Source organism: Dipodomys spectabilis, unplaced genomic scaffold (assembly GCF_019054845.1).
Source record: "Dipodomys spectabilis isolate Male_0828 unplaced genomic scaffold, ASM1905484v1 ptg000370l, whole genome shotgun sequence".
Taxonomy (NCBI): domain Eukaryota; kingdom Metazoa; phylum Chordata; class Mammalia; order Rodentia; family Heteromyidae; genus Dipodomys; species Dipodomys spectabilis.
In genome coordinates this window covers 1,704,554-1,769,835 of record NW_024871047.1, presented here as the reverse complement: position 1 = coordinate 1,769,835, position 65,282 = coordinate 1,704,554, and the positions used below count along the sequence as shown (strand labels likewise).

Below are 65,282 nucleotides of genomic sequence, written 5' to 3'. Positions count from 1 at the left end.
AAAAGTTTTAAGAAGATAACTATGTGAGGTATTCCATTTGCTAATTAATTACATTTACACATTCCACAAAGTATATACACATTAGAACATCATGTTGTACATGATAAATACAGTGTTACCTGTCGATTTTTTAAAAAAATCTTTAACAGCAGCCGTGCACCAGTGGCTTATGCCTGTAGTCCTAGCTACTCAAGAGACTGAGATCTGAGGATTATAGTTCAAAGCCAGTCTGAGCAAGCAAGTCTATGAGACTCTTATCTCCAGTTAACTATACTGGCATTGAATAAATAGTCTCTAGAAAACTTCAAAGACAACAGGGAAGAAACAAGGACATCAGAAGAAAATTTAACTTCTAATACTTACAGCTATGGAAATAGTAAACACAGCCTAACCCCTAGCTTGCTAAACATAAAACCTCTGTGTAGGGGACATTATGTCAGTTCCTTTTACCAAGCATATCATGTCTGGCTTTCTAACAACAACAACAAAAAAACACACAGTGTGCACTAAAAGCTTAACCTTCATATCAATGCAAAGAGAAAACAAGCTTCAGACCCAGATTCAGTACGGAATAATTGTTAAAATACCAGACTACACATTGAAGAGAATTGAGGTTAATATACTGAGACCACTAATGAAAAATGAGTAACATGTGAGACCAGATGAGTAATCTATATGAAAAAATAGAAACTTGAAGAAAGAAAATGAAATGTTAGTGTGTGGATCAGACTTTTCATCACTGTGACAAAATACCCGAGGGCTGATTACTGGTGGCTCATGCCTGTAATCCTAGCTATTCATGAGGCTGAGCTCTGAAGCTTACAGTTTGAAGCCAGTCCAGGCATGAAAATTCCTAAGACTCTTACCTCCAATTTAGAAGTGGAACTGTGGCTCAAGTGATAGAGTGCTAGCCTTGAGGGGGGAAAATGCCTCAGGGACAATGCCCTGGCCCTGAATTCAAGCCCTAGGACTGGCAACCAAAAAAAAAAACAAAGCAAAAACCCCAAACCTGAGAGAAACAAAAGAGGAAAGATTTTTTCTTTTTCTGGCTCACAATTTCAGAGGATTTATTGTGTGTGTGTGAGGGTGAGGAAAGGGTGGAGAGGGAGCTATATGGCAAGACCCTGTTTCACAAAACAACATTAACTCATCATACATGATGAAATTGATTTCATTCTAGGGATGTAGGATAGTTCAACATGTATGTATCAATGAAAATAATATAGGAAATAAATAGAATCAGTGACCAAACAAATCACATACTCATGTCAATAGATGCAGAAGAAACCCTTTGACAGCATTCAATACCCCTTCATGTTAAAAGGTCTGGGGGAACTGAAGGAGAAAATGTAAACCTGGGTAGGAAGTAACCCAAAGAAAGTAACCCAAAAGACCACGCGGACAGAAGTAGAAGGAAAGATGTATTGCCAGCAGAGCTGACAAGGAAAGGGAGAAAATGGCGCTGTCCGGCTCTTTGGAGGCCCTTTTTATATTGGAGGCCGGAAATGGGCGGTGCCTCACCTACTGCGCAGGCGCTGCCATCGAGGGCGTTGATTAGGCCTGCGAGGTGGGCATTTCCTTACAGAAACTAGGAATAGAAGGATCATATGTCAACTTATGAAAAGTCCATAGCCAATACTCTACTAAATGAGGAAAACTAAAAGCATTCTCTTTAAAATTCAGAAATGAAGTATGTCTACTCTCTCTCTCTCTCTCTCTCTCCACTCTTATTCAATACAGTGCTTGAATTATTAGTCAGGGCAACAAGGCAAGAGGAAGAGATAAAAAGGATACAAACACCTATGAATAAACTTAACTCCCTGATAAGTGGATGTTAAATCCAAAAGGAGATAAGACAAAGTTAACAAGACTGGAGAAACAAAGGACCTCCACTCATATGGTCAAATCATTTCTAAATGACCTCATGCTGCTGACCAAATATATGGTATATATGTGCACATTTGAGGGTAACTAGGAGGAAGACACAGAAACAGGGGAAAACATACAACAGTGGGACCCATCAGCTGCACTGGACATTGATCAAAATGAACTAAACAAATCAATGGCAGTGATGGGAGGGAGGGAAGGAGAGGGAAAGAGGGAACAGCTGACACTAAGCAAAAGGAAAGAAATGTACATATCACCCGATGTGGAAGAAATAAGTATATTGTCAATGTTCATAGAATTCATAAACTTTATAGACCACGATAAAGACAATTTGCCTCATGAAGGTTAGAATGTGTTTGTGACTTTTATCACTATCTCACAATACTGTGAAATTTGTGAAAGTTATGTAATCACTTAATCACAATAAAAAAATTGCTAAAAAAAAAAGAGGAAGAGATAAAAAGGATAAACACCTATGAATAAACAACTCAATAGGTTAAGGATGACTACAGTGAAAAATATAAAACACTAAGGAAAATACAGACATTAGAAAATGAAGACTGCAGGTTCATGGACTGGCAGGATTAATATTGGGAAAAATGATTATATTACTGAAATCCATCTATAGATTCAATGCAATGCTGATCAAAATCCGAATGACATTTTTCACTAAGAAAAGACAATTCTCAAATTTATATAACCCTGAACTCCAAATTAGCGCCCTTAGATTGATTTGAAAGACTGACATAGACACGGAATAACAATAAGCATCTAGAGTTTTCAGTTAAGGTATTTGTTTTGTATGTATTTGCCTGTAGAGGGACCTGAATTTCACCTCAAGCTCTTGCTTGGATTTTTCACTCGACTGGTATTCTCACTTGAGTCACACACTTCTTCCATTTTTTGCTATTTAATTGGAGATAAAAACCTCATGAATTTATCTGCCTGGGCTGACTTTGAATTATGATCCTGAGATAACCTCCTGAGTAGCTACAAACATACACATGAGTCACTAGTGCCTGGCTCTAGTTGTGGCATTTTTTTTTCTGTCAGTTGTGGGGCTTGAACTCAGGGCCTGGCTGTTGCCCATGAGCCTCTGTGCTAAAGGCTAGCACACTCTACCTCTTGAGCCACGGCAGCCACTTCGGGTTTTTGAGTGTTTAGTTGGAGATAAGAATTTCACAGGAACTTTACTGCCCAGGCTATCTTTGAAATGCAATCCTCAATGAATTAAAATGCTTTTTTCCTGTGACATCATGACACCTAACCTTTATCTGCCATATTTCTTCCTAATAAACTTTCACTATGTCCAAAAAAAAAAAAATGCGATCCTCAGATCTCAGCCTCCTGAGTAGCTAGGATTATAAGTATGAGCCACTGGTGCCTGGCCACTTGTGGCATTTTTGCATTACACAAAATATATAGTTCTTTCTGTGTGTATTTTTTCCTAATAGACTGTGAACTTTTTAAGGGATACTATGTCTTGATTTTTCTCATGGTTTTTCCTACATGTAAATTTTATCTATAGGTAGCTTATGGATAGTTTCTCCAGTTTCTCAGACATGATCAGATCACCGTGTGAGTTCTAGACCTAATGCCGAACTGGCCTTTTACCCAGAGGCCAGCAGGATGCTGGTTCACATATTCTTTTTGTGTGACACCTAAAATAGAAGCTGACTGTTTCTAAAAATTTTTTCCTTTGCCACTTCTATCACTTACAGGCAACCAAAGAGATAAAATGATACTCAAGAGCTGAGCTCTTGACAAAGTTCCCAGTCCTGGACACATTAACATGCTGGTGCTGCTTTAGGACTGCAAAAAGTCAGATGATGGGCATTTTCCTCAGGCTGAGACTGGTGAGTGAGTGGATTGGGAGGTTTCTTTATAAAAGACTGAAATCTTCTTAAGCTTTACAAACACTGATAATGCTAGAGGTCCAGTTCAAGTGACAGACCGCCCACTGAGCAAGCAAGTTGAAGGAGTTTGAGGCCCTGAGTTCAAATCTAACCCTGGCACAAAAAGAAAAAAAGATGAAAATACCCCAATATCAAAGCCTCAAAGGCTGCCTCCTGACACAAAGTAGTCCTCCTCTTGACTTTGTGTAAATTTCTGGCAAGTTTTCTTGGTCTGGAAGAGATGCTTAAATGGTAACGTGACAGCCATGAGCAAGTAAATTGAGGAGTTTGAGAACCTGAGTTCAATTACTATGCTTACAAAAATCAAAACAACAGTAACAACAACAAAATAAACCTAAATTTCAAAGCCACATAAACTGGCTCTTTATATAAAGAAGTCCTCCTCTTGACTTTGTGTAGGTTTCTTGTCATTTTTCTTGGTTTGGAAGTGAGGCTCAGGTGGTAGAGAGCCAGCCATGAGCAAGTAACTTCAGTGAGAAGGCAAGGCCCTGAGTTCAAAGCCTAGTACCAGCACAACCAAAACAAACAAACAAACAAACAAACAAAAACCCTTCAGGAAACACTAAACACTGAGAAGGTGTTCTAGTATGTTGGCTTCTTTCCATACTCCTCCCTCACTCTAGGGAATGGGGAGGGCAAGGGAGGGCACTGTGATATTGTGCCCTAAAGAAAAGACAAACGAAATCCAGTGAGATTAAACTCAGAGGAGAAAAGAGGCACCAGCTCCGAGATAGGTATGCTGGGCACCACTAGCCTTTTCAAGCCCCTTGGTAGAAGAGCGGGATCATCTGCAGCTTAGGGCACCTCATCTTGTCACCCATTTCAGCAGTGGAGTAGGGTGTGCAAGGACACGAGCAGGAGCCCTTGCTTCACCAAACACCTGTCATTCTGTTGGTCCTTCCAGGAGTTCCCCGTGGGCGGCCTCCCTCTTCTCACTGGGATCACTCTCAGAATGGCACTGGTAAGATAACACGGTCTGGAGCGAGGGGGGGGGGGGAGGGGGGGAGGGGAGCCTAAAATTAGCCCCTGAACCCAGCCAGCCTATAGCCTTTCCACTGGTTAACACTGGGAACAGAGGACCCACCGTGCTCCAGACTGGGGCAGCAGGAGCTCCCGGTGAAAGAATCAACAGGCACTAGTGTACTTCGCAGAGGTGCAGCAAAAGGACCCCAGTTCTACACAGCATCGTTGGCTGCGGCAAGTCTTGTGAGTATTAGGGGCCTAGGATCCAGCAATGTGACAGGGAGGAATAAGACTTGCTATTTGCTCTGATCCTGGGAGCATTTGGGAGGTTGATAAGGGAAAAAGCTTCAGAAAAGATCACAAGATCTCAAGCCACCTTCTGGCTTCATCTATCCCAAAGGGTGTTTGCCTAGAGTCTGGGATCTACCCAGATCTATTCTGCTGCTTTTTAAAAAATTGTGTGTGTGTGGGGGGGGGGGTTGTTGTTTTGAGACAGGCTCTAGCTAGGCTGACTTTAAACTTGCTAAATAGCCCCAGGCTGGACTTGAACTGGTAGTCCTCCGGTCTCTGCCTCTCACAGTGGTGATTACACTGCCTGACTGGAACTACTTCTTGAGGCATTTGCAGATTATACACCAAGGAGGACTAAGGTTGGGCTTTGTGTATCTGTGCAGTGTTTGTGTGTCTGTATATGGGGAGGGGGATAGCAGAGTGGGCTTGACTGCGAAGCTCCTCAGAATGGGAGGAGGATGGGGATTTTTTAAATAGTCTCCTAATGCCTGAATACTCTATGTCTCACAGAAATCTGCCATTCTCCTGAAGGAATTCTTAACCTAGCCTCTAAGATTCCAGGAGGATTTTAGATAAAATAAGGAGGATTCAGAAACTTGGAAGAGTTAAACAATTACTTTTTGTCTTCTAGCCTCTAATCTCTAACTGAAACTTACCATTTCTTTCAAGGATAAATTCAGGCAACAAATGGCCACAGTTCCCATAACTTGGTCACCAGAAGAAATGACAGACATTTTATATCATATGACACGGTGGCAGAGAAGAAGTTTCATTTAAATCTTTCCTCAATTAGAAATTTTCAGTAGAGCTTGTTATTTCAGATGTCAATATAGAACATCTATTACTATAATATTTTGTTAAAAATGTTTTGATAGAAGTATTTTAATATAATTAGTTTTCTTTAATCATATGTATTTGTTTATATTTTTAATCATTTGGCATTCAGTTCTTATTTTATATACTAAAAATACAATGAAAGGGGTGAATAGATCTCACTAATGTTAAGGTCATGAAAAACATTTTTTAAAACTGTGCACTTTGGAATTGGCTACCAGTGGCTCACACCTGTACTCCTAGCTACTCAAGAATCAGATCTGAGGAAGACCATTCAAAGCTAGCTTGGGCAGTAAAATCCATGAGACACTTATCTCCAATTAACCAGTATTAAAAAGTCATAAGTGGAGCTGTGGCTTAAGTGGTAGAGTGCTGGCTTTGAGCAAAAAAGCTACAGGACAATGCCCAAACCCTGAGTTCAAGCTCCAGGACTAGCACACATATGCACACACACAACCGTGCACTTTGGAAATCAGAGGCTCTTTGTCTATAGCAAGTTCACACTAACTCTGTGTGTGTGTGTGTGTGTGTGTGTGTGTGTGTGTGTGTGTGTGTGTATAAGTGCCAGTAGTAGGCCTTGAACTCAGAACCTGGGCACTGTCCCTTAGCTTTCTTTTCTCAAGGCTAGCACTCTACAACTTGAGCCACAGCTCGACTTCCAGCTTTTTGGTTGTTAATTGGAGATAAGTCTTACAGACTTTCCTGTCAAGCCTGGCTTTGAACTCAATCTTCAGATACCCTAGCTACTCAGGAATTAGATCTAGGATTACAGGCGTGAGCCACTGACACCCACCACACACTTACTCTGTGATGAATAAACTATAGCCATTCAGGTTAGGAAATAGTGACACTGGATTTTCTTGTCACTGTCTAATGGGTACACAGTTCACCTGAGTAGCAAAGCCCCAGAATCCATAGCTTCATCTCAATCTGAAGACTCATTGTATGGGCTTCACTCTGGGTTCATGGTATGACCTAGATGAGGGCTTCAGCAATTTCCTCCACTGCTCCTTGTTTTCTTCAGCTCTCCAAACTCAAGTCCCCAGATAAAAAATGGCAAAAAAGAAGTCCCTACTGTCAGAGATAAGATTCACAAATGAACTTTCCATTACTAAAGTCCCTGGAATTTGGTTTGACTCTGAGAAGTGAGGATCCTGGAAGCTGCCCTATAACTCTACTTGAAGCAGGGAGAAGGGTGTGTGTTTTCTGTTTCATGTTGGATAGGAAGTGGAAAAACCTAAATTCTGTTCCTGCCTCTGGTGTTACCTTGATGTGGCATACCTCTCAAAATCTTATATCCTCTAGCCTATCATCCATAAAATGGGGTTAATATCCTCTAGCCCATTACATGAAGTAGATTTGAACCAAGTGTGGTGGTACATAATTGTAATCCCAGCACTTGGAAAGCTAAGGTAAGAGGATTGTGAGTTTAAGGCCAGCCTAGGTTACGGAGTGAGACCCTGTCTCAAAAAAAAAAAAAAGCTTAAAAAAAAGAATAACTTTGAAAAGCACAAAAATATGTGTGTTCTGGGTTCTTGATAACATAACTCAAGCCAGGCATTGGTGGCTTATGTCTGCAATCCTAGCTGTTCAGGAGAATGAGATCTAAGGAATGTGGTCAAAGCCAGCATGAGCAGAAAAGTCTATGGTATTCTTATCTCCAATTAATCAGTCAAAAGCCAGAAGTGGAGGTTTGGCTCAAGAAGTAGAATGCCAACTTTGAGCTTCTTCACTCAAGCCAAGTGAGAGGGTGAGAATCTGAGGACCACTGTTCAAAGCCATCTAGCGCAGAAAAGTCCATTAGATTGAAAAGCGGAGGTATGGCTTAAGTAGAAGAATGCAAACCTTGAGCAGAAAAGGCTAAGGAAGAGCACAAGTCCATACAGAACTCACAGTAACAGCCTTGTGACCTTAGGAAAGTCCTGGCTCTCATCCAAGCCTTGGTTTCTCCATCTGTAATCAAAGAAATTAAATTATCCACAAGGTCTATTCCAGCTTTGAAGTTATAGGACATTAAGTATGGAGCTGTAGCAATAGAAACCATCTACATACGAAGTAGAGATAGTTGAGAGAGAGGAGCTGGCATGTAGAGAAAAGAAGCTTGCTCTTGGAGATCTAGCATCAGGCTAGTGTTCTTTTTTATAACAGCCTTGTGAAGCATGAGCTATCATTTCTAAGAAGGGAGAAACTGAGGCACTAAGAAGGGGTTACTTGCTCAAGATCACTTGCTACAAGCTAGGGGTACTGACTTGTAATTATAGGCCTGCCTCATTTCCAAACTTATATTCCTATTGTATGAGTAATACAACAAAAAATAATAAGATCACATATGGAGGTGTTGGTAGCAGGTAGAGGGAGGCCTAACATTGAGAGTGACTTCATTCATCCACCTCATAACTTTCTTTCAAGAGGAGAGTACCTGAGGCATCCGGGTAACAAAGAGGGGTGGGGAGGAAGAGTGAATAAAAAGTGAGTGAAGGTCTTGGGATTTCAGCTGCAGGATATGGATGAATAAGAGAGGTTCAAACTCTGAGAAACCTACCAACTCACCCTGATGTCCACACACTGAAGAAAACTAGGAACAGAATTGGTAAGGTTTGGGTTTGGGATTGAGTCAGCCATTGGGTCGTGAGTGTTTTCATGGGGCCTGGGGAATGTGGAATGAGAAGAGTTGAGGATTGTGTCAAGACTCCAAGGTGGATTGACAAGAGAGAATGGGTAAGGCTTCCATCAGAAGGATGGAAAGCAATGGTTTGAGGAGGTGTTGACAATCAAAGGGTCACCTTGGCTTGAAGTGGTCTTGGGGAAGAAACTAATTGTCACCAGTGAGAACTGGCTCTGAAAGCATCAACTGTTTCCTGATGGATATCTGTTTCTTCATTTTCCTTGAAGTGGATTCTTTGCAATACCACTTCTTCATTTAATCAGGAAATGCTATTTGTTTCCATTTCTGGATTTTTGGTTGTTAATTGGAGATTGGAATCTTGTAGACTTTCCTGCCCAGGCCGGCTTTGAACCATGATCCTCAGATCTCAACCTCCTGAGTAGCTATGATTATAGGCATGAACCACCAGTGCCCAGCTACCTGTTTTTATTAAGTTTAGTCTTGTCTGCCATTAAAAAATCTGCTAAGTTGTTTGAAAGTTAAGTATTTTCTGGAGTCATTTTACATGAGATTGATTGCAAATGGTCCAAAGAAGGACCCAAATGCAATGACAAAAAGTTTGAATAGCCATGATTAAAATTTTGGACAACAGCTGGGCCCTGGTGTTTCATGTTTATAATCCCAGCTTCTCAGGAAGCTAAGACCTGAGGATGAAGGTTTGAAGCCAGTCTAGGCAGAAAAGTCCATGAGACTCTTAGCCACAAGAGCCAGAAGTGGAGCTGTGGCTCAAGTGGTAAAGCACTAGCCTTGAGCAAAAGAGTTCAAGGGAAGTGTCAGGCCCTGATTTCAAGTCCCAGGACCAGCGCACCAAAAAAAAAGACATACATATACAGCAGGCATCAGTGGCTCATGCCTATAATCCTAGCTACTCAGGAGGCTGGAATTTGAGACTCAACATTTGAAGCCAACCCAGGTAGGCAAATCTCAAGAATCTTATTTCAAATTAAACCAGCAAAAATCATTTTGATTAAGGTAAGTAAGGGCTGGGTGTCAGTGGCTCACATTTGTAATAATAGCTACTCAAGAGGCTGAGATCTGAGGATCCCAGTTCAAAGCCAGCCTGGGCAGACAAATTCAAAAGACTCTTATTGTCAATTAGCCACCAAAAAAGTGGAGTTGTGGCTCAAGTAGTAGAGTGCCAGCCTCAGTACCAATGCACACACACACACACACACACACACACACACACACACACACACCATATGTACATATAGACATTTGTTATAAATGAACTCTGATTTAATGTTTAGTTTTCTAAATATTTAAATGCCTAAGGAGCAATTATCTTGACAAAATACATCTTTTTTCTAAGCTATTTTTTGCAAATATTACAAAAATAAGAACAATATCTTTAAGACACCTGATAGAGAATTAGGCTTTAGGTTTTAGGTTGTTGTTTTCTTGCCAGTACTGGGGCTTGAACTCAGGGCCTGGATACTGTTTCTGAGCTTCTTTTTCTCAAGGCTAACACTCTACCACTTGAGCCACAGCACCATTTCCAGCCTTTTCTGTTTATGTGGTATTGAGGAATCAAACCCAGTGCTTCATGCATGCTATGCAAACATGCTACCACTAAGCCACATTCCCAGCCTAGATTTTAGTTTTGACCTTAGAAAATTCTTTAGGTATTTTAGTTACAACCAATTTAATTTTTTTTGCCATTCCTGGGGCTTGAACTCAGAGCCTGGGCACTTCCTTGAGCTTCTTTTGCTTAGCTAGCACTCTAACCTAGGGTTTCGTGCATGCTAGGCAAGCATTCTACCACTAAGCCATATTCTCAGGCCCCAACCGATGTAATTTTGCACACACACTTTTCATATATTACATCTTTCACTTTAGACCTCATACATATAGCACAACTTGCCTTTGAGCCTTCTGATATTTGTCTTAGCCTGTTTGTTGGTTTCTTTATTTGCCCCCATTTTGGAATGAACACTTTAGGTCAAAACTCATTCTCCAAAAACCCCTCATTTAAAATCATACCTTCAGAAGTGGGGGTTGTCTGCTCAAGCACCAGTTTTGACTGGTAAAGCTAAGGGACAATGCCAAGGTCTGGATTCAAGCATGCATATACATGCACAGAAACACAAAGATACAGACAAAGACACACACAAGCATTCCCTTTCCTTTTAACTTCCTTCTCCAAAAACATATTCCCAATAACTTATTGTATATCTTTCCTACTTGCTGATTTTTTTTTTGTCAATTGTGGGGCTTGAACTCTGGGCCTGGGTGCTGTCCCTCAGCTCTTCAGCTCAAGGCTAGTGCTCTCTACCACTTGCTGATTTTTTTTAATGTGCAGTTTAAATTAACTTACAAAAATTTGAATTTAGACAAAATTGATTTTATTTTTCAATACAAGAAACTGTTCATAGCCTTGCATAGAGTTTTGCAGTGCTGAGGTTTGAACTCTGGGTTGTGCTTGCTGGGCTGGCACTCTACTATTGAGACAAACCTCTAAGCTCTCTTTTCTCTGATTAATTTTGAGCTAAGGTCTCACATTTTGCTGGAGCTGGTCTTCACCTTGATCCTTCTAGTTAACCTTTTCACCATAGCTGAGATAATGGGTGTGAGCTATCCTATCTGACTATGTGTTATATGGTAATGAGGACTTAGATAGAAAGCAATCCTAAACTATTTCTCTATACCAAAAAAACCCTATTTATTTAAAATTTATTGATAAACTCATACTGTAAAAGAGAGTTAGATTGTATCACACTGAGGACAGAATGAAACAGATCAAGATTACTTGTTCAGCTCTTTTGCAAGCTCCAAATTAGGCAGCCTGCTTTGAGTTTAAGCCTCAAGTTTGAAATGACCTTCCCCCACCCTAAATCTGAGCCTGAGTTATTTTAGTTAGACCTAGTTGAAATAAGAACTTTGGAAAACAAGTTTTATTACAAGTGATATGGAAGTGAGAGACAGAGACAGAGAGAGAATAAGAGAAAGAAAAAATATAAAATAGTTCCTTACATTAATTTTTCAGTTAAGAATCATCCTAAAGATAGTAATATACATACACACATACATATATGTGAAAAACAACAATTTTATATTAGGCATTAGGTTCAAGTGCTAACAAGCTCAAGGAAATGCAAAAATTCATTGTAGTGACTATAAATATGTCAGTCAGTTATTTCTAGGAATTCCAGGAACCTACTGAGTTGTGCCTAACATTGTTCACTTTGTGAGGTTTTTATCTTGGTAGCCAAAACAAGAATGGATTTCTAAATAAGACTGTTGTTGCTGCTGCTATTAAATTTTTTTCCTCCATCAACCCAATCATCGTAGACACAGACAATAGATATACACAAAAATAATACACACAAACATTAATCCAGAGATCGGTATTAGAGAACTTATCTTTTTTTTTCTGTTGGTTGTGGGGCCTGAACTCTGGGTCTAGGCACTGTCCTTCAGCTTTTCAGCTCAAGACTAGTGCTCTACCACTTGAGTCACAGTGCCACTTCCAGGTTTTTCTGCTTATGTGGTGCTGAGGAATCGAACCCAGGGCCTCATGCATGCAAGGCAAGCACTCTACCACTGAGCCACCTTCCCAGCACCCAACTTATCTTTTTGCTTGGTTTTTGTGCTGTTGCTATTGTTTATTTTTACTTGTATTTGGCTTGAACTCAGGGCTTAGCTTTTTCAATCAAAGCTGGTATTCTGCCACTTGAGCCACACTTCCCACTTTCATCTTTTTACTAGTTAATTTGAAATTAGTCTCTTAGATATGTCTGCTGAGGCTGGCTTTGAACTGAAATCCTCAGATCTCAGCCTTCTGAGTAGGTAGCATTATAGGTGTGAGCCACGCACACCTGGCAGTTTGGGTTTTTTCTTTTTCCCTTTTTGTGGAACAGTGAGGTAGAATTTTCCCTAGGGGGCAAGATAGATTTAGCACTTTTCATTCTTAAGCAAATTACAACAGAGATCTCCCAAGCAACTATATCCTTATACCTTGTCTCTACTATTTGGTCCTGCAGAGTTTCAAATTTCCCTGTCTAGAAATAAATGGCCTAAGCCTCAAATAGCCCAAAAGTGATCTGACAAGAGAGGAACAAGACAACAAATCACAAGATTTCGATTTTTTTCTTGTCTAAAACAAATGGCCTATTCAAACCACAAGAAAGCAAGGTCGTTGTGCGCTACTGGAGAGAACTTGCCAGTGATTCAACTCAAAAGGCCTCCAAATTTATTCATTTCTGCATCTCACCAAATGGTGGTAAAAAGCAGTTAATGCTGGCCAAAGTGGAAAGAAAAGGAAACATCCCTCGAATAAAAGGGATTCTAACAGCTTCAGGGAACGAATTCCATCTTTCCTCTTTGTTCAGTATTGACTAGCTGAGAGTGGCTAGCACCTAAAGAGTGCATTTTCTTCTGGCTGACTCACCAAAGCTCAAACTGGGTTTTTAGACCCCAGATCCAAACTCCAAGAGTCTCACATGTCAGGTCCTGTGACTACCCACTATATGCCATCAAAGAGCTTTGATAAAAGGCAGCAAAAGGACATTTATTACATGGAAGCCATGGGAAGACAGCACTTCAACATATCTTCAGCCATCTTCAGGGACACAGACATTAGCTTCAGATTAAATAGGGAGAATCAGAGGACAGAGGTAACAAATGTATGTATAGTTAAAACAGTCCCAAGTCAGGTTTAGATGTGGTGTCAGGTGGTCTGACGGTTCATTGACTCAGGTGGGACAATGAGAGCTGTTGACAGTGGTCAGATGGTCTAGCCCTTCCTGGATTCCAAGATAGCTATAAAGTGACTGCAGGAGAGAATAGTTCAGGACAAAGAATATAGATACAAAATGGAGAAATCTGAGATGTCTAGTTTTTATCCTTCTCCCGGTTAATTTATGGGCCCCCAAGTAGAAACTCAACATTTCTCAACAAAAGAAAAGAAAAAAAAAAGAAAAAGTTTTAAGTTGCCTCTTACATAAGCAACAAGCTGTGATGTGGCCTGACATGTTTTGACCACAATTCATAATGCTTGAAATATGACAGTGTGAGTGAGGATGAGGAGAAGACCCATGAATTAGTGTTGAAGGGCAACAGGCAAGAGGCTCAAGTGGAGGCTGGCATTCTAGGTGTTCATAGGGACCCTTAGTCCCCATCTTTTGTCACCCACAGATCTAGCATGTCCTCCTCCTCATAATGAAAATAGTTCTGTTCCAATCAGCCAAGATGAACCTCATGGACATCACCAAGATCTTCTCCCTCCTGCAGCCTGAAAAAGAGGAGGAGGACACCAACATGGGAGAGAAACAAGCTCTTAATCAAGCAGTGTATGACAATGACTCCTATACCTTGGACCAGCTTCTACACCAGGAACGTTACAAACGTTTCATCAACAGCAGGAGTGGCTGGGGTGTACCTGGGACCCCCTTGCGCTTGGCAGCTTCTTATGGCCACTCAAGCTGCTTGCGAGTCCTCCTGGCACATGGCGCTGATGTTGACAGCTTGGATGTCAAGGCACAGACACCACTCTTTACCGCCGTCAGTCATGGCCATCTGGAGTGTGTGCGTGTGCTTTTAGAAGCAGGAGCCTGTCCTGGTGGGAGCATCTACAACAACTGTTCTCCTGTGCTTGCTGCTGCTCGTGATGGTGCTGTTGCCATTCTGCAAGAGCTTCTAGGCCATGGTGCAGAGGCCAATGTCAAGGCTAAACTACCAGTGTGGGCATCAAATGTAGCTTCATGTTCTGGCCCCCTCTATTTGGCTGCAGTGTATGGGCACCTCGACTGTTTCCGCCTGCTTTTGCTCTATGGGGCAGATCCTGATTACAACTGCACTGACCAGGGACTGTTGGCTCGTGTTCCACGGCCCCGTACCCTCCTCGAAATTTGCATCCACCATAATTGTGAGCCAGAGTACATCCAGCTGTTAATCGATTTTGGTGCTAACATCTATCTTCCATCTCTCCCTCCGGACCTGACCTTGCAAGATGATAAAGGGGTTGCATTGCTGCTTCAGGCCCGAGGTGAGTGGTGAGCAGGCTACTTCAATAGGTCTCCTAGTTTGTAGGTCTCAGAGCCCCAAATCATCCAAACCATTCTTCTGTGTTGAACTGGAGAAAACTCTATCTTCTTTCTCCTGGGGTCCCAGTGGGGAGGAATTACAGATTTCACATTAATGCAAGAGTCACTAAGATGGGGGAAGGAGGGAGGAAGGAAGGGAGGGAGGGAGGAAGCTCTTGATTTTTGGTCCTCCTCTGAAGCTCAAGGCCTTGTGTATCACCAGCAGCAGCATGCATTAGAGGCAGGGTAGGAGATATTTCTTAGAACGGAAGAGGACATTAGGGCAGTAGAAACCAGGGCCAAGTGGCTGTAGGCTCAGCCTGGATAATTACATTGAGAATTTTTCCTTATTACCTGTTTCTCATTGATGCAGCTACTCCACGGTCACTCCTCTCCCAGGCTCGTTTAGTTATCCGCAGAGCTGTGCGCAAGAACAGCCAGCCACAAGCCATCGACAAGCTGGATATTCCTCCTGTGTTGATTAACTACCTTAAACACCTGCCATAATCAGAAATCCATGGGGCCTCAACAACAACAAAAAACCCACCTGGAGACCCAGGTAGCTAAAGGGCTGTATTGCTCCATCCATTCAACTTGAGTTGCTCTCTTATGTTGTCTTCCACAATAAAAATCCTCAACAAAATCAGTCTGTGGTGTCTGCTGTTTGTGTATGTGGGAGAAAGAGAGTCACTGGGGCAAGGGGTCTGATCAGCTATAGGAAGGGATGGAATTGGTCTGGCATGTGACAACACAGGAAAACAAAAGAGAAAAGTAAGCCAGTGGCTAAACCCTTTCACCACACTTGTCTCTAAGACGAGGTCCTGAAGAACCCAACTGAGTGTAAGATTAGTATCAACTTGCCAACCCATGAGCCTGGTACTACAAGGTGTGTTTCCAAAGGCTATCCACCCCCCCCCCACCCCTGTTTTTCACTACTTGAAGTTAGATGGCTGATGAACTTTCCATTCACTCACTTTAAGTTATGGAATGCATTCCTGCAAGTTGAGTTTGTAGTCAAGATCCACTAGGAAAATAAGCAAATATTTGTGACAAGGAATTTAATGCTGAAAATAAATTCTCAGCCTATGAGAATACAAGCAGGACAAAATGATAACCTAAAGATCAGAGACAGAAGGAAACAAACATGATCTCTAGCTAGCATTGTGAGAAAGGAGGTATTTTAGAGTACAGAAACAAGGATCACTTGTTGGAAATTGGGATCACAAGCCTGTCTGTCCATGAGAGCAAAACTGACACATAAAACATGCAGTCCAAAGCAGAAGAAAAAAATGCCCTCTCATTTCCTCAATCCTGATCTCTAATTTTTCTCTGATGTCTGTCTCTTTGGGGGAACTGGAAATCAGCTAATATTATATTGTGAGAAACAAAGTCTCCAGAAGTCAACCTCCCTGTAATACCGCTGAGCAGGGGGAGACAAAGAATGGAGGAATAATGGGACAAAGTGGTATGACCTGAGCCAGGAGCTGGAACTTAGAGCCACTGTTGGTGCAGAGAAGGTAGAGGGTAAGTACTTGGCTTTCTCTATTTTTCCTTTCCTTGGATTAGTACCTCTTATTGGTTGAACCAAACCAGAAGATAGTCTACTTGAGTACAGCACACCAGGGGTCCAACCCCTGTGATAGGAGCAGAGATAAGGAAGGAAGCAAATAGGCCCTGGGTTCAGATGTTCCCCTAAATCTAGGCACCTTCATTTTGCTAAATCTTCATCCTTCTACAAGACCTTTTTGGTTTTTCTCTGTACAACTGTGGCTGGGGAAAGGGACATGGGAAGGAGTAGAGGAAGTGAGCCTAAATAATCTATATCAGGAAGCACTGTAAATACTTAGAACTCTTCCTGAGAGCTGCCTTCACAGTCCCTTATATCATGCTTTCCTATCATGGGGAAAGGGATGGGGCCTTAAATTGCTTTGTCTCTCTTCTTTATACTCCCCATTCTCCATAGCTACTAGTGCCTTAGAGACTTTAGGAAGTCAAGAAAACTGGATATCTTCATATTGCTCCTGCCCACTCACCCATACTGTCCCACTCAACTTCCAGATTTTCATTCTTTAGCACTTTGGAGGGCAGGGCAACTGCCTATCTCCAAGGAGCATGACAGTTTAAGAACAGAAGCACAAATGACTTCTAACTAGGCATCCTGAGCTCTCTTCTACCTTTTTATCAATCTGGGCTCCAGAAGTGTGGATTTTCCAGAACCCCACCCATGGCCCTGACCACTATTCCCATAGTCAAGGCCTTCAGGCATTTGGATTCAAGTTCAGTAGCCCTATCTGCTACAAGCTCCTAGGTACATACTTTAAATGGGGATCAGCCTCCCCTGTGGCATGTGGGGCACAGATTCTCTGAGTCATGAAAGCATATTGACTCTCTAGAAATCACAAAGGATTTACATCTAAGGACATTATAGGAGTGTTCAAATTTTGGGCCAAGAGAAAGGGCTAAAACAGCCCTATTTTCTATATGAGGGAGATCTTGTTCGATGCATCACACTTTCAGTAGTCTAGCTTTCCAGACTATTCCCAGCTGTTTTTATCCAGTTGCTTATGTTGCTAGTAGGCACATAAAACCTCAAAACCTGGTGCCAAGCCTGGTGTTGGTGGCTGGGTAACTAGGAGGCTGAGATCTGAGGATCATGGTTCAAAGCCAGCTCATTGAAGAAAGTCTATGAGACTCTTATCTCCAATTAACCACCAAAAAGCTGAAAGAGGAGCTGTGACTCAAGCAGTAGAGCACTAGCCTTGACCACATAAAGTTCAGAGATAGCACTCAGGCTTTTTGTTCAAGATCCAGGTGTTCTCTCTCTCTCTCTCTCTCTCTCTCTCTCTCTCTCTCTCTCTCTCTCTCACACACACACACACACACACACACACACACACACACACACACACACCTAGTGCCTTAGTTCTTCTTCTTTCACGGGCCTAATCATTTCCATCTAGGCAATGGAATCAGGTTTTGTAATTATCTCAAATTCTGACTTTCCCTAGGCCACATGAAGAAGTAGAAGGAACGCTACTGTTCCTGGAGTGAAATTGTCCCTGCCTCCAGATCTTTTGACATTTGTTGACACTGACCCTAAGTGAGAGTCTAATCTCCCTACCCCATTCTCCCCAACCCCCAGCTCCAGCCACCAGCTTTTCAGAAGGCTGTGTCTTAACTGTCTCAGGCTCCTTTGATCCCTTCTTTTCTCTTTTTGTCTATTCCTGACTTTATTTTACCCATCCTTTTTCCCCCACCTTTCCTCCTGCTATGGTCTGAACTTTATTGTCTTCCAAAATTCATATGTTGGAACCCAATCCTCAATATGATGATATATTGAAAAATGGGACCTTACTAGCAGAGGTACTCACTAGACATGTTGTGGGTGGGAATTAGAGGGAGAAACTGGGAGAGAGTTGGGGATGAGGTGACATTGTCCAAAAAGAAATGCACCTGACTTATGTAACTGTACATCAACAATAAAAAAAAGAACTGTGACCTTTGGGAAGTGATTAAGCCATGAAAATGTCAGCCATTATGAGTCAGATCAGTACCTATATTTAAATGAGGCTCCAATGAGTTCCCCTTTCCCCCTTTTGTTATAGAAGTTCATGTAGGAAGCACCATTTATGAATTGACTCTCACTGGACACAGAATCTGCAGGTGCCTTGATATTGGACTTGCTAACTTCCAGAACTATGAGCAATAAATCCCTGTTGTTGATAATTTAAGTAGTCTGAGGCATTTTGTTATAGTAACACAAGTGTACTAACACACCTCCCTTTCTTCCTCCCTGGAAATACCACGAATCTGGGTCTTGACATCACTTTGCATATACCACTGATAAGTCTATACTTTTTTTTTTGGGGTCCAGTCATGGGGCCTGAACTCTGGGCCTGGGCACTGTCCCTCAGCTCTTCAGCTCAAGGCTAGTGCTCTACCACTTGAACCCTAGCACCACTTCCGGCTTTTTTCTTTTTGCTTATGTGGTGCTGAGGAATTGAACCCAGGGCCTCATGCATGCAAGGCAAGTGCTCTACCACTGAGCCACCTTCCCAGCCCCTATACTTTTTTTTTTTTACCAGTGCTGGGGCTTGCACTCAGAGCCTGGGCACTGCCTCTGAGCTTTTTTACTCAAAGCTAGAACTCTACCACTTGAGCCATAGCTCAACTTCTGGCTTTTTCGGTTTATGTGGTGCTGAGGAATTGAACCCAGGGCTTCATGCATGCTAGGCAAGCACTCTACCACTAAGCCACATTCCCAGCCCATGTCCTTTTTTTTGTTGGTTGTGGGGCCTGAACTCTGGGCCTGGATGCTATCCCTCAGCTCTTCGGCTCAATGCTAGCACTCTACCACTTCAGCCACAGCGCCACTTCCAGCTTTTTTTGTTTATGTGGTGCTGAGGAACCAAACCCAGGGCCTCATTCCAGCAAGGCAAGCAGTCTACCACTGAGCCACCTTCCCAGCCCCTACTTTTTTTGAAATGGAAAATTCATTCACTTTATTCAGATAGATGGTCCCTAAAGACTAGACTCAATGTGCAAAATGACCCAAAGGATTAAAAAAATCAGAAACATCCTTTTTACTGCTAAATTGATTGAAAGCCTGGTAGAAGTGGTACTTGATCTAGCTTTGAATGGTGGAAAGTATTTATCAGTGTGAATGGATGTGGTGCTAATGGAAGAAACTCAGTGAGTAAAGCATAGATATAGAAAAAGACAGGACAGGCTGCTGGGAAGGTGGCTGCTGAAAAGGTAGACTGCTTGCTTTGCATGCATGAGGCCCTAGGTTCAATTCCTCAGCATCACATAAGCAGAAAAAGCCAGAAGTGGCACTGTGGCTCAAGTGGTAGAGCGCTAGCCTTGAGCTGAAGAGCTGAGGGACAGCGCCCAGGCCCAGAGTTCAGGCCCCATGAGCAACAACAACAACAAAAAAAGACAGAGCAGTTTGAGAACTTAGTTCAGTTGGCTCGTTTGGTGTATTTGAACATCAGTAAGTTGGGAACTACACTGGAGAAGGTTGAGAACATCCTGGTGTTTGAAACTGAAAAATTTTCCCCCATAGAATGGGACATGCATAGTCATAGGAATGGCTGACTGAGAATTCTGAGAGCATATTTCCCGATTCCCAGGAAAAATCTGGTATCAATAGCTATTCTCTTATGGGCATAGAATGATTGTTGCACCTCCATCATTTCATTTACTTTTTAGCACAACTTTTTCAGGTAGGTAGAATGATTTCTTCCCTCCTTTCCTTCCTTCCTTCCCTCCTTTCCTTCCTTCCTTCCTTTCTTCCTTCCCTCCCTCCCTCCCTTCTTCCTTCTTCTTTTTTGCTTTCTTTTTAATTTTTTATTGTTATTATAAAGGTGAGGAACAGAGGGTTACAGTTATACGAGTCAGGTAGAAAGTATATTTCGTTTTAGACAATGTCACCCCTTCCTTTGCTTTCCTTTCTTGCTTTCTCAAACAGATCTAAATGGCAGCCCCAACCACTGGGGGTAATCTGAAGGGGCTGAGGTAAGGGGATAGATTTATGGTAAGAGTAGATATAACCCTTTCCCTGCCTAGGATTCAGTAAGCCCCGGCTCTGTGTGTGTGTGTGTGTGTGTGTGTGTGTGTGTGTGTGTGTGTGTGTGTGTGTGCGTGCACACACATGTGAGCACATGTGCACTAATACTGGGACTTAGATTTAGAGCTTGATCAGGGCCTGGGCACTATCCTTCTACCATGGTCTGGCTTCAAACCATGATCTTCAAATCTCAGCCTCCTGAGTAGCTAGAATTACAGATTTGAGCATAGGCACCCAGTGTTCTACTCTGAGTGTGTGTGTGTGAGAGAGAGACAGAGTGTGTGTGTGTGTGTGTGTGTGTGTGTGTGTGTGTGTGAGTGTGGTGTGTGTGCACATGTGTGCACACTCCAGTACTAGGACTTGAAATCAGCGTCTTAGGCTCTTGCTGAGTTCTTGCCCTCAAGGTTGGTGCTCTGCTTTTCCTTGTGTTCTCCTTTGCTGTGTTCAAACACCAGTAACTGATGGCCCAAAACCCAGATATTACAGGAGTTGAGGGAATGGTGAGTATGACAAGGAGACAGTAGGAAATGAAGCGACAGGGAGTATTCATCAGTGTGCACTGAATTACAGTTACATAGAAACAAGATATGCTAGTACACTGTTTCCCAATAGGATGTCTGTAAATAACAATAATGTACTGTCCATTTCAGAAACATAGCAGATAGGAGTTTGAAATTTTTACCACAAAGAAATGGTAAATAGACCTTTATCAAGTGTAGTAAATATTTTAAACTTTGTTCCATGTCAACAGGTTTCTTTGGAACACACAACAACTCCTGCTTTTCTTCTCCCTGCCAATTAGGGGTCATTATTTTTGTGTGTATGCTGATTCTAGTGCTTGATTTCAGGGCCTGAGCCCTCTCCCTTAGCTTTTTTTGCTCAAGGCTGGCACTCTACCACTTAAGCCACACCTCCACTTCTGGCTTTTTGCTCTTTACTTGGCAATAAGAGTCTTACAGGTTTTTCCTGCCCAGGCTGGCTTTGAACTGAAATCCTTAGCTCTCAGCTTCCTGAGTAGCTAGAATTATAGATGTGAGCCACTGGTGCTCAGTCCAACTGGGGGGGTCTTTGACTCCCATCTCCTAGAGCAGGCAGAGGTCATTGAAAATGGCACCTTCAATTTTCTTTTTTTTTCTTTTTTTTGGGGGGGGCGTCGGGTCATGGGGCCTGAACTCTGGACCTGGGCACTGTCCCTCAGCTCTTCAGCTCAAGGCGAGCGCTCTACCAGTTGAGCCACAGTGCCACTTCTGGCTTTTTTTCTTATGTGGTGCTGAGGAATCGAACCCAGGGCCTCATGCATGCAAGGCAAGTGCTCTACCACTGAGCCACCTTCCCAGCCCCGGCACCTTCAATTTACTACAACAAACTTTATAAGATCCACTGTCATTCCCTCTTTTTGTGTTCCTCTTCCCCTCCAAGGCTAACTTATATGCAGGTATTTTGGATTCCATTCCCTACCCCCACCCATAGTGTCTTACCCATCAATTATTGTCTCCTGTGTCTTCTACTTGATTGATATTTTCCTGTCAGCATATAAACAAACTCACATCCTTCCATGTTATAAAAACAAACCTGAACTGCAAGTCTCTTTCTATCTATCACCTTTTTGCATGAAACTTCTGGAACAAAGAGGCAACATTCATTCTCCCTTTCATCAGAGAATATTCTCTTGACACTCTACCACCAGAGTCTAGTTGGTGTATACCTAGTCCTACTACATCACCAGAAATTGCTAGATCCATATATAATAGTGTGTTTTCTACTTTTGTCTTGCTGGACCTCTGGATAATATCTAATAGTACTCTTAGCAATTGTGTTCTGTGTATGTGTGTGTTGGTACTGGGGCTTAAACTCAGGCCCTGGGCCTTCTCCTCCAGGGTTTTTTACTTAAGTCTGGTGCTCTACCACTTAAGCCACACCTCTTCTTCTGGCTTTTTGTTGGTTAATTTGAGATGAGTCTCTCAGATTTATCTGCCCAGCTACCTTTGAACTACCATCCTCAGATCTTAGCTTCTGAGTAGATAGGATTATAGGCATGAGCCACTAGCACCCAGTTTGCAATTCTATTATTTTTAATTAGTTGTTATTGTTATTATGAAGACAATATATAGAGGCGTTACAGTTACACAAGTCAGGTAAAGTGTACATTAGTTTTTGTACAATGTCACACCTTCCCTCTCTTTCTCTCCTAGATTTTCCCTCTCATCCCCACCCACAAGTTGTATGGTTTATATTCAACATAGTGTCTAGTGAGTACCACTGCTGCATTTGTTCACCCTTTGTCCCTCCATTTCAGTGCCTCCCCTTACACTCCCAAAGACAGATAAACAAGCAAACATGTCAAAAGGAAATGAAAACAAAAACAGCAACAAAGGGAAAAAAAAAACCTTGTTTTTTATTTCGTGGAGTTAATTTAGATAAATATTATTTTGTATGGCAACTGTATTCTTTTCCTTTTTTTTTTTTTTTTTTTTTGCTGGTCGTGGGGCTTGAACTCTGGGCCTGGGTGCTGTCCCTCAGCTCTTCAGCTCAAGGCTAGCACTCTACCACTTGAGCCACAGTGCCCCTTCCGGTTTTCTGATGATTAATTGAAGAAAAGAGTCTATTCATAGACTTTCCTGCCCGGGCTGGCTTTGAACCAAGATCCTCAGATCTCAGCCTCCTGAGTAGCTAGGATTATAGGCGTGAACCTGGCAACAGTTGTATTCTTAATAAAGCTCTAGTGCCTCCCTTGGCTTCTGGGAGAGCCAGCTCTCCTGGTTCTAGTCTTACCTTGACAATCTTTCCCTTTCAAGACTCCCCCTCTCTTTTCTCACACCCTTCATCTAACATGCCATCCAAAGTCTAGCCAGTTCAATTTTGTGAACACATCCAGGATCAAAATCTTCTTGTCATCTTACTACCTCCCACTTTGTTGTGAGCCACAATCACCTCTCATGAGCATCATTGCAGAGCTTCCTGTCTGGCCTTCCTGCTTCTTCTCTTGCTGCTAACGCAACCTAAACATTTCACTAAGATAAAGAGACTCCTCACTCTGCACTAAATCCTGCAGAATCCAGAGTATTTACAATGACTCACAAAGCTGTACACCACCTGTCCCCCATGCCCTCTATGACCTCCTCTCCCACCACATTCCCCCTCCCTCCCTCCCTCTGTTCCAGCTGCACTGGCTGTTTGTCATTTCTCTTAATATTCCAGTGTGTTTCCCTCTCAGAGGCTTTGTACTTCCTATTCCTTTTGCCTGAACACTTCTCCCAGATGTCCCATGGTTTGTTCCCTTAGTTCCTCCAGGTCTTGCATATCACCTTCTTGGGTGACAGCTACCTCATAGTCCTAGTATTCCTTATGCTGCTTCCCCATTCTCCATCACATTTATCACCATCTGCCATAATGCACACTTTACAGATCTTTGTTCAAGGTCTGTTAGCCTTAATTTTAGCTTTCCATTATTGTGATAGAAAACAGACAATGAAAGCAATGGGGGAAAAAGCCAAGTGTGGTGGTTCATGGCTGTAATTTTTAGGTATTCAGAAGGTAGACTTAGGGAATATTACAGTTCCAGGCCAGCCTGAGTAAAAAGCCTTTGATATCCCATCACAAACAATAAAATCTGGATAGAGTGGTCATCTCATCTACCAAGGAAATATAAATAGGAGGATAGTGGTCTACGTCATGTCAGGTATAAACGAGACCTTAATCAAAAAATAAGAAAAGCAAAAAGGGGAACCAACCCAGATGGCCCTCAGTAGATGAATGGATCAAGAAAATGTGGTATATATACACACTCAAATTCTATACCTCCATCAGAAAGAATGACATTGCCTCATTTGTAAGGAAATGGAAAAACTGAAAAAAATCATATTAAGTGAATTAAGCCAGATCCAAAGAAACATAGGCTCCATGGTTTCCCTCATTTGTAATAATTAGTATATGTCTAGGATAGTCCTAGCAGAGTATCATAACAGCTCAAAAGCTATGTACAGGGCAGGGAAGGTGGCTCAGTGGTAGCATGCTTGCTTTGCATGCATGAAGACCTGAGTTCGATTCCTGAGCACCACATCAGTAGAGAAAGCTGGAAGTGGCACTGTGGCTCAAGTGGTAGAGCACTAGCCTTGAGCTGAAGAGCTGAGGGACAGCACCCAGGTCCAGAGTTCAAGCCCCAGAACCAACAAAAAAAACAAAAATTTAAAAAAAGCTATGTACATATGACTGAATAAAATGATGCTAATCAAAATGAACTCCAAAAAATGGAAATTAGGGTTTTTGTTGTTGTTGTTGTTAATGTACTGTGTGAAGTTATTTTTTCTTTCATTTTGTTTTCCAAAAACAATTGTCACTGTTTTTGATTTTGGTACTCTGTGTCTTATATATACTTTTATTTGATTTGGGGAAGGGAAGGAGAATAACAGAATGGTGAGACAAAGGACAAAAGGTGAACCGACACTATGTTGGAAATGAACTTACAGGAGGGGACTTAGGGAGACGGAAAAGAGAGAGAAAACAAGGGAGGGGGTAATACTTAAAAATGTATTCATTACCTTCCTTTTGTAACTGTGACCCCTCTGTCCATCACTTTTACAATAAAATTAAATTAACTTAAAAAATAAGAAAAGCAGAAAGGGTAGAGAATACGGCTCAAATGGTACAAGCTGAGAGTTTAAATTCTAGTATTGCTAAAAAAGGAGAAAAAAATGACAACATAGTGTCTTGTTGAAAACAAACTTTACAACTTGGGGGGTAGGGAGGAATTGGGGAGGTGGGGAGGAAAGGGATGGAAGAGGATAAACAAAGGAGGAGGTAACAATGCTCAATAGGAAATGTACTCATTACCTTACTCATGTTACAGTAGCCCCTCCCTCTGTACACCATTTTTACAATAAAAATCATAAAAATGACAATAAAAATAGATAAACAATAACTCATGATATGTCAGGAGGTGGTAAACACCATGGATAAGAGTCAAACATCAATTAAGGGATGGGAAAGTGAAGAGAGTAGGAATGGGAACTGCTTACTAATTTATGTATCAAGTATCCAGAGTAGGTTTCCTTAATAGTGACACTTCAACATACACCTGAAGAAAGTGAAGCACAAGCCATGTCCATATGCAGAGAGCAAATACCTTATGCAGAGCAAAATGGCAAGGGCAAAGGCCCTAAGATGGAATTTTTTCTTTTTTAAATTTTTTTTTTTTTGGTGCCAGTCCTGGGGCTTAAACTCAGAGCCTGGACACTGTCCCCGAGCTTCTTTTGCTCAAGGCTAGAACTCTACTACTTGAGCCATAGTGGTATTGAGGAATCGAACCCAGGGCTTCATACATGCTAGGCAAGCACTCTACCACTAAGCCACATTCCCAGACAATTTTGTTCTTATTTGTGTGCCAGTCCTGGGGCTTGAATTCAGGGCTTTGTGCTCCCACTTGGCTTTTTTGCTTAAGACTGTTGATTTACCACTCGAGGCATAGCTTCCATGTCTGGCTTTTTTGTTGGTTAATTGTAGATAAGATTCTCATGGGCATTCTTGCTGAGACTAGCCTTGAACCATGATCCTCAACCTTGAGTATCTAGGATTATAGCTATGAGCCACCAGCACCTGGCTCTTCTGCTTTTTTGAGACAGGTTTCACTATGTAGCCTAGACTGACCTCAAATTCATGATCCTCCTGCCTGAGACTTTCAAGTGTTGGGATTATAGGTCTATGCCACCATATATGACTCAAATTTACCATCTTTATTTATTTTTTCCATTTACTTGTTTTTGTGCTTCCAGGGATGGAAATTCAGGGCCCAGTACATTCTAGGCAAGTGCTTTCCCATTGAACTATACTCTCAGTCCTGAAGGTAAGATTACTGATATGAAAAAATTCTGAATGTTTCAAAAAGAATCATTAGGTTTTCTTAATTCAGTTCCTATATTCAACATCATCTGGCAGTTTTGTGCTCAACTTGGAAAGTGCAGGGTATTGGCTTAGTGAATTGTGTCCCTTTTCTACTATACTAGACTGGCACAAGCTGTGCCTAGTTCACCATCCTGCATGATGAATGTGGCATTTAACAAGGAATGTGGCACAGAGGGGCCCCTCAGTGATTGACAACATCATACTTCACTGGAGAATGCTGGCACCTAAGTTTGATTATTAAGCCAGAACATGTCTCATTTGACTGTGTTTAGCAAACATAATATACTTAGCATTAAGTTTGTAGTAAACTCTCTTGTGGAGAATGAGGGTGTAAAGATGAACAAGAGGCTCTACTCTGGAAAAATCAGGCTTTGTAAAATCAAAAGGAATCTGTGTAGAATGAACAACAGGCTCGTGTGATTTTATTTAAAAGTCATTTCTTTGTACAACTAAAGATAATTTTAAAAGAATACAAAAGTTAAAATAATAAATAAATATATAAAATTAAATCTAGCAGTTTTGTAACTTTGAAGACTAGAAGAATAATAATGATAATATGAAAAAATAACAATAACAGTTACCACAACTATAACACCAATTTATATTCCTAAGAGCTTTGTATGTACCAGGCTCTGTGCCATTTCACATGAATCATTCACTTATTCTTACCAAAATTTCATGATATGGGACATGGGCTACTATTACAATCTTTATTTTGTAGAAGATTAATGTTGATACTTGCATGGTGAATTAACTTGTCCAGATCACACTGTTCCAAAGGGGGTAGATCTGGTAGCCCAGCCCAGCTAGTTTGGTGCAAAGCAACTGCTCTGTATTGCTTCCATAGGCAGGATGAAGTTAGCTAGTTGAGCCTTAACACATCCAGGTAGTGAAGGTGTGTGTGTGTGTGTGTGTGTGTGTGTGTGTGTGTGTGTGTGTGTGTATGTTTCTGTACTAGTAATAAACATTGAACTCAGGGCCTTTTGCTCTTAATCTTCAAAAATGACACTCTACCACCTGAGATAACCTCCACTTTTCTTTCTTTTCCTTTTTTTTCCTTTTCTTTTTTTTTAATTTAATTTAATTTTATTTGAGAACATAATGCATACATTTCTTACCAAGCATACTGTACAGAGGGGTTACAATTACATGGGCAGGATAATGCATACATTTCTTACCACGCATTGCAGCCTCCTCTGTTTTTCTTTCTCTTTTTCCTCCTCTCTCCCTTTCTCCTCTCTCTCTCCCTTTCTTTCCTTCCTTCCATCCTTCCTTCCTTCCTTTCTTTCTTTCTTCCTTTCATCCTTTGCTAGTCCTGGGGCTTGAACTCAGAGTCTGGGCACTGCCTCTGAGCCTCTTTGTGCTCAAGGCTAGCATTCTACCACTTGAACTTTCGCACTTCTGGCTTTTTCTGAGTAGCTCATTGGAGATAAGAGTCTCATAATCTTTCCTGCCTGGGCTGGCTTTGAACCTCAATCCTCAGATCTCAGCTTCCTGAGTAGCTAGGATTACAGGTATGAGCCACCAGAGAAGGTCTTTTTTTAACATATAATTTTTATTGTAAAGAGGGGTTACAGTTACTACCACACTATTACCTACCACAGATACCTAGCACACTGACTCACATTAATGGGTCCAATTAGGAAGTATCTTTAAGCATTTCAAATACTTTTATTTTCCTGAAGCCTTGTTCATTTGTGCTCAGCCCAATGTAAAGCACTCCCAAAGCTGACAGGCATGGCAGAAAGTGAGCAGCTGAGCCAAAGTCATGGAGTACTAGCTGTAATGATAGGAGCAACATAACAGTGGCCAGAGCTCCTTCAAGACCTGACTACTTTGTACACTTTCTCTCTCTCTCTCTGTTTCTACAGCTGAGACTGACCTGGTGGCTATTTTTTTTTTTTTTGCTTCATATTTGAAATCCATCTTTTCCAAATTATAATCATACTCTAACAGAGAGGCAGAAGGTTCTGGGAGGAAATATGAATGGGCAGTAAGTGATCAAGGGCACAGGCAGCAGGGAAATCTATGAAGGAGGTACTAGGAAAAGATGCTTCTAGATCAGATCTAACATATGAATAAGGACATTGTAGAGTAGATAAGTATAGCTCCAGAGAAACATTACAATCCGGTCATTCAGATGGGGAAATTGCAACAAAACAAGGCTATCTAATTATTTATCTAGCTGTTTATTTTTGTGATGGTACTGAGGCTTGAACTCAGGACCTTGCATTCTTGCTTAATTTTTACTGATCAAAGCCCAAACTCTACCACTTGAGCCAGATCTCTACTTCTAGCTTTTTCTGCTTAATTGGAGATAAGGATCTCACAGACTTTCCTGCCTACCTGGCTTCAAAATACAATCCTCATATGTCAGCCTCCTCAGTAGCTGGGATTACAGATGTGAGTCACCAGGGCCCAGTTTATTTATTTATTTATTTATTTATTTATTTATTTATTGCCAGTACTTGGGCTTGAACTCAGGGAGGATCTGGGTGTTGTCCCTTGGCTTTTGTGCTCAAGTCCTAGTATTCTGCCACTTGTGCCACAGTTCCACTTTTGGCTTTTGGGTGATTAATTGGCTATAAGAGTCTTTGTTTTTTCTTTATTGTGATTAAGTGATTACATAATTTCACAAATTTCACAGTATTGTGGGATAGTGATTCTTAAAGTCACAAACACATTCTTTCATGGGGCAAATTGTCTATTGTGGTCTATAAAATTTATGAGTTCTATGAGGTTTGACAATACAGTTATTTCTTCCACACTGGGTGATATGTACATTTCTTTTGTTTTGCATAGCATCATCTGTTCCCTCTTTCCAACTTGTTCCCTCCCTCCCATTGCTGCCATTGAGTTACTTGGTTCGTTTTGATCAATGTCCAGTGCATCTGATGGGTCCCACTGTTGTATGTTTTTCCCTGATTCCCTGTAGTTTTGTGTCCTCCTCCTAGTTACCCTCCAGTGTGCAAATATATACCATATATGTGATCAGCAGCATGCGGTTATTTAGTAGTGATTCGACCAGATGTGTGGAAGTCCTTTGTTTCTTAAGTCTTGTTAATTTTGTCATATCTACTTACGTTTTGGATTTAATATCCATGTATCAGGGAGACTATGTGCTGTTTGTGTCTTTGCTCTTGGCTTACATCACTCAACATGATTTCTCTAGTTCCAGCCATAAGAGTCTTAGAGACTTTCTTGCCCCAGCTGGCTTTGAGCCACTATCCTTGAACCTCAGCTTCCTGAATAGCTAGGATTAAAGACATGAATATTTATATCCAGAACTAGGATGAATCTGATGTTCAGTGCTGAATTTTTTTTTGCGATATCTAGAGATGTTTGGAGTATAATGCAATATTGAAAAAAGAATGGTGCTAAACTGATAGAACTTGGATTCTGTTTGTGGAGATGAAATGATAGACTTGCCCAGAGAGGAAAATGGATTGCTCGATGTGTCATAGGAAGTCTTAAACTGGGCAGAGGTCAGCCCCAGCAGCCATGTCAGTTTCTGTGCTCAATACCAGCAGAGGCAGTTGTCCTCTTTTTACCAGTTCCATAGCTGGATCTTTTCAAGGCTGACAGGACTTAGTGGAGCAGCAGAGAATACTCTTAAGGCAATGAAAAAAAAAACAGTTTACATTGTTTGGTAATCCCTTCCTCCCCCCTACCCCCCCCTCCGCACCTCTCCATGACTTTAATCCATCCTCTCCCCTTTTAAACATTCACAATTCTCAGATTGGAATTTCTGGACATTCTTGAGCTAGTGGTAGAACTGGATTCTTTGTTGCCTCAGCTCACCTGGCCTTGGCCGCCACAAATGGCCCTTCAAGTCTTCAGGCCGATTCAGTAGCTGTCCCCCTCCCCCTCAACATCAAGACCCAGAGGGAGAGGGCAAGGCTGATCTGACAGGCCTTCTTCACTCTATCCTCAGTCTTGCCTCTGTTAGGGGCCAGACAAGATTTTATTGTATCTACAGTTTTCAGGAAGGGGGATTTGCAGAATGCCACGCTCTTATTTAAGGGGAGGGGCAAGGGGGGGGGCGCTGTGGAGACCTTGAGAATCCTCTCTGTGTTCGGTAAGAGGTGAAGTATTTGGGTGAAGGACAAAACTATGGAGTCAGGTATCTTGTCATAGAAGTATAGAGTCAGCAGTCTTCCAGTATGAGCCTAGGGCTCTGAATTCCAAATCTGCCCGTTACAGGCAGGCTGACTGAAGAACAGCCTTCCTTTCTCCGGGAACCGGCGGGCCCGTCGGTAACGGGTGGAAGTTGGCCTCTGTGGCGCCTTCCCTAAGGACTTAGGTATGTTAAGAGACAGAGAGGTGGGTTGCAGAGCTATCCTGACAGGTGATTTCCTCCTCTGTGTGGCCTGTGAGGGAAATCGAGCCTCTCCGCACGGCGCCCTGCACTGCGTATAAGGATGGGCCAGCCAAAGTGGCAATGGGGCTCTACAATTCCCCCAAGTCTCCCAATTTCTCTGCCTAGCGTCTTCCCACTGGTCTCTAGCGCTGGAGATAAACTGCCAGGTGGCTGCCAGGGAGCAATCAGGCGTAAGTACCGCGGCCACGGAAATGGGAGTGCGCACAAAATCGAAACCGAGTTCCAGGGAATCTAGCGAGCACCCTCTGGGCGGGACCAGCCTCTTAAGCCGGCGGTGCAACCGAGCAGCTACCCGCCCAGCCTAGGAGCGGGAGTGGGGAGCCACAGCAATGGGTTCCGCACCCTCTCCGCCCCCTGCCAACACCACGCCCGCACTTATTTGCATTTAAAGAGAAACGCACCAAAGAAAACAGTGGGTAGGCCAAGGCACGCCTTCCCATTGCAGCGATTGGCCTTTATGCCTGTCAGTCACAGCGCGGACGCCCCACCCTGTAGCCGTGGAGTCCGGGGGAAGGGGGTATGGGGGAGCTGCCCAGATCCTGGGGAAGGGGAGTCAGTGCTGAAGGTGGCTGTAGCCGCGGCGGCGGCGGCGGCGGCGGCGGCAGGAGCAGAGGTGGCGGCGGCGTTCTCAGCCACAGCAGCCAAGGCTCCGGCTCCAGTCAGAGCGGCGCAGCAGACAATAACCGGGTTGGGAGACGGACCCGGCCGGGTAAGCATTGAGCGAAACCCGGAGCCTCCGCCTGCCGGCAGTCGGGTGCATTCCCGCGTGCTCAGCTCTGGTCTCCTGGAAGAGGGCAGTGAGAGCTGGACCGGTCGGAGTCCGGGCCGCTTGCTGCTTTCTGTTGAAATCCGCTTTGCGGATTGTCCGGGAAGGGACCGAGCGGCCGTGAGTCTACTGCACCCGGGCGATCAGGACTGGGGGTGGGGTGGAGAGGCCAGGCTGGCGGGCGGGTTAGCCTGGGCTATGCCTGGGGGACCCAGGGGGAGGCGGGGATGGGCCCACACGTGCTGCCGCGCGGTTCCGGGAGGGGCGCCGCTAGGCAGCACCCCAAGCCATGTATTTGTAGGCCAGGAGCTCCGCAGCTTTGTTGTAACACATTTGCTGGAACAGCTGTGGTACGCGGGTACCTCTCACCCCCTCGGCCCTGCTACGGCCCCTCCCCTCTGCTGCGCATCTACTGCCTCTCCCTCCTCTCTGCGGACCGGGGAAGCCGGCGCGCAAGCTGGGGGCCAACGGAGACTGGCTTTAAGCATGAATTAGGGTGTCTACAGTTTCGCCCTCCCCAGAGGAGCTCAGTTGGGCTTGTAGACTGCTCACTTTCCCTTGGATCCTTGGCCTTACAGCCCCAACCAGCCCCCTCTTCCTCCTGGGCCTCTAGGCACATCTGGCTCCCGCCCCCGCGGTCCGGAGGGCGGGTTAGTAGGGGGCTTTTTTTGGTCCTTGGGTTAGAGCCGCAGCCCTAGAAAGTCCTTGGGTTAGAGCTGCAAGGCCGCTTTGTCTCCGCCCCCCCTACCATCGCCTCTTTTCCCTTGGAGGGCACTGACCGCCTTTTCTCTCCACACTCCCATTTAAAATAGCAATAGTCATGATGTGGTGTTTGTGTGTTTGGGGAGAGGGATTCTGTGCCACAGGCCAAGAGGTGGAAATCATTGAGTAAAGAACGCACTGTCTGAGAGTGCCAGTGAGGTAAGCAAACCTTCCAACTTTGCAGTTACTTAAAATACCCATGCCCAGCCCGCCAGGCTGCTGTCATTGTCTGCTTGCAGACACTTCTGACATTAGTGACCGCCAGGATCGCCTGACTTCTCTAGAGCTGCCTGGAAGCAACGGGCTAATACACACCACACCCAGAGCCCCCAGGCATCAGCTGGTCTGAATCAGGCCAGGTTCACCTTGGCATGGTTCCCCCCCCTCGCCCCACAATCAACGCAGCTCTGTCCTGCATACAAACACACCTCCCTCTGCAGCTCTGCCTGCATGCCTGCTGCAGCACCGTGGGCATGAGCAGGGTGGAGTTGCACTGTGCTGTTGGACTTCCCCTGCACCTCCTCCCAGGAGATTGGAGCTGAGCCCCCTCCCTTAGTGCAGATCCTGCTCTTTGGGCCCCACCCACTGCACCACAGTGTGTCCCTGGCAAGGGGGCTGTCTAGGCCTTCCTGAGGAGCCAGAGAAAAGGAGTGACCTAGGGGCTTGGCATGGTTGATTAGCCTATGAGAGTGGAGAGTCCTGTGAGTTGCTGGGCTCAGGCAAAGCCTGCATATCTTTGAGGTGGAAGCAGTGAGACGCAGTAAATCCTTTACTTGTGAGAAGGTTTGGTACCCTTTACACACCAGCTGGGATTAAATTTACTGCACAGTCACTTGAATCGATCAGATTAGATTTGAACCGAGACCTTTACTTAAAGCTCAACATCTCTAGCCCTGGGCTGATCTGCCCTCTGCCTTTGCCTCAGCCTAACCGCTGGCTAGTGTATTTACTGTATGCAAACTCTTCTCTGTACTCAAGCCCACTGGGTCTCTACCTGTCCAAATCCTCTTCTTTCTCAGGCCCCAGTTATCAGCTTGCCTTCTCCTTGGGGCCTTTCCTGTCTCCCAGGTTGATTTCTCTCTCTCTTGGAACTCCTCCAGTGCTGCCTGCTTCTCATGGGCACTTTTGGGTTTAAATTATTATAGGAGGCTGACTATAATTAAGTTTCCCTGCCTCTGCTTTGTCTCTCTGATATCATGGATGTCTGGGTTCACTCAGAACCCCTCTTGGATGGAGTTTGTAAAACCTGGACTTCAGCCACAACCCTCTCAAATCCTAGCAAGACAGAGTAGTTAATGAATGCTTCAGAAGGGTTTGGTATCTTTGTGGAGCTTTTTGAGAGGACCTTTATGCTTCTACCTTGTGCTTGCTGTGATCCAAATAAAAGTGACTTGAGAAACAGTTTTCTAGGCTCAGATACTTAAAGAGAATGCTTAATATGGGTGGAGAAGGGGGTCGGGTTGCAAGTACAAAAGAAAATCATGAAATATTCCCTCAACCAACAGTCTCGGGATCTGCACTGGTTGGACCCCAGACTTTGTAATACCTTTGGTTGCTGATTCATGAGCCTAGAGGCAAACTGCCAGGGAGAGAAATAAGAGAGCTGTATATGCAAGGGATAAATACATACAGGCTGTATGTATGTATCTTCCTGAGAAGCTGTGGGCAAACAGGGGTTTGGGAAGAGAAAGGTAAACAAAATTAAGGATGGGAGGGTGATTGAAGGGCCTAGTGAAGATGGTGTGGTGCAGGTGTGGAACAGAGGTTGGAGCCAGGTAGTCGTGGGGGCCTAAACACCAGGCTATGAAATGATGAAATGATCTAATCCTTTTTTGGAGAAAGGCAACATTGAAGATCTGGAGATTAGGAGATGTGTTGATATCTTCTGTGTAGTCTGTGATAAAAACAGGGTTTTTGAAGCCAGGCACTGGGGGCTCATACCTATAATCCCAGCTTATTCAGGAGGCTGAGATCTAAGGGTTGTAGTTCAAACAGAGCACAGGCAGGAAAGTCTATGAACCTCTTATCTCCAATTAACCATCAAAAAGCCAGAAATGGAGCTGTGTCTTAAGTGGTAGAGTACTAGCCTTGAGTAAAGAAGCTCAGGACAGTGTCCAGGCCCTGAGTTCAAGATCCAGTACTGGTGTGCACGCACACACACACACACACACACACACTCCATAAACAGGGTGTTTGAGAAGGTTTATAAAGGGAGTCTTAGTGATTGGAAGGAAGTGTGCTATGAGCCAGGTAGGAAAGAGGTCACCTCTAGATTTGGAAATAGAGCTGAGGGGCAGGCTATCTCCAGAGGGAACTTTCACTATGTAATTCTCCCTTTGGCTTGCAAAGGCAAATCAGGAAAGGAATGAACCTGGTCCTAAATACTCCCGTGGTGGGGGTTGAGAAGTGTCTTCCAGTCCTCTGCTGGACCCCTTTCTCTCAGCTAGACTACTCTAAGAAATAGCAGTCCAAATCCCTGCTTATAGATGGGAACCCTGAGCTATAGAAAGCAGCAGTTCCTTATTTGAGCTCATAAAGCCTCCTGTGTTGGCTCTTTGCCCTAAGTCCTATGGACTCCAATGGCCTTCACTCAATCCAGCTAAATGCCACTCCCTCTTCACTTCCTTATTCCCCAAGAGTGAGGATATTCTGAGTTAACTTGGGGTTATTCACCCTTTTCATGTATCTTTTGCCTCTTAGTTGTGTGTGTATGTTTGTGTACACTAGCACATGCCAGTACTGGTGCTTGAACTCAAGGCTTGGGTGGTGTTCCTTACTTAGCCTTTTCACTAAAGGCTGGTGCTCTGTCACTTGTGTCATACATCCACTTCAGCTTTTTGGTCATTAATCAGTTATTAAGGATCTCATGGACTTTCCTCTCCAGGCTGGCTTTTAACTATGATCCTCAGATCTCAGCCTTCTGAGTAGTTAGTTTTACAGATCTGAGCTCCTGTTGCCTGACTTGCCTCTTGGTTTTATTCTACAGCCTGTTTCAGGAGGGGAGGGAATTGGAAAAATTTGGCAGTCTAATGATTCTCTCCTAGTACAGTGGAGGTGCCAAAAATTCCTAAAATGCTGTTACATTTACCCATTCGGTAAATGTGTGTATAGGGAAACTGTGTTTCTACTGGTCCAGGGGAGTCAAGAAATACAGAGGAATAGCAGCTAGCACAAAGGAGGAGAAAGGGTCTGGTCTCCAGCTTCTTCATTTAACAAATAGGTCATTAAGGATGGGTGATGTTAGTCCATCCATATCTTTGCCTCAAATCCTGTGTGGGCAGATAAACGAGATGATAAATGTTAAGTCCCTAGAGGAGGTTATTTCATAACCTTCCTGTGTCACTCACTCCTGGGTCATTCATATGTTCATATCAGTGATAGGAAGTTCTTCCTCAGAGTTAATCTGAGCCTTATGTGCTACAGTTAAATCTCCCTCCTCCACTGTGTGTGTGTGTGTTGTGTGTGTGTGTGTGTGTGTGTGTGTGTGTGTGTGTGTGTGTGTGTGTTAGGTGGAGTTGAGAGCAGCTGCCTGCCATTGCTCTTCTGCTTAAAAATCCATTGGAGATTTTACAAGCACTAAACCTTCTCTCCACCCCCAACTTCTGTTCTCTGAATTCAATAATCATAGGATCATTCATCTCTCTCTTCTGCCTGCCTTATTTTCATCTATCTCCTCTTCCTGTGCGTGTGTATCTCCAGCAAGGCAGGCAGAAAACTAGAACCCTGCAGAGGTACAGGAACCAGCTAAGTTTATGAATTGTTCCCTTACATACCCTTTTGGGACTAAGGGAAAATATGGACAATAGAGATTATATCTCTGTGGGTGAAGGATGCTGGTGGGGTCATAGGCATACTGGTCCTGCAAGGGCCGTTGGATCTTTCATCTACATTTCATTCTTTCTTTTTTGTGTTTGCATGTACTGGGACTGGAGCTTAGGCCCTTGAGCCTTCGCTTGGCTTTTTCTGCTTAAGGTTACCACTTGATACAGAGCTCCACTTTTTGATATTTGGTTGTTAATTGGAAATAAGAGTCTCATGGACTTTCCTGCCAGGGCTAGCTTCAACCTATGATCCTCAGATCTCAGCCTCCTGAGTAGGTAGGGTTACAGGCTTAAGCCACTGGTGTCCAGGATTGATCTGCATTTCTAGTCAGCGATCCTTCACTGCTTTCATCCCCTAATGGCTTTTCCCCTACCTCTGGGCTTCCAAACTGATGCCAGCTCTCTTTCTCTAGGCAGTAGTCTTTAGCCCTCCCTTTCCACGTGCCAGCCCTTCCTGCTAGGGACTACAGATCTTTTCAAAGAAGACTGGGCTGGGCCAGATCAGTTCAAGGCCTTTTCTCTGGATATGTTGGAAATACTTTCATGAGCCACGCCTAGTACTTTTTGAAAGAGTAATATGTTAGGGCAAGTGTGAGAAGTGAGGCTGGGCCACAGTACACAACTTTCTTGCAGTGCTAAGTAAGTCCAACAAACTATGTATGCTGGGTCTCCCAGCAAGGCCTATGGCCCTTAAAAGGCAATTAAAAGCTCTATCATGTCTCCTGACCCAACAACCACTAGAAAATTGAGTATAATACCACTTTTTCAGTCTCTCAGAGCAATCTGAGGCAAGTGTCCTAACCTCCAATTTCTGTGGGGGTGAGGGTAGGTGTTGGGCTGTGTGTGTGTGTTGGTCCTGGGGCTTGAACTACAGGCCTGAATGATCTCCTGAGCTTTTTAGTTTAAGGCTAGTGTTCTACTACTTGAGCCATAGCTCCACTTCTGGCTTTTGAGTGGCTCATTGGAGACTAGAGTCTTATAACTTTCTTGCCCAGAGTGGGCTTCAAAATGTGATCCTCAGATCTCAGCCTCCTGAGTGGCTAGGGTTATAGGCATGAAACACCAATGCCTGGCAATCTCCTATTTCTAGATGGGTGAAATGAGGTCCAGAATATGGAAAGGATTTAGCCAAGGATACATGTAAGTCCAAAGCACTTGACCCCTCAACACAAGGCTTTTTCTTTATTCCCTCCCAAGAATCAGTTTCTGCATTTGGCCTTCCACACAGATTATGGTGGCTACATAATGGACACCTGCCTTAGTTCTTCATATGAATGGGGAGAAGAGGTAGAGCCTTGTCTGTGATCTTGCTTTGCTTTTCTAGTACTGATCCAATAGTGGATCAGGTACCTAGGCAGGCATGGTACCTACCTTGGATATTCTGTAAGGAGACTTGGGAACCTGAGAGAAGAGTAGCCAGTATGTGGCTCCCAAAGAAGATTCTCAGGTTTGGTGCTGGTGGCTCATACCTATAATTCTAGCTACTCAGGAGGCTGAGATCTAAGGATTGAGGTTCAAAACAAGCCTAGGTAGGAAATATCCATGAAATTATCTCCAATTAATCACAAAAAGCCAAAAGTGGAGCTGTGGCTCAAGTGGTAGAGTGCACTTTAGCAGAAGAGCTCAGGAACAGTGCCCAGGCCCTAAATTGAAGCCTTAGCACCAGTGCACCCATATATACACGCCCCGTGTGTACACACACACACACACACACACACACACACACACACACACACACACACACACACACGATTTCCAGGGCTTGTAATGTGACTTGTGACAGAGCATTTTCTTAGCATGTGCAATTTTCCCAGCATTGAAAAACATTACCACAAAAAAATAAAAATAAAAACAAAGACAAAAAGATCACCAGGTAAACCATTTCTAAGGGAGAGGCCATGTCTGGGTGAATGCTTCTTTCAGCCTGTAGAGAAGCCCCATGTGGATTGGGGCTTTAAAGCCTGCAAGGGAGCATGTGGGGAGAGCCGGGCTTGAAGGTCAGGCAGAGGGGTTTGGCCCTGATCCTGTAGGCAATGCGGAATAATTTGGTAAGTAGAGGAGTGATTGCTGTGAGAAAATGAATCTGGCAAAGGTTATGCAGGATGGATGGCATGGGAGGCGGGAGGCAGAGGGCGGAATTTCAGTGTTGCAGCAGGCAGAAATGAGAGGGAGGTCATATTTAGAGGATGTGGGGTAGCAACTGAGAAAGATAAGGTGACTGCCAGCGGCACCAGCACAACGACCCTTTATTGGAGATCTGCTCTGTACCTAGTGATCTGCTCTGTACCTAGTAATCAGTCGCTGTTTTATTGCTCATCTCCTATCTGAAACATGATCCTGCAATGGTAGGTAGCATTATCTTCATCTTGTAGATAAGACATTCCTGTCTCCAAAAGATTAGGCCACTTTCTCAAACCATGCAGTTTGTAAAGGGTGGAACTTGCGATTCCAGTGTCAGGCTTGTTTGTGAGGTGTAGTGTCTGAAGGAGGGAACATATGGGATAAATGGACAGATTTGAGACTGGCCACAATGAATTGTGTGACACTGAGTATGTGAACAAGCCAGTTGAGGGACTGGTGGAAGAATAGGTGTTGGGAGAAAAGGCCTGCTTTGGGGTTGGGGCTGGAGAGGAGGTATCCTCTCAGCAGGAAGGCTGCAAAGTAGCTAAGAGAGGCTCTTTCAGCTCCTACTATAGCAGCACCAAATGATACCAAGGTCACGAACATCTTTGGGAACAGATCTTTGCTTTAGACTTTAGAAATTTATCACATTCACATTCTAGATCATTTTAGAGAACATTCTGTGTTAGCTCAAATTCTGCATCTTTGTCCAAGGAGGTAACTTTCTAGTCGAGCCTTTTGGAGGGCCCTTCAAACTTTTCTCTCAAGGAAACAGGGAGAGAGGATGTATTCCACAGCTTGGGAGTAGTGTAGTAATAGATAGCTTTACCGATGGGGAGAGTAACCTTGGGCTGGCTGGACTGCCTTGGATTTTGAAGTCAGCAGGCTTTCTGGAATGTGCTGGGTGGGGTCAAAACAGCAGCAGCCAGTGAGGACTGGAAATGCTGCAGAGAAAGCCTGGCTGGGCTGGCCTGGTCTGGGACAGGGTGCGATGGGAGGGAGAATAGATAGCTCTTGCAGGTTTGAAGGCACCCTCATTGTCTTAGTTTTCCTGTTTTAATTGGGAGCCTGATGCCGAGTGCTGCAGAGTAGCATGAGCCTAAAACTTGAAGCTCAGTGTGACTCTACCACCATAGGATTACCTTGGACAAGTCTTTTCTCAAGCTTAAGCAGCTTCCTTCTAGGTGATCAGAAGACACCCTCCCCCATGCTGGTTTAATGGGTGGCTGGGGAAGGCCACTGGGTGTGGGGTAAGAGTGCTTTGTTATACTAGTAGGACTGTCTGTTAATTTTATTTTCTTTGATCTTGGTACTTTTAGCTGGCTTTTTTTTCTCATTTTTTTTTTAATTTTTATTTTTTATTGTGAACATACTGTACAGAGGGGTTACAATTACATGGGCAAGACAGTGAGTACATTTCTTATCAAGCATTGCAGCCTCCTCCTTTGTTTACCCTTCACATCCCTTCCCAGCCTCCCCCGCCCCCCCCACCTAACCCTCCCCCCCCACCAAAGTTGTAAAGTTCGTTTTTGACATGACAACTTGTACTTCTCATTGTTGTAATGGGTCCACAGTTATCCTTAAACAACTTGTTTTTCCCCTTCTCCTCCACAAATTGTACCGACATCAAATATACTGAAAGCAGGGGTTATACTGTGGGGGAGGGACATACAAAGCAACAAAGAAATAATCTTATAAATGCGTTAGAAACAAATGCATGAAAGAAAAAGAAACATTTAAATACATATCTAAGGGTTCATTTTCCTAACATCACATTATCTGACCTTTTCTGCTTAACTCATACATATACTAGATATTGCAAATTTTAGCTGGCTTTGAGTTTTGATCTTTCTGGCCTGGACTGGAGAACTCAGCTGCTTGAAATTCCCAGATAGTCCAGAAACTGACACTAAAAGTTGGCTAAATAAGCAAATAAACCTCTGGTAGGATGACTATCCTCATTTACCTTAGTGGGAAAGTAAGGCCTAAAGAGGTTCAAGACTTACCCATAGAGCCTCGGAGAGCACCTGACTCCAGCAGCACCTCAGGGAGCACACCACTGTGACTGAAGTGCTTTTTTTTTTTTTGTCGGTCTGGGGCCTGAACTCTGGGCCTGGGTGCTGTCCCTCAGCTCTTCAGTTCAAGGCTAGTGCTCTACCACTTGAGCCACAGCACCACTTCCTGCTTTTTCTGCTTATGTGGTGCTGAGGAATCGAACCCAGGGCTTCATACATACAAGGCAAGCACTCTACCACTGAGCCACCTTCCCCACCCTGAAGTGCTTTTACTGCTAGAAATTGTTCAACTGTGCTGGTAGCTCACACTTGGAATCCTAGCTACTCAAGAGGCTGAGACATGAGGATCCTGGTTCAAAGCCAGACTGGATAGAAAAGTCCATGAGACTTTGACCTTCAATGGCCAGCAAAAAGGTGAAAAGGTGGAACAACTTGTGGCTCAAGTGGTAGAGGGCCAGCATTGAGCAAAAAAGCTAAGGGACAGTGAGTGCCCAGGTCCTGCATTCAAGCCCTAGCAAAAGTACTAAATGAATGAATAGTTCAACCATGGTTGGAATAAATATTAACAAAAACAGCTATAATGTTTTTAGCTTCTGCTACACAATGCATTTTATTTGGTACTGGGTATACATTGGTTATGCTGCTAAGACATAGGAACTTTTGGCTCATTGGCAGTACTTTGGTTTGAACTCTTGCTAGGTAGGTACTCTGCCATTTGAGCCACATACCCAGCCCATTTTTGATTTAGTTATTTTTCAAGTAGGGTCTTGTTTTGCCAGGACTGGCACTGGACTTCTGTCCTCCTACCTATGGCCTCCTGTCCTCCTACACAGGTAGGATTACAGATATGTACCACCACACCTGGCTTGTAGATTGAGATAGGGGTTTGAATACTTTCTGTCAATGCTAGACAGGAAGTTGATTGTCCCAATCTCCCTCCCACATACCTACGTATATAGGCATCCACCACAGCCACACCCAAAGAGGTAGCACAGTCAATAACTTCATTTTACACTTGAGGAAACTGGGATATAATCATGTGAAATAATTTGCTGAATTCTTCTCCAGCTAGTAGAACTGACTCCAGTAAAGAACTTTTTGGCTCTTGGTGGATTGAGTGGTAGTTTCCCCATTCTCATTGCTCTTACCTTACCCTCTCCCAACATAATTGGGCAGGGTGGCACAGGAAGACTGCTTGAAACAGGTCTGAGGAACTGCAGCTGGTGAAGGCCAAGCTTGTGGAACTACTGCACAATTCCACATACTTCTTTCTTGGCTGAATTCAGCTTTCCTGAAGTTGGCTAAATTGGCCCCAGGAAACTGGGCTGGGAGCAGAATGTGCAAGGCTCAGGCTGCAGCTGTTTCCTCCTCCCTGAAAGGGTCTCTGGGGGCAGGTTTGTGGTTGTTCTCCTGCCAGTATGTTGAGTGAAGGGGAGAAGAAGCTTTTCTCTAGTGAGCTGGAACAGCCCTGCCATTCTCTACAACCATCTCCTCCCTGTCAGATTGCAGCAGCTGTGGCAGCAGGTCTCCCTATCCAGGGCCACAAAGCAGGTTTGGGAGGGTTCCCTTACCCAACAGTCGACTTGAAACTTAGCCAGCTACACTGAGAAATCTTAGGTTTGAGGGCCTTTGCTTTTGGCAGGACCACTTTCTTTTTCCCCCCTTTCCCCTTTCCCTTCTCTCTGCCTCTCCCTTCTCCTCTCTCCTCCCTCTCTTCCTTCCTCCCCTTCCCCCCCCCCCACCTCTGCCTCTCTGTCATGCTAGCACTGGGGCTTGAACTTGTTATTCCTTAGTATTTTTGCTCAAGGCTAGTGCTCCACAACTTGAGCCACACCTTCACTTCTGGCATTTTGCTGGTTAATTGGGGATAAGAGTCACATGGACTTTCTTGCCTGAGCCAGCTTCCATCCATAATCCTCAGATCTCAGCCTCTTGAATAGCTAGGACTATAGGTATGAGCCACTGGTGCCTGTCAGGACTAATTTCCTGGCAGGACCGCTGAGGAAAGTCAGCCCCTGCCTAGAGGACCTGCAGTGTCTATATCTTACCATGCTGTTTGCTTTTCGCCTCTCCTCTTCCTAGTGAATTCTTGTGGTCCTAAATGAAGGCAGGCCCTAAGTCTTGTGGGCTAGATTTAAGGTCCTACGTCAAGGCTCATTGAGGAAAGATAGTTTGGGGACCTAATAAGGTAACAAGGAGTTAACAATGTGTGGAGTATAGGTGGCTAGGGCCAGGTTATAGTACTTCCAGCTAAGAAAGTCTTGTTACCCTCCTTCCCAGTATTCTGGGGGACACAAGTAAGATACCATGAGTTTCTCTGGGAAGGACAAGGCAGGAGAAACATAACAGCAAAAAGATCACCACCCTGGGCCTCATTTGCAGAGGGCCTGATCTTTGGAGGGGGCAGAGAATTGCAATCTCAGGATATAACTCAGCCTCATTCATCCACCCCAACCAAACATACAGAGGGATTTAAAAAGCATTAGCAGAGGCTTGGCACTGATGTTTTATGCTTATAGTCCTAGCTACTCAGGGGCTGAGAGTTGAGGATTGTTCAGATCCAACTTGAGCAGGAGAATCCATGAGCCATTTGCCTCCAATTAATCACCAAAAAGCTGGAAGTGGAGCTATGGCTCAAGTGGTAGAGCACCAGCCTTGAGCAAAAAAAAAGCTAAGGGATAGTACCAAGGCCTTGAGTTCAAGCCCCAGTGAGCAGCTTCTTGCATGAGTTGCCTTGCATTCATGGTCTCCCACTTCCTAAGAACAGAGATTCTGATGTGGAAGGGAATAATAATAACAAGGATGCCAGTGTTTGTCTTTTACACCACAAGTACCTGAGGCTCAGTGGGCTACCTTGGCCTAGTAGGGCCCCCTGGCACACAGGAGGCTAGCATGGTTTGGATTCTGACCTTGTGGCACTTGGCTCCTTCTACAATACTGTAGCTGCCTTTGACAGTGTAGAGAGTGCTCAAAGGCTGGCCTCTATCCATAAGGAGCATTGGAGCTAAAGGCAAGAGATTGCCTAAACAGACTGTTCTCCAGTTAGGGCATCAGTTCTGAAAGCAGAGCCCTCTTTGTGATTTAACTTCTCTAAGCCTTCTGTTTCTAAGAACTCTAACCTCAAAGCCAGCAGGACAAGTTGGCTTTTGATTCACAAGAATGTCTGGGCCCATAAAGTTTTTCACTTGGCCCTTGGGTCTTCCTTAAGGTTCAGCTACACTTACTAGTCTCACCTGCTCCTTCTAGATCATTGCAATTTCCATCTGCCTACCCATGACAAAGCCATCCCTAATACCTCCTTCTCTTTCTGTGTACTTCTTCCTTCTCTTCCTCTTCTTCCTTCTCTTCCTCGTCTTCTTCTTCCTCCTCGTCTTCAAAGCAGATCTTCTGAGCCCAGAAAATATCTTTCTGCTTTTTAAATTTATGCATGGATATGTTAACACGATTTTCAAAATGATACCACACTACCCAGCTGAAGAAAAATTGTGTGCTTTTTTTCCTATGTAGTTGCTAGATCTAAAAGATAAACATATACATAAATACTGAGTGGACCATATATATGTTTGTAGTTGTGGGGCTGTTTGAAGGGATTAGAGAGAGGGAGAGGAAAAGTGAATATATTAACAAATAATACAATGTATTGTATCCGTGAATGAAGATAGCAAAATAAAACTCATTCAAAGTTGGTGAATAGGTGGAGAGGATGGGTATAGAAAGAGGAAGCAAGGGAACTCAATCGGACTAAAATGCATGTGTGAAACATGATGGAATCCCTTTAAACAATTAGCATACACTAAGAAAATGAATGACAGGAATGTAAAATAGATCCTATCATCATTGGAAACACTAGTGAGAAGAGAGAGGGTGAAGGACAGTAAATAGGGTCAAAATACTTCATGTACCTGTGAAAATGGAACAATAAAACTAGTTGATACTAGTTTGGGAAGGAGGAAGGGGGCCAGAGAGTGACAGAAGGGGTTTGTCTAATCAAGATACATCGAATGTGTTTATGTCAAAATGAAGCTGCCTTATACAACTAATTGATGCTAATTAAGAATGTGAAAAGAACCAGGTACACCAGTGGCTCATGCCTATAATCCTAGCTACTCAGGGGGCTGAGATCTGGAGGATTGTGGCTCAAGGACAGCTCAGGCAGAAAAACTTTATGAAATTCTGGCTCCAAAATAACCCGCAAAAAGCTGGGCTGCAGGCATGGCTTAAATGGTAGAGTGCCACCTGAGCAAGCAAGTTGAGTGAGCATGAGTCCCTGAGTTCAAACCTAAGTACTGCAAAAAAAAGTAAATAAATTTTTAAAAATAACAAGGGCTATTTTTTTAAAATGTCCTGCATCATGTTGTGCCTTCAAACTGCTACATGAAGGACTCTTCCTGTTAAGTTTAGGAGCTCCCTTTTAAAAGCAGGGGCTGGATAGTCTCCCTTTTTGGCTTGCCTTATAGCACTGAGCTGAGTGCCTACCACATACCTTCATTCAGGAGAGGTTTGTTTCCTGAATTCCCCAAAGAATAGTCTCCCAAACAACTCTACTACTACCACCCCCATCTCCAACACCATAATGATAGCTCTGTCAGTAATTTCAGGTACTGGTACTGTGGAAAGTAGGGGATTCAAATAGATGATAGGGCCCATATTCCTACTAGACCATGGGACACCGACTGCATGATGGCCAGATACATTGCAGAAAAAACTTTGTATTCTAAGCAAATCACAATGTGGATCTCTGCAGTGAGGCAAACAGATGAGCTTTCCTCTTTTCTTTTCTGCATATCTAGACATCACCTTGCTCCAATTTTAATATTCAGTTCTGCAGTGGTTCTCTTGGATGAAGCTTGATCACACAAATCTTTCAAGTGTCAAGCCAAAAGCAAGATACCAGGCATAAAATTACTATTACTATTTGGGAGAGAAGACCTAGGTCTTCAGGAGGTTTTGTCTATTGATTTCAGAGTGTAGCTCCTAGCCTCCCCTCACCCACCAGGCTTGGGCCACAGTCTTCACTGCAGGTAAATGTGTGAGTCTTGTTGCCCTGGTTGGTGTGCTGGCCAGTTGTTCCTGGTCTCCATCAGTCTCTCACTCTCCTCCCTTGCCCTCTCTCATCTGTTTCCCTCTTTCCTTCTTGATTTCTTCTTTCTTCCTCACTCTCATTCTAGCTCTCTTTCTCGTGTTATTTCACTCCTAGCAACTGTTCTGCCTCCCTTTCTACCCTAGATCCCCCTGAATGCTGCTGGTCACCGTGGTGAGGAATTTTCCAGGAAGATCATTGATTTAGCTGTCAACTGGATACAGGTACTGGAATCCTCCAGTGGATGGGGAAGAGTATCAGGGTGGGTTGTGATTAATTCTTTTTATTCCATCTATGTGGGGACGTGGCTATTTGGAGGGTCGGGAGCCTAAACCAGAAGGGTGTGGCTTGCACCAGGTTTACATATTTAAATAGTTATTGGGAACCAACCTCCCAGGCCAGAAGCATGAATCATGGAAGGTCATGCCTTTGAGTTCCTTTCCTACACTGGCAGCTAGATGAGGGCCAGAATAATGAGAGGAAGAGACTAGAAGGGAAAGTTTACCCTTTGGCTCAAAAGGAGAATATGGGGATCCATTTGCAGATGGTAGCATTAAAATCTCCTTCTAGTAGTACCATTAATAGAGTTTGATCTAGGCCTACTCCACTCCTCTTTGAGGAGAAGGTATTGGTAGACCTTTCAGATGGAGGATAGTGAAGTCCAGAGGATTTTTCTGAGACCACTATGTCATCTTAGCATTGTAGCCCTGGTCTCCAAGTCTGTCAGGTTATTCTTCTAGGGTTCTGAAGATCTAAACCTGGTCCTGCCTGGCAATTTAGGGGCCAGAGGTGTCACTCTAAGTCCCCTTCCCTTCCCAGGCCTTCTCTTCCCTCTCTCCCCTTCTTTCACCTCCCCTCTCCTCCCCTCTTTCCTCCCCTCTCTTTCTCTCCCTTCCTCTTTCCTCCCCTGTCTTCCTCTCCCTTCCCCCTCCCTTCCCCTTCCCTTCCCCTTCCCTTCCCTTCCCTTCATTTTCCTTCCCTTCTTTTCCCTTGTCAAGGCCTTCCCTTACCTTCACTCGTTCCCCTTCTCTTCCCTCCCCTCTCCTTCCCTCTCTTCTGTCCCTTCCCCTCCTCTCTCTCCTTCCCTCCCTCTCTCCTCCCCTCTCCTCCTCTCCCTTCACCTCTCCTTTCCTCCCATCCCTTTTTCTGACAGTACTGGGGTTTTAACTTAGGGCCTTGCCCTCTTGGTTGGCTTTTTTACTTAAAGCTGTGACTTTACCATTTGAGCCACAACTCCACTTCTAGAATTTTGCTTGTTGTTTGGAGATGAGTCTTTTGGACTAATCTACCCAGGCTGGTTTCAAACCACAATCCTTAAATCGGAGTCTCCTGAGTAGCTAGGATTATAAGGGTGAGAGCCACCAGCCCTTAGCAAATCTTTTCTTTCTAGTCTTAGGCAAAATATTAATGAGAGTCCATGCTAAGGTAAAATTGGATGCTATCTAATTGAATAAGTACATTGAGGACTCAACCAGACATTTTGGACTCAGGGTTTGGATGCTGGCCCTTAGGTTTTATACTAAAGGCTGGAGCACTTCCACTTGAGCCACAGCTGTACTTCTGACTTTTTGGCAATCTTCAGGTCTCAGCCTCCTGAGTAGCTAGGATTACAAGTGTAAGCCACCAGTGCCCTGCTCTCAACCAGCTATTTTGCTACATTCAGTTTCAAAAAAAAATCCTGTGATAGTAGAGCTAACCTCCCTCCTACTCTGCTTGTCTCCTCCCTTTGATTATTGATGAGCACTTTCACAGGCCACTGGGCCTTTTTGCACATCTGCAGTTCTCTCTGTCCGTGTTCTCCTGAGCTTATAGCTCGAAGGGAGTGGACTAATGAGAGGGTGGCTGGTGACAGCTGCCTATTTGTGGCTCAGAGTAGAATTTCACTGCCCTGGGGCTCAGGGGGCTGGCCTAGCAAACCAAGCATATGGGATAAATTAAGGTTTTCCCGATATTTTCCCTTACTTTCTCTCTGGTTCCATTCAAGCCTGAGACCACAGACACCTGTCAAAACAAACTCATGCTGAGTACTTGCTCACTAGTATCTGTCTCTTTATCTCTCTTATCTCCTCCAGACCCCACTGTGATGCTTCCTGACTTATGATGTTATAGAAGCACCTGGAATTCTGAGGCTGCCTTCTCAGCTGAGTGTACCTGAGTAGTCTTCATCACCATGGAGACCCAAAAGGATGAAGCTGTTCATGCCAGGGGAGCAACAGCCTCTGGGGATACTCAGGACCAGGGGTCAGAGAAAGGAGCCAAGAACAAAGCAGCTGAGGAAACAGAAGGGCCAGCATCAGACCCACCATCTGGCCCAGGTAGGCTGAAAAAAACTGCCATGAAACTCTTTGGTGGCAAAAAGGGAATCTGTACTCTGCCTAGTTTCTTTGGAGGAGGACGAAACAAAGGTTCTGGGAAAGGCAGCTCCAAGAAGGGTGTAAACAAGAGCAAGACACATGATGGCCTGAGTGAAGCAGCCCATGGCCCTGATAATGCTGCTGGTGAAGGAAATGGCTTCTCCCAACCTCTGCCTGAATCACCTGGCCGATTTCCTAGTTCTCAGAGTGCCCATGGGGCTTTGGAGATAGGCTCTAGACATAAAACATCTGTGGCTGGAGTTGTGGAGAAAGCTGGAGCTGAAAAAGTACTCTCTGTGCCCAAGCCAAAGAAAGGTCTAAAAGGCTTTTTTAGCAGTATCCGTCGTCACCGGAAGAGCAAGGTGGCTGGGGCTGAGCAGAGTCAGCCAGGAGCCAAGGGATGTGAAGATGCCAGAGCTGGGTCTCATGAGCATGTCAGCTCAGCCCCTCTAGCTTGCTCTGAAGAGACCTTCCAAGGCCCTAGGATGGACAATACCAAACCTCAAGATGCCTCTGGACCAAAAATTTCACCAACACCAGAACCCTCTCTACCAGTTCCAGCTACTGAGGAGATGGACTGTAAAAATCCAGAAAAACTCAAGGGGACCTGTCCTTTAGCACTTGTGCAGCCCCAGCCTGCTTCTGAAGCCAGTGTCCTAGAGGAAGAGCCCCACGCTCCAGAAATAGGGGAGAAGGTGGTCGTTGGAGAAGAAAATCCACCTCATGGCCCTGTGGGGGGTCAGCTAAGCCTTCTGTTCGGAGATGTCACATCCCTGAAAAGCTTTGACTCACTAACAGGTTGTGGTGACATTATAGCAGAACAGGACATGGACAGTATGACAGACAGCATGGCCTCTGGAGGCCAGAGGGCCAATCGAGATGGGACCAAACGAAGTTCCTGCCTGGTGACTTACCAAGGAGGTGGAGAGGAGATGGCTTTACCAGATGATGATGATGAGGAAGAAGAAGAAGAGGAGGAAGTTGAATTAGAAGAGGAAGAAGGCAAGGAAGAGGCAGAAGATGATGACCTCGAATATCTATGGGCAAGTGCCCAGATGTACCCAAGGCCCAATCTGAACCTGGGTTACCATCCAACCACATCCCCAGGCCACCATGGCTACATGCTCCTTGACCCAGTTCCAGCTTATCCTGGTTTAGTTTCTGGGGAACTTTTAACTCCTCAGAGTGACCAGCAAGAATCTGCCCCCAATAGTGATGAAGGATATTATGACTCTACCACACCTGGATTTGAAGATGATTCAGGGGAGGCCTTGGGGCTTGTCCGCAGGGATTGTCTACCCCGAGACAGCTATAGTGGAGATGCCCTTTATGAGTTCTATGAGCCAGATGATAGTCTTGAGAACTCACCACCTGGAGATGACTGCCTTTATGACCTCCATGGTCGAAGCTCTGAGATATTCGATCCTTTTTTAAACTTTGAGCCCTTCTCTTCCTCCCGGCCACCTGGGGCCATGGAGACAGAAGAAGAACGACTAGTGACCATCCAGAAACAGTTATTGTATTGGGAGCTCCGACGGGAGCAGCTGGAGGCTCGAGAGGCACGGGCTCGAGAAGCTCATACCAGGGAGGCATATACCCAAGAGGCTCATGCCAGGGATGCTTATGCCCGGGAGGCCCACACTCGGGAAGCTCATGCCAGAGAGGTTCGATCCCGAGAAGCCCAGGCCCGAGAGATTCATGCTCAAGAAGGTAAAGTACGAGAAGGCCCGGCCTGGCAGGAGAAACCTGTCTTGGAGTATCAGATGAGGCCCTTAGGCCCATCAGTGATGGGCCTGGTTGCAGGGGCATCAGGAGCATCTCAGACCTCCCACCGGGGAACCACTTCAGCTTTCCCTGCCACATCTAGCAGTGAGCCAGACTGGCGAGATTTTCGTCCTCTGGAGAAACGTTTTGAGGGAATATGCTCCAAGAAAGACCAAAGTACCTGCCTGATGCAGCTCTTCCAAAGTGATGCCATGTTTGAGCCAGACATGCAAGAAGCAAATTTTGGAGGATCTCCCAGGAGGGCCTACCCTACTTACTCACCCCCTGAGGAGCCAGAAGAAGAAGAGGATGAGAAAGAAGGAAATGCCACTGTCAGTTTCTCACAGGCCTTAGTAGAATTTACCAGCAATGGAAACCTGTTCTCCAGCATGTCCTGCAGCTCTGATTCGGACTCATCCTTCACCCAAAACCTCCCTGAGTTGCCCCCAATGGTGACCTTTGACATTGCTGATGTGGAACGGGATGGAGAAGGCAAATGTGAAGAAAATCCTGAATTCCACAATGATGAAGAACTTGCAGCCTCCTTGGAAGCTTTTGAGCTGGGCTACTACCACAAACATGCCTTCAACAACTACCACAGCCGATTCTACCAAGGCCTGCCCTGGGGTGTGAGTAGCCTCCCGCGATACCTGGGACTACCTGGCATGCACCCTCGACCTCCACCTGCTGCCATGGCTCTCAACAGAAGAAGCCGCTCCCTTGATACTGCGGAGACCCTAGAGTTGGAACTCTCCAGCTCTCACCTGGCCCAGGGCTATGTGGAGTCTGATGAGCTACAGGCCCAACAGGAAGACTCAGATGAAGAAGATGATGAAGAAGGAGAATGGGGCCGAGACAGTCCTTTGTCTCTCTACACTGAACCCCCAGGGGCCTATGACTGGCCTGCATGGGCTCCCTGTCCACTTCCAGTGGGACCAGGCCCGTCCTGGATAAGTCCCAGTCAGTTGGATGGGCCTCCCAGCCAATCTCCATATAGGCAGGCAAGCTGTTGTATACCTCCTGTTGCTGTGTCAATGTCCCTGTCAGGGCCAGGGCCAGAGCCAAGAGTGCCTGGGGAATCTAGGCCTCCTCTAGCTCGACCTTCACACCTTCCTCTGCCCATGGGCCCTTGCTATAACCTCCAGCCCCAGGCTTCCCAGAGTGTGAGGGCTAGACCTCGAGATGTGCTGCTGCCGGTTGCTCATTGTGCCAATGAGCCCAGTTGCTCCTCCAGTTCTGGAGGCTTCAACCCGAGCCCTCTGCCACAGGCTAAGCCTGTGGGTATTACCCATGGTATTCCTCAGCTGCCCAGGGTCCGACCTGAGCCCCCCCAGCCTCAGCCCAGTCACTACAGGGCGTCCAGCCTTGATCTATCAAAGGAGAGGGCTGAGCAAGGTGCCTCTCTCCTGACCAGCTACCCCTCCACTGCCACGAATGGAAACCTAGCCAAGTAATCATTGATTCTGGAGTGAGGTCATGGGGCCTGAGCATGTGAATGGGGATCAGGGGTTGGGCAGAGGGGTGGGGATGAGACTTGCTGTTTAACTTGAAAACCCTTTTGGCCAAGGAAAACTCCTATGAGTTTTCATCTTTGTTTTTCCCCCCTTCCCTCCTCTGCCATCTGTGGCCACGTTCAGCTCGAGTATACATCTGCTCCAGGGAGGCTGCTGCTACTCTGCTCTAGTTTTTGCTTTCGGGGTTTCTTGTGATCCATGCAGGGTTTGGGATGCTATTATTTTGTGCCTATTCCAGTTGCTGAGTTAGTGATTTTATATGTGTGTGTGTGTGTGTGTGTGTGTATGTGTGTGTGTGTATATATGTATGTATATACATATATACATATATACATATATGTATGTATATACACACACACATACACACACACACACACACACACACACACACACACACACATAATAGCATGCATCCTTAAGACAGGCTGGACCCTTAGTGCCCTCTGCTCCCTCTCCCTGGTGAACAGTGAACCACTGATGAGCAACAAACTGTGCTCTGCCTCTCACTTGGGGATGAGAGGCTTGTTTGCTGTTAGCAACGTAACATTATGGTACAGATCCTCCCCATTCCTTTGGCCTTGGCATCGCTGCCTCTGTTACATCAGATGACTATAAGCTATTCATCCAAGCTCGCTGACCTTAGAGAGGATCAAGTAGCATGTCTCACTGCCTATTATTGTGGGCTTTGACATCATAACTAGATAAGGGCCTTTTAACCAGGCCTACCATAATTTGAAGAGAAAAAAACCAGTTCCCTTTAATGGAGTGATTCATTCTGTTCATTTGCCAGCAGAAGATAAGGCAAAGTTCTATGGTAGACACTGCCATGGAAGTCTTGAGCTCTGGATCTTTTCTTAAGTCTGTGACTGCTTGAGTTGCTGAGAATTTTGGATTTTCAGTTTTTTTTTTCCTCTAAAGGAAGTTTTCATAATCTCATCATAAGGAACATGATCTTTTAATTGACAGAAGGGAAGAGATGCAACCTAACTGGGCTTTGACTATAGGGCTTTGGAGTTTTGTGAAGTACAGGGGAAAGAAACAACATCATCAATAACAAAAAGGTCCATGTATTTTAACCAACAAGAGAAGAGATTTCAAGACTGTGGCTCCTGAAGCAGTCCAGCTTTGTAGAAGGGAAAACTCTCCACTTCTTTCCTCCCAAACCAAAAAAGCTCCATAAGCCTTGCACACCCTTCATTTGGATGGATGCTGTAAAGAGGCTCCAGGCTTGCCCTCCTGAGACTGGATACCAAAAACATCTCAGCTGCTGTTCTGGGCTCTCTAATGAGCTTTCATCTTCCAATTAGCCAAGTCCTTAGCATTATCAAAGGACCAGGCTTCTTGAAAGACTGTGACACACCCCCACTATGCCCACCTGTAGGACTCCAATTTGCATCGCAGTTGCAGCCTTTTATGAAATGAATAACACCCCCCTTCTGCATCCAGGCAGCTTTTATGTTAAACTAGATCAGAAATTTTGGTAGGGAAGAGCTTGCTGTCAGGAAAATATTGCAATAGGCTTCTCTTGCCAGGCTCAACCTCTTGGTAATCACCCACAAGAGAGGTTCTTTTTCAATTTCTTTAGTGGAAGTGACACACTAAACATCTTTTTGGCCTGTATGTGTTGACCCAAATATAAATCTTTCCCCTTCTGCCCTTGTCCCCATTACCACCCCCTAACCTCCCTCCATCTTCATGTCTGTTAAGAGAAGAATAGGGCTCTCACCATGAGAGAGAGAGAGAGAGAGAGAGTGTGTGTGTGTGTGTGTGTGAGCTTGAAAACAGATGCTCTTAGCCCTCCAAGTCAAGGTGACTTTGTGGGCCAACTGTTTCTTGGCCAGAGGATATGGCCATGCTGGTCTTTGTCACCATTTCTGATTAGGATTGGCCCTGTGCCCTTCCCTGACAAGAGAAGACCTGACTATTGGAGTCTTCACTCGTGGAAATAACATGACTGCATGACCCCAACACCAAAGGCTTTTAAGAGATCCAGATCAGTTCTTTCGGCTACATTGTGAAGAAAAGCATCTGTTCTGGAGCTTGGAGAATGAAAGAGGGTGAGGCCAGGCCTCCTTACCCCAAGCACAGCATTCCAAGAGAGAAGTGCCCAGATTGCAAACCATCTGGCCTCTTACCAAAGCTGCTCTGGGAGGGTGAGACTGAAATTGGCCTGGATGTTTGGCAAGAAGTAAACACTCACCAAATGCCTTCATAACAGGAGAAAAACCCACCTCTTGCCTCTTCTGTCAAGGCAGCTTGAGCTCCTGTCTGCATGTGGACTGTGCCAGCCACAGCAGGGAGTAGAGCTATCACCAGCCTCCATGGCCTGCTGGAGAAGGCCCACCAGCCTATCTGGGAAAAGCAGAAGGTGATCAAACTAAGAAGGGCTCAGCAATGCCTGCAGAGGCCTGGAGGGTTAGTGAGATGCAGTCTTTGAGGGGAGCTATCGTAGCCCTGACATACTTAACTAGACTCTATGAAAGGTTGTACACCACAGAGTAGTACCTGGGGCTGAGTAATGAGTTCATGACTTGAAGCATGGCCTGTAATTTCTTTCACTGGTCCTGCTGTCCCAGTGATAGAGTCTTTACCACCAAAAGTGGGCCATTGAGATACATGGCTGCAGGTTCTTTTGAAGAGCCAGCAATGAGCAAGTTGAGGCCAATTGCCAGCTGCAGCCTAAAAGAGAAAGGAAGAAAATCCTTCCTGAGGTTGTGGTAATGACAATACCGAGTGACAGTGGGAAAGCAACCAAGCTCCAGGCCCCTCTTAAACAGGCAAGTACTTGCTTGGTTGGGACCAAATATGCTCAAAATGACTAGAAGTATTGATAGGTCCAATACTCTCTTTAGGCTGTGGTCAGATGAACACTGTGTCTCCAATGAAAAGTCCTACGATAATGATTTTGGTTGTCATTTCATGAGATGTGACTTGAGAGGAAGTAGCTGCCCTCATTTTTCTACCCAGTAGGCCTTTGCGGTATCAGCTCTGATCCTGAGAGGTCTCAAATGAGACGGGTCCTTTTGAGGACCAATGAATGTAGATCACAAAGGCCACCCAGCAGGCCTCTCCCAGGCCAGGATGCCAGTTTCTTGGTGCTTTAGAGTCTCCAAGGAAGCCCTGCCTTGGGGTCCTTCTGGCTTTAGCTTGGGTACCAGGCTGCAAGCCTTCCACCATAAGGCTTCAATAGAGCACCAGTCTCCCTCTGTCAGTGCTGTCCAAAGGACCCTGGGTGTGTGCCCTCATCCTGCCAGCAGCTTTCTCACCTGTGCCAGTGCCACTACCACACCTGCTCTTGGCCCCCGGGCTCAGTTACTAGGGGGAGGGGATTTAGCAGGGAGACTTTCAAAGTTTACCCATGTGTATGTTGCATCCAAGTTGTTTTTAATATATATATATATCAAAAGCCAATTAATCTATTTTTGTATTGTTTGCATTTTATATTCATGGAAAACAATGTTTATCAATGGTTCTTTTCTGATATATTTTATTTGTAAGCGGTGCTGTTTACAGTTTTAAACAAAAAGATGACACAAAAACCGCTGCTGCTTGTGCAGAGAGGCCTGTCATCTCAACTGCCTAGGGCCCTCCCTCTCCCCCCTCCTCTCCTCTCCCTGCTGTGTCACACTTTTAGTTCCTTCCCCTGATGATAGGGACAGCAGAAGATGTCCAGGTACTGAAGACATGGCATGTGACTTGAGCACATGTAACCTGGTAGACAGCGCATTGTATAGCTTTTTGTTTCTCTGTTGTGCCCTCCTTCCCTGTATGTAGTAGACTTGCAAGTATTCATAGATCTTTTTTTCCCTTTCTTATAATTTTTTTGCTCCTATTTTGAAACCAGAGTGTCCATGTTGTGCTATTTGTCATATTGAATTTCTCCAAAGGAGCATTTTGGGGACATTCTCCACCTAGTGAAGAGGGCCAGGGGGTTTAAGTACACCTCTGTTCCTCAAGAAGCTGGGGGAGCCAGATGGCAATGATGCTGAAACATCAACAAATCATCTCTTTGAGGACCTTCTAGGAGCCCAGTGGATTGTGACAGTTGTCTAGAACAGACTTTGGGGAACTCCCTGACCCCCTCTTGCTGCTTTGGGGGAATCTGTCCTCCTACCATTCCCCCTTCCCCCACTCTACTCCAGCTCACATGTGGATGGTACTTTGGGTTACAGTGACTTTCAGGGGCATGGCTAGCTGGCCCGATGCCTTATCTTACATCATGTAGTCACTCCAAAGAAGAAAATCCACATGGTATATCTGTGTGAGGGTTGGGTCTATCAAGAGGAGGGGCTTTAATTATTCTTGTTACTATTGGTGCTTATTTTCCCTGCTGTATATGGGGATAGTGTGGGGGTGGGAAACAGGAATGTATATTAGGTCATGTTAAATAAAATGGCTGGGGGAAGGAGGGAAGAAATAACAGCAGTACATCCTCAGCCCAGTTATAAGAATTCTTCCCTTCCCAGAACAGAAAGGGGAATGTGGCCTCTTGCTGTGCCTCAGCTTCCCCTTCTCCATTCCTGAGACATCACGGAATCTGGATTGTGACTCCTCCAATTCTAGCTCTCACTGACATTTAGGTATCTTGATGCTTGTATGTTATAACATATTTCTTTTGCTGAATGCTAATAAACTTCTGGGTTCAGGAGGGACCCCCCAGTCATTAAAATGCATTCTTGTGGTTTGTTCCACAGCAGCATTCCTGTGATCTGTGTTTGGGAGTTTGCCCTTAAAGGGAAATTGAGAAACCAAGAAGGTGGGAGGGAGCATTCAGAAGGGGAAACAAGCCCAAGCTAAATCTAAATGAAAAAACTTCAGTTCTCCATTCAGGCCATGCCTTGTATTATTCAGTCAGATCCACGTCTTCAAACTCTATCAGACCCTAGCTAGCACTTCTGAAGTTAGACTCATATTGGGCTGCCTCCCCTTGCTAGTGGTTTAATTGAAAGGATGTATGTGTTTGGGCGCTGGTGGCTCATGCCTATAATCCTCTACTCAGGAAGCTAAGATCTGGGGAATGAAGTTCGAAAACAGCCTGGGCAGAGAAATCCCTGAGACTCATCTCCAATTGGAAGTGGAGGTATGTCTCAGGTGGTAGAGCACCTGCCTTAAATGGAAAAGCCAACTGAGAGCATGAGTCCCTGAGTTAAGCCCCAGTACTGATACACACACACACACACACACACACACACAGACTATGTCTGGTGGTAGGAAAGTCCAAGCAATCTATATGAATGACTTCCTTCAGAGAAATATATTTACCTGTGGGGCTGGGCGAGGAAGAATATGGAGCCTCTATCCCATATTGTAGGACATCTTTCAGTGGGCACCAGAAGTATAACAACAATAACTGTCCCCCTGGGGTCATCGCTGATTGCCAGGCCTGTCATAGCCTATGCATGAATTATTTCCTACTTCCTGTTACCCACACAAACAGCTGTCTGGGCCACTAACTAGGAGAAAGTGATTGTGCTCATAATCTTGGTTTTTCTAATCCACTTACCCTTGGCTCTTGGCAACCAAGACTATCTATCTGGCACTGGTTGTAGTAAAGGCTTCAACTGTAACCACCAAACCAGAAGTTTGAAGTAGCTTTTAAAAAGATGGTACTGGGGCTTGAACTCAGGTCTTGGAAGCTTTCCCTTAGCTTTTTCACTCAAGGCTGGTGCTCTATCATGAGCCACACCTTCACTTCTAAATTTTTGCTGCTTACCTAGAAATAATCGTGTCAGGGATTTAATTGCCCAAGCTAGCTTTGAAACTTGATCCTCAGATCTTAGCCTCCTGAGTAACTATTACAGGTATGAGCACCCAGCTGAAATAGTTTCATAAAAGTTCTATGAGCAAGTGTTCTTACACACAATGGGAGGGCCCCTTGAGAGCCCCTCAGACCAACAAAGATGTCTGTGGCACGAGAACCTTATGAATCAAGTGAAGAGAAAAAAAAAGTAACTGTGTGTAGGAAATCGTTATTTTTTTTCTTTTTTTTGGGGGGGGGGGTCCGGTTGTGGGGCCTGAACTCTGGGCCTGGGCACTATCCCTCAGCTCTTCAGTTCAAGGCTAGCGCTCTACCACTTGAGCCACAGCACCACTTCCGGCTTTTTTCTTTTTGTTTATGTGGTGCTGAGGAATCGAACCCAGGGCCTCAGGCATGCAAAGCAAGCGCTCTACCACTGAGCCACCTTCCCAGCCCTGGAAATCGTTATTTCATAGAAATGGAATTGTTGGTCCTGAGCTTCCCAGATAGGGAAGGGGCAGGGATTATCCATGAGAGAGCTTTTGTATCAACATCCTCTAGGAGCTAGGTTCTGGTGGCTCATGCCTATAATCCTAGCTTCTTAGGAGGCTGAGATCTAAGGAGCAAGGTTCAAAGTAAGCTCTAACAGACAAATTGGAAAGACTCTTATCTCCAGTTACCCAGCAAAAAGTCAGTAGTGGCAGTGTGTGTGCCTCAAGTAGTACAGTGCCAGCCTTGAGCAAAGAAAGCCAAGTGACAGCTCAAGGCCCTAAGTTCAAGCCCCAGTATTGGCAAACATGCAAAAGAAGGCGACTATCCCCTGCCCTCTCCATGAAAGTCCATCAAGACTTATTACATCTATGGAAGATTTACTCAGGTTGTGTAGTGAAGGAGGCCTCTGGTTTTACCCTAATTTTAATCTCTCATTAACCAATTAAGCCTTGGACACAATCAGAACATTAAGCTACCTCAGAATGATCCATAGGGCTTTGTCTACTACCTAACTCCAGCACTCCTTCCCCCATCACCATTTCTGACTCAAATGGCCTGGGACAGGATTCTGTTAGTATTTCTTGTGGTGCCCACATGATTGGTGCATTGGACCTGCTGGATAAGATGGGTGGTAAGAAGTCTTCCTGTTTTGCACTAGACAGATGACTTCCTTTGAAGTTGATGGTGGGGGGGATGTTTGTCAAGAGACCTTCTTAAGACCTTTTTTATTTTTTGGGGGGGAGGGTCCGGTCGTGGGGCCTGAACTCTGGGCCTGGGCACTGTCCCTCAGCTCTTCAGCTCAAGACTAGCGCTGTACCACTTGAGCCATAGTGCCACTTCCAGCTTTTTTCTTTTTGCTTATGTGGTGCTGAGGAATCGAACCCAGGGCCTCAGGCATGCAAGGCAAGCGCTCTACCACTGAGCCACCTTCCCAGCCCCTCTTAAGACCTTTTAACAGCAAGAAGCTACTTCAGTTAGCTCCATTCTATTCTACAGGTGTGTTGAGGACCAGGGTTGCACCTGCTGAGTGGTATTCCTTTGTTCTGTTTTTCTTTAGAGCAGATGTAAATCTAACAGATATGGTAATTTTGTGCAAGAACTTGGGGACTGCTGTGGGCAAGTTGCTAGGTACCTACAAGTCCCACCCACAGTGAGGACTTTGAACCCACATCTTCTTTCCTCTTAATTCTTGGGCTTTAGCTGGGTGGCTTGGTGTCTGGATAGCTGGCATAGCAAGTGACCTGAGGACAACACTTACTGGTTTGCAAATTCCTTCCATCTCCATTATCCTCTAATAAGGCCCTAAGAAGTAGGTAGACAGCAGGTCATTTCCTCTCTATTTATAGATGAGGAAATAAATGGCTGCATTCAGAAGAGAACTGATTTGTATAGTTTGTGGAGGAGACTGGGCTAGGAGAGTAAGTCTAATGCTAATAGTTCCCCAGCACTCATGTTCTGAGATGGAAGGGGTCCATTCAGAAGAGAACTTACATACTCAGGCTGTCTGATCTCAGGGAGCCAATCAGACAGGCCTGCAGCAGCACTAGGTCACTACTTTACCAGCCAAACCAAAGAGGGGACCATTGAGACTATGGATATCCAAAGGGAAATTCACCTCTCTTCAGAAAACCTAGTCCAACTAACTCTTCTTTCTTTCCTTTGCTTCTAAATAAACTTACCATATTCACTTATAAAATAAAAAATAATATAATTCTCCAAGCACAGAAGAAATGATAACTCTGATATGTGCCAGGTACTAAAGATACTTTGTTTTCTTGGGTAATCCTCACGTTAGCCCTAAGAGACTGGCATTGTTATTATCTCTATTTTAGATAAGAAAATGGGAGTTTCAAAGAGTTTAAGACCTTTTCCAAAATTCACACAGCCAGATCACTGGACTACACATCTTGTGATAGAGAGAGACAGAGACAGAGAGGTGGATATAAAGATATAGACACACATATGTATGGCATTTAATGTATTGCATTTAATGAATCCGTTAATCAGTTGAACATTAAGGATGAATCCTAACAATGCCTCCAGCAGCTGGCACTAGTCTTTAGCATTCAAAGGCTGAAAGAGACCTTGGGCTGTTTCTCTATCCTACTGAGTGGGGCCCAGCCTAGCCTCCCAACTCCAAGCCTGAATTTAACAGGGGCTGAGGCCATTGTTGGCCCAGAATGAGACTCCATCCCTAGATCTGGGTCTCTGGGAATAGTATCCAGCCAAGTGGGTTGAACCCTCCTCCAACTTAAACCTGCTTAAGCATTCTGAGAAGGATGATGAATAGCAGTGAGTCAATAGACAGAAGCACTTAGATGCCTGAAGAATAGGCCTTCTGCCACTCAGACCTGTCAATTGGAGCACTGCCTCATGAAGAGTTACTTAATTGTAAATCATTTTAATAGCCACAGTGGGAAATTGTCTCTTTATCTGAGAAAGCAATTGCTTTCTGATGGGCTCTCCTCAATTTCTCTCTTGCTTTCTTACTTCTTCTCTCCTTTGTGATCCTTCCAGCCCATGAGATACCTCATGTGTCTTCCTAAGGTCTCCTAAGATGCACTTATCACTATTAGGAAGCAAAGGCTATGCAGATCACAAAAAATATGATTAAAAGTAATGTCCTTCAAGGGGACAAACTCACATGTTGGATGGGCAAGAAATGGTCAATGCACATGGTGCCCAGTAGCTCACACCTATAAGCCTAGATACTAAGGAGGCTGAGATCTCAAGATCACTGTTCCAGACCAGCTCAGGCAGAAAGGTCTGTGATACTCTTATTTCCAATTAACCAGCAAAGAGCCAGAAGTGACAAGATGTGGCTCAAGTAGTAGAGCACCATCCTTGAAAAAAAAGCTAAGTGACAGCATCCTAAGTCAAGTCCCAGTACTGGCATACAAAAAAAAAGCCAAGTGTGGATTGAAGGAGTCAGGGGATGGCTTTCAGCTTACTTTTGCTTTGCGCACTGCAAAATCTTCTTGTGAGAGGTCTGACAACTGGGGATAGAATTTGGTGGCAGAGTGCTTGACTATATAAAGCCCTGGGTTCAATCCACAGCACTTAAAAAAGATGAGTAATTTTCCAGGCCTGGGAATATAATGCCAGCACTTGGGAGGCTGTGGCAGGAAGATCACAAGTTCAAGGACAGCGTGATCTACACAGTGGGAGCTTGTCTCAAAAACAGTGGAAAAACTTGGAAAAAATTATATTAAGTGAAGTAAGCCAGGCCCAAAGAAACATAGGTCCCATGGTTTCCCTTATTTGCAATATCTAGTATATGTATGAGTCAAGCGGAAAAGGTCAGACAATGTGATGTCAGGAAAATGAACCCTTAGATATGTATTTTAATGTTTTTTTCTTTCATGCATGTGTTTCTAACGCATTTATAAGATTATCTCTTTGTTGCTTTGTATGCCCCTCCCCCACAGTATAACCCCTGCTTTCACTATATTTGATGTCAGTATAACTTGTGGAGGAGATGGGGAAAAACCAGTTGTTTAAGGATACAGGTGGACCTGTTGCAACAATGAGAAGTACAAGTTGTCATGTCCAAAACGAGCTTTACAACGTCGGTGCGGGGGGGGGGGGGGGGAAGGGGGGGGAAGGAGAAGGATTGGGATTGGGGGGGAGGGGGGAGGCTGGGAAGGGATGTGAAGGGTAAACAAAGGAGGAGGCTGCAATGCTTGGTAAGAAATGTACGCATTATCCTGCCCATGTAATTGTAACCCCTCTGTACAGTATGTTCACAAATAAAATAAAATTAAATTAAATTTTAAAAAAAACAAAAAAAACAAAAGCAAAATAAAAATAAGTGGTCTGTTAAAGGCCTGTTTCCATGGAACAGGGTAATGGGGAGGGAATACACAGAAAGACAACAGACATAAATAATCATGAATATTTCCAGCGATTACCCTACTCAAAAGATCACTTCATTGGGAAAAAAGTGATTCTACTAGCCTAGAATTTAGGGCTTTAAGGCTCTGCTTCATGGGCACTTAGGTGATTTATCAAAGCCTCATTTTAATCATGTTTCAATCAGGGCATTTGGGGAACAGAATTTCATGCTGTTGTTCATTCTTCACTCTGCCTCTTTTGATGCTTGACTTCATTCTACACAATCTGTCTCTGTACTTGTTATCAATTGGTATAGAGTTCTGGAGAAATTTTAATATGTGAGATGTTCCTTTGTGTGTGTGTGTGTGTGTGTGTGTGTGTGTGTGTGTGTGTGTGTGTGTGTGTGTGTGTGTGTGTGCTGGTACTAGGGATTGAACTCAGGGCCTCGAGCTCTCCTTTTACTTTTTCCACACAAGGCTTGGCTCTACCACTTGAGCCACAGCTCCCCTTCCCTCTTTTTGCTGGTTAATTGGAGATAGTCTCACAGAGTTTCTTGCCTGGGCTGGCTTGGAACTGGATCCTCAGATCTCAGTCTCTCGAGTATCTAGGATTACAGACCTGAGTCACCAGTGCCCAGCTGAGATGTCCCTTTTTATATGAAGCTCAAATTGATATAGCTTAATTTCTGGGAGCCACAGAAACAATGTCTGCTATTCTCCTTTCACCCAATTACCAGCCCTTCTAAATTGGAGGGCAGAAATGGTGTTCTCTGTGTCAACAAATACTGAATGTCTATGATGTGCTTAAGGTACAGTAATAAGGAGGAAATGTAGAACCTTGCTCCTCACTCAGGTTATTTGAAAGGGAGAAAACTAGAAACAAAAAATACAGTAAGTCAAATGGTGGCAGCTAAAAAAGAGAAAGGTAGAGTACGGGAAGAGAGATGGTGCCTGCAACTTAAAATACAGTGAGAGTACTCAGAGTAGGTCACATTCCAGAGGACCTGACTGCCTGAGATGAGAACAGATCACACTTTCTAGGAATAACAAGGAGTCTAGTGTTGCTTAAGTGCAGTGAGAGGCTGTGCTGGAAGATCACAGATGCAGTGTTAGGACTAGGAAGGACAAAAGGGACCTGTTAAACTGGGTGCCAGCAGCTCATGCCGATAATCCTAGATATTCAGGAGCCTGAAATCTGAGATTAACATTTAAAGTCAGCTAGGGCATGAAAGTCCATGTGATTCTTATCTCCAATTAACCATCAAAAAGCCAGAAGCAGAGCTGTGGTTCAAGTGGTAGAGTGAGCACAAGCGTTGAGCAAAAAAGGCAAGGGAGAGCACTCAGGCCCTGATTTCAGGTCCCAATACGAACAGAGAGAGAGAGAGGGAGACAGAGACAGAGACAGAGAGACAGAGAGAGACAGACAGACAGAGAGACAGAGACAGAGAGAGGGAGGGAGGGAGGGAGGGAGAGAGAGAGAGAGTCTGGCGCTTATTCTGAGTAAGAGAGATGGAAGAAGCATAACAAAAATTGATTCCCTAGAGTTGTCTCTTTTCTAGGCTCAAAAGCCTAGCTCTTAGATTGTTCAGACTGCTCTAACCAAATTCCATTGACTGAGTAATGTATAAACAACTGAGCTTTATTTCTTCCAGTTCTGGAGGCTGGATAGTTCATGATCAAAGTACTGACATATTTGGTGTATGGTGAGGGTCTACTTCTTTATGTATACCACCTTCTCATTTTCCTTCAGTTGGTGGAAGACAACAATCTCCCTTGGATTCAGGCGGCTTGAACTTGGGATTCCACACTCATTTGTCTTTTTCATAGCTCCACTTTCAGCTTTTTAGTGGTTAATTAGACATAGAGTCTTACAGATTTTTCTGCCTGGACTGACTTTGAATCTGGATCCAGAGATCTCAGCCTCCTAATTAGCTAGGATTACAGGCATAACCCACCAGTGCCTAACTGGATTTTTTTGGTGCCAGTCCTAGGGCTTGAACTCAGGGCCTGGGTACTGTCCCTGAGTTTTTGTGCTCAAGTCTAATGCTCTACCACCAGAGCCACAGCTTTATTTAAGGCTTTTTGGTAGTTAACTGCAGATAAGACTCTCATGAACGGGCTGGGAAGGTGGCTCAGTGGTAGAGCACCTGCTTTGCATGCCTGAGGCCCTGGGTTTGATTCCTCAGCACCACATAAGCAGGAAAAAAATCCAGAAGTGGTGCTGTGGCTCAAGTGGTAGAGTACTAGTCTTGAGCTGAAGAGCTGAGGGACAGCACCCAGGCCCAGAGTTCAGGCCCCACAACCGGACCCCCCCCACCAAAAAAAAAAGTCTCATGAACTTTCCTGTCCAGGCTAGCTTCAAGCCTCTATCCTCAGATTTTAGCATCCTGAGCAGCTAGGATTACAGGTGTGAGCCACTGGCACCAGGCTGGGTTACTTTTAAAAGGGCACTAATTGCATTCATGAGGATGAAGTCCTTATTGTTTCATCACCTTCTAAAGGTCCTCTCTCTAAATACTATGGTTTTGGGGACAACATATGAATTTCTGGAGCCTATAAACAGGAAATTCTTTACAACCTTTCCTCATATGCTGTGGCTTGTACCCACCACTCTAGCCTTCTTGCAGAATTGGACACAATCTCTCTGGGACTGCTTTACTTAAGCTGAAGTCTGCGGGACCATTGTACTCCTTGATATCTTCACACATTCTTTTAACACTGACATTCTTTTATGAAAAATGAGTAAAATTTAAGATGCTACCACTGTCCTGGAAGTGTGGCTGAAGTGGTAGACTGCTACCTCTGATCAAGCATGCCAAGAAAATGTGAGGCTTTGAGGTCAAACCTCAGCACTGGCAAAAATATAAATCCCTCTGGAGACATGGCTCAATTGGTAGAGTGCCAGCCAAGCAAATAAGCCAAGCAAGCTCAAGGCCTTGAGCTCAAACCCCGGTAGTTACACACACACACACACACACACACACACACACACACACACACACACACACACACACACAAACTCAAGCCCCCACTACTTCAGAATTGTATTGATTTCAATATTAGATTATGAAGCTCTTTTTCAGAATTTCTTCTTATTTTGCAGGAAAAAGCACTTTATTTGGGGCTGCAGGGAATGGTTACAAGATTTTAGAAATTAAATTAAGTGTAGTTTAATCACCTTTAAGTAGTTTTAGAGAAGTTTCAAGTAAACAAATGAGTTTTCTGACTACAACATATTATGATCAATGTCATTCCTTCCATCATTCTTCCCCATCTATCCCAATCCCACCCATCCCCCCAAGTTATTTGGTTCCATTTTATTCACATATGCACATTGAATATGATGATTGCACTCACCTTTCCTCTCTCCATTCATCTTTCTGTCTCCCTTTGATCTCTTCCCCACAACACATGTTCAGCTTTCTGCTATTCATTTTGTTAAACTATTAAGTTAATTGTTTGAGTTACACCATTGTGATTCTCCCTCATGTATAGTCAATATGCTTATATATTCCTTGTCAGACTTTCTGGAAGACAAATTCAGAAAGAATTTCTGAAGATCTACAAGAGATTAACTGATGAAATTTGGACTCACACAGATGCAGGTCCCATCCCCGACATTACAACTTACCAGGGGTGTGATTTTAAATAATTGTGATTCATAAGCCTCAGCATCATCATCTGAAAATTGAAGACATAACCTGCACCTTGTCATGGAGATTGGCAATAATGTGTAAAAGCTTGTCTGTCCAGCCTATGCATACTCTGCTCAAATAGCAGACAGCTTTACCTGTCATTGTAGCTCCCATCCTTGGCAATAGAAAGCCTCATTTTGGATCTTTGGTGGTTGCAGATCCTATGGCAGAAGAGAATCAGGTCAACTTGGTCATCTTTGCGCAGGCGTCAGTATCTGGGGAAATAAGGCTGTAGGCCCTACTTGCTCCTCCCATTGAGCGTTATGAGTGTCTATTGGTGACTGGATTTGGGAGATGTGTCTATGTGTGTGTGGGGGGGGGGGTCACAAGAGAGCCAGGATTGTCAGCCAGTAAATCTAGGAACCCTATAACCGAGTGGAATTGGACCAACAGGATGAGCTCTGAACTACATAATCAGGATTAAAACCATTATCCAAGTAATGGAGATATCAGAAACTTAGTGCTAAGAAAGAGATAAGTGGAAAAGAGATATGCCAAGAATGGGAATGTATGGGTCCCCAACAACATTATTTTTTGTTTGCCGGTCATGAGGGTTTGGATGCTGTCCTTGAATATTTTTGCTCAATGCTATAACCACTTTGAGACACAGCACCACTTTCAGTTTTCTGATGGTTAGTTGGAGATAAGACTCACAAGTGCTTTCCTGCCAGGGCTGGCTTTGAATCATGATCCTCAGATCTCAAGCTCCTAAATAGCTTGAATAGGTGTAAGCCACCGGTGCCCAGACCCAACAACTTTCATGAGTGAGCTGTATCTACAAGCAGTGTATAAACAAGGGTCTCTACCTTAATAGTTGTTTTCAAGGTAGCTCAGCCAAAAAGTATTGGCAGGCTGTGTTTCTTTCCACCTCTGTGGCCAGGCTTATTAATGGTAGGTTAGT

General features: G+C 44.4%; 2 protein-coding genes across 2 annotated transcripts; both read left to right on the top strand.

Moving 5' to 3' along the window:
- Positions 1-4,731: 4,731 nt before the first annotated feature.
- Asb12 (ankyrin repeat and SOCS box containing 12) lies at positions 4,732-15,092 on the top strand. The gene is made up of 3 exons (XM_042666926.1): positions 4,732-4,764; positions 13,693-14,542; positions 14,953-15,092. Exons 2-3 carry the CDS (start codon positions 13,717-13,719, stop codon positions 15,084-15,086), a joined length of 960 nt encoding a protein of 319 aa, XP_042522860.1. The 5' UTR covers positions 4,732-4,764; positions 13,693-13,716; the 3' UTR covers positions 15,087-15,092.
- A 15,930-nt stretch (positions 15,093-31,022) lies between these two features.
- On the top strand, positions 31,023-50,856 carry Amer1 (APC membrane recruitment protein 1). The gene is made up of 3 exons (XM_042666910.1): positions 31,023-31,136; positions 45,139-45,216; positions 47,065-50,856. Exon 3 carries the CDS (start codon positions 47,163-47,165, stop codon positions 50,562-50,564), a length of 3,402 nt encoding a protein of 1,133 aa, XP_042522844.1. The 5' UTR covers positions 31,023-31,136; positions 45,139-45,216; positions 47,065-47,162; the 3' UTR covers positions 50,565-50,856.
- The last annotated feature ends 14,426 nt before the right edge of the window (positions 50,857-65,282 follow it).

Coding starts and splice junctions, on each gene's coding strand:
- Amer1 (XM_042666910.1), top strand. CDS start 47,163: ATGGAGACCCAAAAGGATGAAGCTGTTCATGCCAGGGGAGCAACAGCC.
- Asb12 (XM_042666926.1), top strand. CDS start 13,717: ATGAAAATAGTTCTGTTCCAATCAGCCAAGATGAACCTCATGGACATC. Junction 14,543..14,952: donor ATTGCTGCTTCAGGCCCGAG/GTGAGTGGTGAG, acceptor TCATTGATGCAG/CTACTCCACGGTCACTCCTC.